This window comes from Citrus clementina, unplaced genomic scaffold (genome assembly GCF_000493195.1).
Source record: "Citrus clementina cultivar Clemenules unplaced genomic scaffold, Citrus_clementina_v1.0 scaffold_9, whole genome shotgun sequence".
Lineage (NCBI taxonomy): Eukaryota > Viridiplantae > Streptophyta > Magnoliopsida > Sapindales > Rutaceae > Citrus > Citrus x clementina.
This window is the reverse complement of record NW_006261964.1, coordinates 15,729,686-15,801,774: the sequence shown is the minus strand read 5'-3', so window position 1 is coordinate 15,801,774 and position 72,089 is coordinate 15,729,686. Positions and strand designations below refer to the sequence as shown.

General features: G+C 35.7%; 2 protein-coding genes, 2 non-coding genes and 1 pseudogene across 4 annotated transcripts; 2 read left to right on the top strand and 3 right to left on the bottom strand.

Moving 5' to 3' along the window:
• Positions 1 to 2,258: 2,258 nt before the first annotated feature.
• Positions 2,259 to 2,362, top strand: LOC112101608. Its single transcript, XR_002907634.1, has one exon. It is a non-coding gene; the product is annotated as a small nucleolar RNA R71 (small nucleolar RNA).
• Positions 2,363 to 29,309: 26,947 nt separating this feature from the next.
• On the top strand, positions 29,310 to 31,889 carry LOC18033466 (RPM1-interacting protein 4). The gene is made up of 4 exons (XM_006420893.2): positions 29,310 to 29,353; positions 30,671 to 31,108; positions 31,501 to 31,695; positions 31,854 to 31,889. Exons 1-4 carry the CDS (start codon positions 29,342 to 29,344, stop codon positions 31,881 to 31,883), a joined length of 675 nt encoding a protein of 224 aa, XP_006420956.2. The 5' UTR covers positions 29,310 to 29,341; the 3' UTR covers positions 31,884 to 31,889.
• Positions 31,890 to 40,324: 8,435 nt separating this feature from the next.
• LOC18032169 lies at positions 40,325 to 43,550 on the bottom strand (annotated as a pseudogene).
• Positions 43,551 to 50,696: 7,146 nt separating this feature from the next.
• Positions 50,697 to 51,851, bottom strand: LOC112099312. The gene has a single exon (XM_024186722.1). It carries the CDS (start codon positions 51,849 to 51,851, stop codon positions 50,697 to 50,699), a length of 1,155 nt encoding a protein of 384 aa, XP_024042490.1.
• A 3,067-nt stretch (positions 51,852 to 54,918) lies between these two features.
• On the bottom strand, positions 54,919 to 55,022 carry LOC112095514. Its single transcript, XR_002903890.1, has one exon. It is a non-coding gene; the product is annotated as a small nucleolar RNA R71 (small nucleolar RNA).
• Positions 55,023 to 72,089: the final 17,067 nt, after the last annotated feature.

Genomic DNA, 72,089 nt, shown 5'->3' with positions numbered 1-72,089 from the left:
TTTTTGGGGACAACTTGTACAGGACTGACCCATGAACTATCAGAAATTGGGTAAATGATACCTGCATCTAATAGCTTAAGGACCTCAGTTCTAACAACTTCTTTCATGTTAGGATTTAACCGACGTTGCATCTCCCTAGTAGTTTTAGCATTTTCATCAAGGTGAATGTGATGCATGCAATCTACTGGGTTTATACCTTTAATATCTGCTATGGTCCATCCTAATGCTTCTTTGTGCTCTTTTAAAACATCCAACAACTTACCTTTTTGTTCGTCATTTAGGGATGATGAGATGATTACCGGCAGAGTACTTTCTTCTCCCAAAAACGCATATTCCAAAGTGTTGGGCAATGGTTTGAGCTCGAGTTTCGGTGGTGATTCTGATGATGGAATGAGTTGCTTCTCTGATGGTGCTAGTTGCTCAACTCTTGACTTCCATTTATTAGTGTCCATAGATGGTGCTGAGTCAAGCAGGACATTGACCTCATCGACCGATCTGTCAATATCAAAATCCAAACCAAAGTGAGTTAAACATGTTTGTAAAGGATCACTAAGGTTTGAAACAAAAGTATCATCAACTAATGCTTCAATTAAATCCACATCAACAATTCCATCATCTGCACTGTGAGGTTGTTTGGCAATGTTGAAGATGTTCAGCTCCATAGTCATGTTGCCGAAAGACAACTGCATATTTCCAGTCCTGCATTGAATGTGAGCATCTGCAGTTGCCAAGAAAGGTCGGCCTAGAATAATGGGGATGTGCTTCCTTGAATCCTGTATTGGTTGAGTGTCAATTACAATGAAATCAACAGGAAAATAAAACTTGTCTACCTGGATAAGCACGTCCTCCACAATACCACGAGGTATTTTTGTGGACCGATCTGCAAGTTGTAACACCACTGGAGTTGGGTGTAATTCTCCCAGTCCAAGTTTCATAAACACTGAATAAGGTAACAGATTTACACTAGCTCCTAAATCCAACAAAGCATTCTCAATTGTGTGGTTCCCTATACTACATGAGATAGTGGGGGAGCCTGGGTCTTTGCATTTTAAAGGAATTTTATGTTGGAGTATAGAACTAACGTTTTCTGTTAAAAATGCCTTCTTTTGGACATGCATATTTCTCTTTTTAGTACAAAGGTCTTAAGAAACTTGGCATAAGATGGAACTTGTTTAATAGCATCAAGCAAAGGGATGTTAACACTTACCTGTTTGAAGATTTCAAGAATCTCACCTGTGGATTTTCCCTTCTTTCCTTTCGCTAACCTCTGAGGAAATGGAGCTTTCGGAACATATTCTCGTGGGTTGGTTTCTTCTTTTTCCTCCGGTGATGAGTCCTCAACATTCACAGGTACAATTTGATTTTCTTTTGTCACTGGCATCTCCACCTTGTTGTCGACTTCTTTTCCTTTTCGCAAGGTCATTACTGCTTTGACCTCTCCATGCTGTTGTGGTGAACTGGTACTTGCTTCATGTACTCCTTTAGGATTAGGCACTGGTTGACTTGGAAACTTACCTTTCTCAACAGTCATTGCCAAGGTCTGAACTGAAGAAGCAAGTTGTCCCACCATCTTCTCAAGGCTTGAAACTGATTGGGCTTGTGAGTTGAAGCCCGCTCTCAACTCATTTCGTAGTCCATCAATAGTGCGGTTCTGTTGCTCAATCGTGGAGTGAGTAACATTCCTAAAATTTTGGAATGCATCCTCCCATGGTCTAGGTTGAGAGTGGTTCTGGTTCTGATTGTATGGTCTAAATGGTGGCTGAGAGGCTTGAGGATTTTGTGGAATTGGTGGAGCTGGAGCTATTGGTCCATTCTGTTGGAATCCTTGAGACCATGAAAAATTGGGGTGGTCTCTCCATCCAGGGTTATATGTGTTGGAGTATGGGTTGTAATTTGATGGCTTTCTCATTACACCTATGGCATTGGCTTGATCTGAGTATGAGTCATGGTCATGTGGCTCTGTTGATTTAGCAGTCGATAATGATGCTATTTGTCGAGCAAGACCTTCAACCATCTCCTTGACTTCTTTGATTCCCGAAGTTGACTCGCCAATTTGAACCTCATTTACTCCCTTAATTCGTCTAGTATTCCTGAGTGATCGACTCCGTTGTTGGGAATTATCCGCTTGTCGCTGGAAGAATTCCCAAATTTCTGATGCACTTTTTGACATTAGCTCTCCTCCACTCGTTGCCATTAGCCATTCTTGCACATTCGGCAATAATCCTTCCAAAAAGTATTGGCATTGGTGCCATTTCTCGTACCCATGATGTGGACACTTCAAGAGTAGCCCATTGAATCGCTCCCATGTTTCGAAAAATTGCTCGTCATCTTTCTGGGTAAACTCCGAGATTTCCCTGCGAATAGCATTGGTTTTATGCACTGGGAAATATTTATTCAAAAATTTAGTTACCATTTGTTCCCATGATGAAATGCTATTAGCAGGTAAAGTATTTAACCATGAACGAGCTCTATCTTTTAAAGAAAATGGGAATAATCTGAGTTTAACATCATCGTCTGAAAAATTCTCATATTTAAATGTTTGACAAATGGCATGAAAATCATTCAGATGATTATATGGGTCCTCATTTTCTAAGCCATAGAATGTGGGGAGACAATTTAGCACACTAGGTTTTAGTTCAAAGCTCCTAGCAGCTACATTTGGGTATCTTATGCATGACGTGCTCAAATTAGCTAAGGGACTAAAATAGTCCTTAAATGGCCTCTCCTGTGGTGCTTGTAAATCCATTTTATTTTTAACGTGTTTGTGTGTGCGAAGTGTTTTTTCTAATTCAAGGTCTATAGGTTCAAGATTAGGTAATAATGACCTACGACCATGCATACAAAACAAATAAAATAAAAATAAAGATGCAAACAAAACAAAAAATAAAGATGGGAACAAAACAAATAAAAAATAAAGATAAGGGAGAAATTATGATACTAACCTTATTGCGCTATTACAACCTTACTATAAAATTACACAAAAACAAATACGTGAAATTAACTAAAAATTAAATTAATAAAATAAACAAAAATTACAAAGAAAAAATAAATTGAAAATTAAATTACAGAATTTTAAAGAAGAGAAAAAGAAAAGAAATACTAACCTTTAAATGTAGATTTACTCTCTTCTTTTTTTTTTTTTTAATAAGAAAAAAAATACAAGAAAACAAATAAAAGAAATTATTCACAAAAATTAATTCTATGAATTAAAATTACTTACCTCCCCGGCAACGGCGCCAAAAACTTGTTGTGCAAATTTTAATGTACTCGCAAGCGCACGAATCTATTGTAGTATAGATTTATGGTGACGAGTGTCGATCCCACGAGGAGGTGGATTTTAATTATATATAGAATTAATTTTGTAAATGGGTGGTTGGAATTATGGTGGAAATGATTTGAAATATGCTACAACTTAAATTAAAATGACGAGAATAAATTCTAAAATTGGTATTGAAATGGCGAGAAGAAATTGAAGAGAATTCTATTGAAATGACATACTTGGGTATCTGGATCCGTATCAACATGCATCATGGGCTAAATAATCCGTATTAATGCCAATTAAATCATGAGGGGGGAATCCACACCTCATGAACCACGCTCTAATCAATATGGTGCTAAGGGCTTATTGTGCCAAATAATAATAACCTTATACTAGAGAGCCGGTGTAACCAAGGCGGTATCTAGACAAGACTATTATTATTTGTCGACGAGAAGTCAAAACATCCACAAAAATTAGAGGGGAAGAGAAAATAAATTTACCAAATTAAGCCCATGACACATGTTGAGACTTCACCTTCAACCCAAGCTTGAAAGTAAATTAGCCACTCATAGTTGAACTAGGGGCAAAATGGGAATTTATTAAAATACGAAGAAAATACAAGATGGAGAGGGAATTACAGAAAATGGATCCCAAAAATGGATTCAGAGATATCAAATTAGGGGGGGAGGCCCCCTTTTTATAGATACATGGAGTAAATCATGGCCATCGGATTAAAAACAGTTTGGACGCTCAGGATTGCGCCACGTCATCAGTCAACAGTCCACGTTTGACCACGCGGATGAACAGTAACACGGTTTGACCCGACTTTGAACAGTAACGCGGTTTGACCCGGATGAACAGTAACGCGGTTTGGTTGAAAATAATCCTGTGTGATGCATGCACCGTACGCGAGATTTTTCGTCCACTGATATGCTGCCACGTCACCATCAACAGTACATAAGAATTTTAGTCCAACAGGATCGTGACACCTCATCAGTCAATGCCACATCATCGGTCAATGCCACGTCATCATCCGTCTATGTGAACAGTGTCGTGAACAGTAACGTATACAGTACCGTACACGTGAATAGTACCGTACATGTGAATAGTGCTATTTTTCCTTTTATGCTCCTCCTAAGGTTTTCGACCGTCCTGAGTTCAAAAGTGATGTCCGTTTTGCCGTCTGATCTCTCCTTTATTGTGAAATGACTATAATGCCCCTAAAATACATAAAATACTTAATTAAAATAAAACACATGTAATTAAATCACAAGAAGGTTAAATATATAAAAGTAAGGGTTGTTAGTAAGACTTAAAATGTAAAATGACGGTTTTCTCCTTTATAAATATGCATTTTCTAACACTCAACACTATTCCCAACAAATAAGATCTTGCCATCACATGAATTTTCAATAACACAACTAAATTTATCAAAGATAACTTTATAACATTTGTCACATAATTGACTAATACTAATTAAGTTGTGTTTCAAGTTCTCAACCAAATATACATTCTCAATTAGAGTTGAGGAAACTTTACCAACATTTCCAATTCCAAGAATTTTTCCTTTTGAGTTGTCTCCAAAAGATACGTCCCCACCATTTTCAATTTTGGTGAAGCTTGAGAACCATGCATAGTTTCTGGTCATGTGCCCTGAACAACCACTGTCCAAGTACCATTTATTTTTCTTCTTCTTCAAGCCCTACAAAGAAAATCTCAAGTTTTAGGTACCCAAAGCTTTTTGGGTCCTTGAGAGTTAGTAGTGATTCCTTTTGGAACCCAAATGCATTTCATACCATAATATGCATTTCTTTTTACTGGACGTTTATTTTTCATATGACCATCTTGATTACAAAAATGACATACAATTTGATTGTTACTAGATGTACTCTTCACAAAGTAGTTTTTATAATATTTTTGTTTCAAGTTTGGCTTATAACCAATACCTCCTTTGTCAAACACACATTTTTGTGAATTAAGCATGTTATCCAAAATCTTTTGCCCATTGGTAAATTTCAAAACAATCTTATTCAATTCATTACTCTTTTTTTTAAGTGTTTCGTTTTCATTTTTCAAATCATCTATGTGTGATTCTAAATGCTCATGTGAGATGCTAGGTTTCTCATGTGATAATGCAATTTCATCATGCAATGTTTTGTTCTCTACTTCTAGGCATGTAATTTTTGCATTTAGAGATTCATTTTCATTTTTAAGCTTTGCCATTTCCTTTTTAAGACATACATTCTTTTTACCAATCTTCATCAACTCATTATGCAATTCTTTAAAAGCATCATACAATTCATCATAGGTGGGATCACTTACCTCAATGAGATTATCATCCTCTCCTATTGCCATAAGCGCTAGGTTTGATACTTCTTGTGATCCTTCTTCATCAATTGAATATTCCTCGCTATTATCCCAAGTTGCAACCATGGCTTTCTTCTTGAGTTTGTTGATAAGGGGGCACTCCGATCTTATATGGCCAGGCTTCTTGCATTTATAGCATGTGATTACCTCTTTCTTCTCCCTTTGGTTATTAAAGTTTCTGAAATTTCTTCGCTCTCTAGTTTTCTTGAAGAATTTTCTGAACCTCCTTGCTAGCATGGCCAACTCTTTATCATCTGGTTCACTCTCCCCATCACTCTCATATTTTGAAGCTTTGAGAGCAATGTTTTTCTTCTTCTCCTCATGCCCTTTTTCTGCTGCCAAATCTTCTTCATATGAAATGAGAGAACCAATTAAATCATCAAGAGGTAAAGTATTTAAATCTTTGGCCTCTTCAATAGAAGTTCTTTTAGGTCTCTATTCTTTTGGAAGTGACCTAATGATTTTCTTAACTTTCTCGCTATTTGAGAAGGTTTTTCCTAGGGCTCTTAAGGTGTTTTCTATGTCCGTAAATCTCGTATACATAGAGTACACACTCTCATTTTGTTCCATGGAACAACTCATATTGTCGAGTGTACCTGCTAATTTTCGACTCTTTCACTTGATTTATGCCTTCATAGACTACTTCAAGTTTGTGCCAAATTTTATTGGCACTTTCACAACTAGATACTCAATAAAATTCTTTCTTATCAAGTGCACAAAATAAAGCATTCATAGCTTTGGAATTTAGAGAAACTTTTCTCTTTTCCAATTCATTTCATTCCCTTGAAGGTTTTGGAATATCTTCCCCGACTTCATTTTTAGTTAGACGCAAAAACTGACCATCACATACAACTTCCCAAATTTCATAATCTAGTGCTTGTAAAAAAATTCTCATTCTAGTTTTCCAATATGGGTAGTCATTTCCGTCAAAGAACGGTGGTCTAGTTGTGGACTGTCCTTCCCTAAAGTTTGAGTCATTTTGGGTTGCCATGGATCTTTTACTATAGACGGTTAATCCTAATAAGAGAACCAAGCTCTAATACCAAATGAAATACAAGTGTGCAACCTAAGAGGGGGGTGAATTGGGATTCTAAAAATTATTTAATTCTAAAACAAATTATCATGCAAATCTAAAATAAATTTAATGGAATAACAATTAAATCAATTACAATATAAAAAGATAAGGGAAGAGAGATTCAAGCACGAAGATTTTTACGTGGTTCGGCCAACCTTACCTACGTCCATGCCTCTAAGTTTTCCGGGCTTGAGGATTTCACTAAGCAAGCCTCCAAGGCTTCGAATACTTACACTTGACTTCCAAGGTATCAATGAACCTTTACAACAAGAGATTATCCCCAATCTCTTAACCTAAATGTATCCCAACACTTACAATCATTCAAAGTAAAAGATTAAAAATTATTTTTCTCTTCACACAATATTTAAGATTACAAATCAATGCCCAATGTGTGAATAGATGAAGCAAGAATGTGTTTTAAAGCTCTATGAAGATTGTATTCTCGAATATAAGCTCAATGGTCATGTTGTGATCAATCTTGTTTGAATTTGAATGAGCTTATTTATAGTTGGAGCTTAAAACTAGCCGTTAATGACTTTCTACTCACTGTCGGATCGCCGTTAACTAGATGTCGCATCACCATTTGATTGGTCAATATGACCGTTGGGTTGATTTTCAAATTGTCGGATTGCCGTTTTCTTTAGAAACTGCTACAGTGAACTATTTTGCACCCCAAAACCAACACTTTATAAAACTTGTCAAATAGATCATTTTATAGACTTGAAACAATATTTATGAAATAAAGTTCTCATAGCTTTTTCAATTAAAACCATTTACAAGAGAATAACCAAAATCATTTTCATTTATAAAGTGAGAATGATGATTTAAAAGTATATGAAAGTTATTTTGAGCTTTTAAAAGATTAATCAATCTTAATCAAGTTTGTTATCATCAAAATCAATAATAAAGAAATATTTATGTTAACAATTATTAGCCCAAGTAACCTCATTAAGAAATATAGTAAAGGCTATAACTACTGTTCCAGTAACTGTCAACCAAATTGCTAAGGTATCTTGTGTTTATGCTGGGGAAGGGCATTTGTTTGATAATTGTCCTCAAAATCCAACTTCAGTCAACAATGTGGGCAACTTCAACAGACAAAAACAGAGCAATCCTTACTCAAATACTTATAACCCTAGATGGATACAACACCCAAACTTCTCATGAAGCAATCAAAATCAATATACTGCAACATCTAATGGACAAAACAAGCATGTTCAATCACTTGGATTTCACTAGCAAAATCAAGGGTAAAGAAATACCAATAATGATCAACTCAGCTCTCTTAAAGCTTTGATTAAGGAGTATATTGTGAAGAATGAAGCAATTGTCCAAAGCCAAGCGATAACCTTAAGAAACTTAAAAAATGAAATTGGACAGCTTGCTACAACATTAAGTAATAGACCTCATGGCATTTTTCCCAGCAACACAGAAGATCTAAGAGAAGGAAAAGAACATTAAAAGGTGATAAATTTAAGATCTGGAAAGGATGTTCATATTTTAGGTGGTGTACCAAAAAGAAGAGTTGAATCGATTTTAACACAAGAGAAACTCATGATAAAGAAGAGCCATAACCTTCCACTTTCCAACGCATTGGTGTGAACAGCCAAACTAGAACATCTGTAAAAAATGATTATCCAGCATCTATTGGTGAAGATGTTGTAACATTAACCACATTAGTCCAGAATACGGAAAACGAGAAGCAGTCTGTACAGTTTGCTATAGCATACCATTTAGGCACCCACCACCCTTTCCACAAAAATTCTAGAAGCAAAACCAAGACAAGTAATTTACAAAAATTCTAGAAGTAAAAGTAATTTAGCAAATTCTTAGATGTACTAAAGCAGGTACATATCAACATTCATTTTGTGGAAGCTCCAAAACAAATGCTAAATTATGTGAAGTTTTTTAAGGACATTGTGGCAAGGTAGAGAAGGCTTGGAGAGTTTGAAATAATTGCTTTGACACAAGAACGCAACCATATGCTTCAAAACAAGATCCCTTAAAAGTTAAAGGATCTAGGAAGCTTTACAATCCCCTATTCTATAGGAATTAAATACAGCGATAAGGCAATTGGGAGTTGGAGATATTAGACCAACAACGTGACTTTACAACTTGCTGACAGATCTCATGCCTATCCAGAAGGCAAGATCAAATATGTACTGGTAAAGGTAGATAAATTTATTTTTCCAGTTGATTTCATAGTGCAGAACTTCAAGGCAGATAAAGACGTACCAAATATTTTAGGCAGACCTTTTTTAGCCACATGACAGACTTTAATTGACGTGCAAAAAAGAGAATTGTCTATGCCGGTTAATGATCAACAAGTTACATTCAATGTCCTAGATGCCATGAAGAGCCTTGATGATGTTGAAGACTGTAATTTTATCAGCCTTGTAGATTTTGTTGTAGTAAAGAGATTAAATAATTGCTACAGTAATGAAGAAATTAAGACTATAACATTTGAAGAACTTGAAGATAAAGATCTTGAAATAGCTGACATAGCATAGTTGGGAGACAAGCAACCATAAGAACTGACAAGCATTTAGAATCTCTAGATCTCTCAAATAAGGAAGTAAAACCTTTTGTTCCTTCTATTAAAGTCACCTCTTGTTTTATAACTAAAACTTTTACCTTCACATTTGAAGTATGTTTATTTTTGTGACAATAATATACTTTTTGTAATCATTTCAGATCAAGCGAAGAGCTTGGTGGATGTATTAGGGAGACACAAGAATGCCATTGGATGGACTATTGCAGATATTAACGGAATCAGCCCTTCCATATGCATGCATAAGATTTTGCTGAAGGATTATTACAATTACTCTATAGAACAACAAAAAAGATTAAATTCCATCATTAAGGAAGTTGTTAAGAAAGAGATCATCAAAAGGCTTGATACTGGAATCATTTACCCAATATCAGATAGATTGTGGGTAAGTCTAGTATAATGTGTTTCAAATAAAGGTGGGCTAATAGTTGTAAGAAATGAAAAGAATGAGTTCATTCCCATAAAAACAGTAGCTGGATGGAAAGTTTGCATAGATTACAGAAAGTTAAATAAAGCCACAAGGAAGGATCATTTTTCATTGCCTTTTATAGATCAGATGCTGGACAGACTTGCTTGAAAATAGTACTATTATTTCTTGGATGGATACTTAAGTTGCAACCATATTGCTATAGCACCAGAGGATCAAGAGAATATAACATTCACTTGTCCTTATGGAATTTTTGGCTTCAGAAGGATGTCATTTGACCTGTGCAATGCTCTCGTAACTTTCCAGAGGCTTGTCTATCTTTTTAGATATAATTGAGCAAACACTTGAGGTATTCATGAATGATTTCTTAGTTTTTAAGGAATCATATGATGATTGTTTACAAAATCTAGAAAATGTACTTAAAGGATGCGAGGAGACAAATTTAGTGTTTAATTAGGAAAAGTGTCATTTTATGGTGCAAGAAGGGATAGCCTTAGGCCATAGGGTCTCTAAAAAGGGAATAAAGGTGGATAAGACAAAAATAGATGTGATTGACAAACTTCTGCCACCTACTTCAGTCAAGGGCTAATGAGCTTCTTATGACATATTGGGTTCTATAGAAGATTTATTATGGATTTTTTTTAAATATCCAAACCTTAATGCATGTTGCTGGAGCATGACAGACCCTTCAATCTTAATGAAAATTGCTTAAAGGCTTCTGTGGAGTTAAAGAGAGCTCTTATTACAGCATCAGTTGTTGTAACACCTGATTGGAGTAAGCCTTTTGAGTTTATGTGTAATGCCAATGATCTCCCTATTAGAGCAGTGCTAGGGCAGAGGAAAGGCAAGATTTTTCACTTTATTTAATATACCAACAAGATCCTAGCTGATGCACAACTCAATTATACTACCATTGAAAAAGAGTTGCTAACAGTTGTTTTTGCATTTGATAAATTCAGAGCTTACTTAGTTGGCACCAAAGTGATTGTTTATACAGATCACTTAACTATAAAGTATTTGATTTCAAAAAACGATGTCAAACCAAGGTTGATTAGTTAGATTATGTTACTACAAGAGTTTGACCTAGAGATCAAAGATAGAAAAGGCACTGAAAATCAAGTAGCAGATCATCTTTTAAGGCTAGAAGCAGATGCAAGCACTCTAACCAAGGAAGACATAATAGAAATTTTTCCTAATAAGCAGTTGCAGACAATACAATATGAACAGATACTGTAACATTCTAGATTTCCATGGTATGCAAATTTTGCTAATTATTTAGTAAGTGGGTTACTACCTTCTTATTTGAACTACTAGCAGAAGAAGAGGTTTCTTCATGATGTCAGAAGCTATCAGTGGGATGATCCTTACTTGATTCTAAATATTATGCAGTATTGTCATGTTGCAACATATGGTGGACATTTTAGAGGACACAAAATAGCAATAAAAGTCTTTCAATCAGGTTATTACTAGCTCTCTATTTTTAAAGATGCTTATGAGTTTGTTAAATGCTATGATAGGTGCCAAGGAATAAAAAACGTCTCTCAAAAACATGAAATGCCACTAACCAACATCTTGGAAGTTGAACTTTTTAATGTATAGAGAATAGACTTTATGGGACTATTTACACCTTCATTTGGCAACTTGTACATTTTAGTTGCTATGGACTATGTATCGAAATGGGTAGAAGCTGCAGCCTTGCCAACCAATGATGGAAAAGTAGTAGTAAAGTTTTTTCAAAAGGACGTTTTCTCAAGATTTAGCACGCCTAGAGCCATTGCAGTGATGAAGAAACCCATTTTTGCAATAGGATGTTTCCTGCAGCATTGACTAAGTATGGGATCAAGCATAAGGTTACTATAGCAAATCATCCACAAACAAGTGGCCAAGCAAAAGTGTTGAACACGAAGATAAAAAAGATTCTGGAGAAAGTGGTGAATCCAAATAGAAAGGATTGGTCTCTTAGATTAAATGACTCTTTACATGCTAATCAAATAGTTTACAAAACCCCACTTAGCATGTCCCTATATAGAATTTTTTACGGTAAGGCTTTCCATTTGCCCTTAGAGTTGGAGAACAAAACATATTGGCTAATAAAACAACTGAACATGGATATGATTGTTATAGCAGAGTAGATGAAGTTCCAACTTTGGGAGCTAGAAAAGTTAAGGTTATTCTTCTATGAAAATGCAAAACTCTACAAGGAAATGATCAAGCAATGGCATGACAAACAAATCCAGTTGAGGGAGCTCATTCCAAGACACCAAGACCTACTCTATAATTCAAGATTAAAGCCCTTCCCTAGAAAATTAAAGTCTAGATGGTTAGGACCTTTTTAACTTATCAAAGTTTATCCTCATAGGGCTGTGAAGCTGCAAGATGAAAGGACATGTCAGAAATTCAAGGTGAATGGATAAAGAGTGAAGCACTACATTGGAGCTACTGTGAAGAATCCAAAGGAGGATTTCTTCTTAAAATATCCAGCTTGAGTAATCAGGAATGGTCAGGCTGAAGGACTTAAAATCAATCACTGATTGGAAGGCAACCCAGTAAGGGAAGTTGTTTCAAATTTTTTGAAAGAATTAAATTTCGTTTTGAAAATTGTCTAATTTGTCTTTTTGTTATTTTAATTGTGCATTTACTTTTTTTTCTTTTATTGTGTTAAATTGCAATAAGTAGAAGTTGACTTAAAAAAATGTGGGCAATGAACCAGAAAGGAATTGTTGCAGCATCACTTATAGTCCTCAAACAGTAGAGGCATTTACCGTTATCGTTGTAGCAACAAATCAATTGTTACAGCAATGAATTTTTACTTTTACACTATCAACTTTGAATTTTTACTATTAGAGGGTTGACATGAGCTCGGAATTTATGACAAAGATGATTCTCCAATCCCTAATTTGTCGTGACACATATCTCTTCCCTTACAATTAAAACTTTTTTTTAAAAATTCAAAAAAAATTTCCAAGTTAATCATATTAATTACCTTTCATTTTCCACTTTTCTTTTGCTATAAATTGGGGATTTACTTTCACTTTCAATATTTGAAATTCATTATTACTCTTTCTTGCCCCATCTATAACTTTTAATGTCTTTACCTTTCTTTTTCATGTTCTATTCTTTTCAGTGCAATAAAACTCTATTCAAATTACTGCAGCAATGTCAAAAATTAAAACACATGCTGGCAGATAGAAGGACCTTGATGTTTCTACAGCTTTAAAACTGAGGAAAAATATGAAAAAATTATCGAGCCTAAAAAAAATCTAGAAGAAAAAGGGTTTCCCATTTCCAAAACAGCCAATCGGGATGATGAACAACATATATATTGTTGTAGCACGAAGAGGATGGATCAAGTTTTTGGTTCACCCCCAAATTATCGAGTTCTATCCGAACATGTTATAGCAAGACCAATGCAACATCTTTGTGAGGCATGTTCAAGTACCTGTAGATTCTCGAGTTATCAATGCTTTTTATGACTTGCTGCTATTATTGATTGTGAGTACACCAAATTTGCTTAGAACATGACTGTAAAGAAGTGGGGGGAGATTTTTAAAACCTTGACTGTCCAAGGCAGTGAATGGATAAATGAGGAAGGTACGGTGGTCAATATGATAGATTTGAAGCCTATTGCTAAGGTTTGGGTGAAATTTTTGACATATAGATTGATGTCGACCACCCACACAACTATTGTTTTCCCAGATCGACCTATACTTTTTTATACTATAGTAAAGGGCTTAACCATTGATTTGTGAAAGATCATTGAACAAAAGTCTACTACCTTGCTATTTCTTTCACTAATCACAGGCATCTGTAAGGTCTCTGGGTAACATTTGAGGCAAGTTATGAGAGAGTGAAGAATGAAGGGGCTATCACAATTAGGATATTCAAAAGGATTGTTGTGGAATCTATTATACAACAACTGTAGAACACCCTGCTATAGCTACAGTAGAGCAAGCCAAAAGGATTGAGAAGGTGCTGCAGGAACTCAGTGAAAGCTTAAATGCATTTGTCCAAGCACAGAAAGAGGAAAATAAGATGTTTTGGTTTTACTTACTGCACTTTGAAGCACAAAAGCATCAATTTGCCATGTCTATGAAGAGCAAACATGTAGATTTCAGAAAGTTGAGGAGACTACACTAGCAGTAGAAAAGTGAAGAAGGAAAGAGTGAAAGAGAGTCAGCAAAAGTGTAGTAGTAAGACAAGGGATACTGAAGTAGAAGAGGAAAAAGAAAATGAAAAAGAGGAAAAAGAAGAGGAACCACCAATTGTGACTCTCAAAAGTAAGGGTAAAGAGAAAATTTTGATTAATGAGGAGTCTGAGACAGAGGAGGAAGAGGATATTGATGCAGCCTTAGAGAAGACCATCAGTAGAGCTACAAGGATAGAAGAAGCAAATAAGAGTTTGAAGGGAATAATTACGAGCATCACTATTGAGCAACTATTAGCCACAACTCTTTCACCAGCTGCCACAATGAAAACTCCCACCAAGTCTCCTGTTACAACTCCAAGAGCGTCCAACAAAAGAAAAAGGGCACAACCTTCTACAGGTGCTGCAGTATTGGGAGCACCATAAGAACAAAAAATAAAGCCAACTTTGTCCAAAGTCATAGAACCTGCTAAAATCCCTCAAACCAACCCAACCAAAAGTTAGAAGAAGAAATAACCAGTTGCTACACCACTAGTTCACCAAAGAAGTGTTTGAGAATTGGATAAAAAAAGAAGTGAACCTTTACAACATGTACTGCAGCATAGCTTCCAACAACAGATGAGTATCCTCTGCCAGCCCAGTTTATTTTTGTTAATGTATGCCTGTTTGTTTTTAAATTATTTTGAGTGCATGTGAGGACACAACACCTCTCAAGTTTGGGGTTGTGCTATTGTGTAAAATGTCTATAAATGTATATATTGTGTTGTGTGTGTAGCTCTATTTATCTAGCATTTATATTTGAATTAGAAAACCCAATAAGGAAGAATTGAATGATGAAATTTTGGATGAATGACAGCCAAGTAGAGATAGTTTATAGATGAAGGTTGAAACTATGTCTTAACACTTAGGCTTTCGTTGATTTTTATGAGTATACAGTAGCAATAAGGTTAAAAATATCTCAAGTTGGGGGGGGGACATAAAATTTTTTTCACAATTATTAGGATATATGCTAGATATGAAATAAAATTATACTCGAATGACTTAGTTGCTAAGTAACCAGGGCTAAGTACGTACCCTATATGCAGACTTGAGTAAAAGGGCAGCGAGAGTTATAAGCATTACTGTAGCAACCAAAAAAAAAAATTGAAAGAGAGTGCAAGATAGATCATTGGTCTAGGATATTGAGCAGTAAGGTCTGTTCATGAGCTCAATGTTCACCCTTGAGTTAAATGTGTCTAAAGATAAGACTATGTTATAGCATTTTAGATGTTTGTGCTGCAGCAACTGTGATATGTACATTGGTCAAGTAATTAGGCGTCATCATTACAAGTGATAGGCATTTACAAGAAAACTCAATGATACACTGAAGGATGTGACTTGAAAAAAAAGATAAAAGAAAATGATAATTGACGTAGCACAGTTTGAAGCCATTTTTTTACTAATGTTCCGTATAAATAGAATTGTTTGTTGTTTTATCTTTAAATTATATGCTTGTGTGATGCTGCAGTAACTCTACAATTTGCTCAAAGTGCCACACGCACACTTTGGACAGAATAAGACTTAAGTCCAGAACTAGAACTGCATATGGTAATTTTGCATGTTTAAGAATGAGATCTGAGGGTTAATGAATCCTAACAGGCTAAATGACAAAGCTAAGTTGTTTGTTGCATGATTGTGTGAGTGAAGTGTTAATACTGCTTTCATTACTTGAGGATAATGAAATGAGAGTTATCATGGCGTTTTTAGACTTAAATCAATATTACTTATAGTGTAAATAATGTGTTTTTATTACATTTTTAGTCACATTTTGCATAAGCATCTGTTTAAATTTATTTTTAATAAATTGATTTTGTTTCAGATCACTTTGTGCTCTGACTATGTGCATTATTGTAGGTGATCAAAAAGCTAAAGCTTTATGGATAAAAAACTGCAGCAACAGACTTGTGGAGATGACAAAAGAACTTGACTATAGAGGAAATAAAACAAGCCTGAAACAAAGAAAATGTTGTATCCTTTGTTGTAGCAATCCTGTAGCAACTGCAGACAAGATTTCGCGCATGTTAACTGACAAAACAGCGACAATCACAAGAAGATTACGATCCGAGGTTTTCAAAGTATGGATACATGCGGGCACATGCCTTTGGTTGCCCTAATTCTAAGATATAAAAAAATACATGAGAGAAAAAATATAGAGAGCAGACATTGAAGAAAAATCACAGATAAAAACAAAAAGAAAATAGAGAATAAGAGAGATTTGAGGTTGCAGTAAGAGGATTCAAGGAGAAAGAAGAGGAGAGATCGTAAAGACTCAGTGGAACTTAATTCCTCATCTTATTTTGTTGTTTTTATCTCTTCATGGGAATGTATTTGATGGTAAAAATGAGTTTTGATATTGCTTTACCTTTATTCATGAACTAAACTTTGTTGTGGTTGAGTTTCCCAAGTTGATTTAATCTTGATTTGAATAGGGTCACATTTAATCTAAGATTAGTGAAGAACTAGACATAAGGATTCACATTGTAGCTCAATTGGAACCTAGAATGCATAATATTATATCTAATGTTATCGTAACAACTTTTCAATGTGAGGTTGCATTTAGATATAAGATATCGAGTAGGCGACAACTGAGGATGCATGATGGATTCTGCCTAATGCTGTAATAGATGTTATAGCAATAGTATTGTATTTGGAAAAATAGTTAATACCAATAAGTGAGTTTAATCACTCAATTACTCATTTCCCATTGAAATTTTGAATCATTTTCCTTATTGTACTTTGTTTATTGCATTTTTAATTCATTTAGTTTACTAATCACATTAAATATTTTATTTTTAATTATTTTAGCCTAAAATTGCACTATTAAGATTGTTTTAGCAAATCATGTAACAATAATCCCTGCGGAGACAATTTAAAAAGTATCAGAATATTACTTGTTGTGTACACTTGCACATTGACACCTATAGCAATAAGCGAACCCAACACATTATATGCAAGAAGAAGACCATTTCAAAGGCCTCAAAGCTCAGCAATTGTGATGGAGCACGAGCCAACAGTCATACCAAAGCCAACAACCCACGTGCCTAAATTGTCCCTAAGTAGCCCCCCAACACTAGTTAACCTAGTGCTAATGAGTGATCCATCAAAGTTTAGTTTGAAATAAGGCTATAAGGGAGCTTTCCAACTAATCCATTTCTCTACTCTATTAGAGGTCACATTTAGAGACAACATGTTAACCCTTTTTATAAGTTCCACCCAAACTTTGATCTCATCTATGATTTGGATGCTGCTTATTGTAATGCTTGTAAAAAGACAATAAATTCTCCAATGCCAAATTTTTTAAATAGCAACACCAAAATGACAGGCCTAGACGATTGCACAATTATTCTGCCACTACACTACTAGAAAAATGGTCTTTACTGACTTTAGAATAGTGTCAGAAATTACTTTCACTGACACTTGTTAATTGTATCAGTAATCTGGGAGTCAGAAAAATAGTGACACTTGTAAGTGGTGTCAGTGATTACTATTACTATAGTATCACCGATATTATGACACCATAGTGTTAGTAATTATTGATATTTTATTAGTGTCTATAATTATTGTTACCATGGTATCACTAGTTAATTTATTTTTAAAAAAATAAAAAATTGAATTGGATCATTGCTTATTGATTTATTGGTAAAATTAAAAGCACCACAAAATAACAAAAAGAAATTGATTTATATCACAAAATCTTTCATTTCACATTTAAATATGATTAGTATATATTACAAATTCAACTTCAATAGCCAAAATATGAGATATCCTACTCTCATAACTAAATAATCTAAATTTAATACATAAATATTTCTACCATCCAATCAAATGCCTACTACTTGTGGCTAAATTTAATAAATCTAGAAGCTAAATTAATAATAATGACTGTCTTTCACTCTTTGAATATGAGTAGTATAATTGCGTTATCACACAAGTAGCTTCTCCATTCAATAGACTGTATAGGTTAGGATACAAGTGAAGTTAAGGAATAAACACTTCAAACACATTGAGCAAATCTGCATACATGGCAAAGGGAGAAAAAATTAGCTGCCAATTCCCAACCATTAAAGAAACAATGGTTAATTGTTTCAGAGCAGCAGAGTTTAAAAAATCATTAAAAATAACCTGCAAGTTCAATCAACATAAAATTTTTCAGATTTGAAGTATGCATATAGAACTTTAGTTTCTCCGAATTTCAGCTCATTCAAACATGTTTAGACTATTGTTTTGCACCACCAAACATGATACATGAGTAATTTATGAAAGATTGGACAGCAACCAACCATTTTGAAAAATCGATTAAAAATCAGTTATAGACCCAATTCATTCCAAAATTTCCAGAACTGAAACATACACATTTAACTTTAATTATTTCAAACATATGGTAAAGTTTGGACAAAATATTTCAATAATTTGAGAGTTTATTCCAAAATCATTACTTATAAACAAGTCTTATGATTTTGGCCATCAGTCATATAAATATAAATAAGAAAAATTAAACAACTGAATTATATATTGCCTTATTATGAACATAAATATAAATAAGACAAATCTAATATTGCCTTAGTAATGAACTAAAGAAACAAAATTATGTTTTGCCCTGTAAACAAATCCATTAAAGAAATGATAAAGACACCTCATTTCTCAACCTAAGCCACATACTTCAAACTTTTCCTTTGTAAAATCATCTATTTGATAGTTTGTAATAAGTAATCATCCAATGAGAATGTTTATAGCAAATAAAAATTGAAATCTATTCGATATGAACAAAACTAAAAAATAGCAGCCGAAAAAAAATGAAAAGATTGCTTTTGAAAAAAAAAACTAATAACACATGAACAAATGGTTAATAAGCAATAAGTTATATCAACATAGAACCACTATGAACCAATATAAACCATCAATTTTAGCATAATCATGATGCTCTTAAGAATTCCCAAATTAGAAAATGTTAGGGTTTTAGTGTAAAAAATGTTTAATGCCGTTCATCAGCGAAATAAAGTTAATCTTACAATGACGATCACCCTAAACACAATATTTTTCAAAGTAAATATAATGAAGGCTATTTGGTGCCAATAAAAGAAAAGAAAGTAGCAGAGAAAAAAACACAATAAAAGTTAAATCTTTACCTTCTTGTTTCTTCCAAGTAGCCAAAGAAACATAGAAGCTCTTCTCCAAATCACTTATTTAAACCTAAAAAAACAATTAAAACAAAAAAAAACTCAAGATCTAATGACAATAAGAGAGACCCGAAATCATAAAATAAGAAAAGAAACAAGAAGTTAGGATTTTGAAGGCAAATGGTGAACTTGTGCCACCGGTTTGACAGGATCATGGCTGAGCACTTTTTGACAATTTTTTTTTAGCACATAAATAATTTTCAGATTTACATATGGAAAATCATCAGTCACTTGCTGATAATAGAGAACAATTTCATAATAATTTAAGTTCTTAACTAGAGGCATATGGTTACATAAATTTTGTCAAAAATTATATTCATAATTGATTTTTTTTTACACGAAATGGAAAGAGCTCAACGATTAATGAAGAATGTCATACACAAAAGTCTCCAGCTCCTTTTTTGCAAAATCTTCCCTTTTGGCCTTTAATCTGGCACTTCTTTGCACCTTAAAATCACGTGGATTCGAAGAGGCTCGCTTTCCGCTGCTGATGCTCTCGCTCACATGCTGGGTTTGAAGAGGCTCGTTGGCTGCTGATGCTGCTGCTTGCGCTCACGTGCTGGGTTCGCAGAGGCTTACTGGCTTCTGATGCTACTGCTCGCGTGCTGGGTTCGTAGAGGCTTACTAGCCGCTGATGCTGCTCGCGCTCACGTGCTGGGTTCGCAGAGGCTTACTGGCCGCTGATGCTGCTCACGCTCTCGTGTTGGGTTCGCCGCTGTTGGTGCATGGTTCTCGTGGCTGCTGCATCACTAGCTGGTGGTGATAGCTAATGGGTTCGATTAGCATTCAACAATGGTTGGATTGATCGGTGATGGCTGCGATTTAAGTTGTATGGGTGTCGGGCGACGGTTGTTGGCTTTTGATTCTTGCTTGTGTTTAATTTAGGGATTGGTAGTTGAGCACTTTTTGACAATTTGGATGTTAGGGATTTTTCAGATCTGGGGAGCTTATGAGGGAACGAAATACTTTGGTAGAGGGAGTTGAAAAGTTGTATTTTGGATAAGATAAGACTTGTCCATTTGTTTTGTTTTTATCCACTCAAAAAGCACAATTCTAAAAAAATTAAAAATCGTAGCCTAGTGGTCTTTTGATTCAATGTAGAAGCTCTAGGTTTAAGAGGTCTTGGGTTCGAATTCCGACTAAAACAAAATTAAAATGATAATTTTTAATTGCTGATACCTAAGCGTCATTGATCGCTATTACTAAAGCTATTGATACTTCAGTATTAGTAATTACTGATACATATCTGTTAAACACGGAAAATGATCCAAATATATGTATATATTGATACTTTTAAATAAAGTGTCAGAACACAAGTATCAGTAAAGACCATTTTTCTAGTTGTGCTAGTTTCTTAAATTGCGTATCCTCCAATGCCATAAACCCAATGCAAAAAACTTATCTTTGAATCCATTAGAAACCAAACAATTCTAGATTCATTTAACCTGGACATAATCTCTAAGAGCGTGAATAATTTCCTCTATAGCACACCTACAATGATCACAGGTATCATTGCTTTGAATGTGTCTTCTGCACAATTTTATTTTAGTCTTGAGTCTTCCATGCCTAATCATCCACAAGAACACATATATGATAAGGGCCTTTCCACTTTCAAACACAATTCCATGCCACATGCTCACTATTGGAAATTCGGTTGCTTAGAGAAAGATAGGTAAATTTTGCTACAAATTTTGCCCAATCCGAGTGGGCCCAAACGATTTGATCAACCCCCACAATCACCCCTAGCCCTATTTACCATCTGGTGTAACAAGCTCAGTTACATGCTTAGACTTAACTTAATAGGAATAGGTTAAATAGAGTTATTCCCCAAGAAAATATTGTCACCAGGCTAACAATCCTTCTAAAACCAAGCTTGTTATTCATTGTCTATTACCCAATGAATACTATCCATAACATGCTTCCAGATATTGCCAATGGCTTTCCATAAGTAAGAGCATATCCTGCGTTAAAAGAAAAGATAAATTTGTCATGCTTAAACCATACATAGTTAATATAACCTGGACCCAGAGGCTTTGAAGCGACACCATTATGCTTAAGCTAATTTTCATTAGAATAGCCTCATTCATGAGGGTGGGATTCTGGAGCCCAAGGGCACCCCACATATTTTAGGCTGACAAACACTAGACCAACTAGTGAGGTTGAGCTCTCGTTTCCCTTCTACAACACTTTGTATGAATTGATGACAAATTTAATTAATTTTCTCAATAACCTCCATAGGTGTTTTCCTGACAATTCTCCTTTTTGTCTAACCCTTTTTGTCTACCTTGGTCATCTTGAGAGATTCAATAGACCAATCTAGACATATACACATGAAAAGTGATGGTGGTGGTAAGCTGAGATTTTTTAATAGCTAATCCTTTCGTTTCATTTTTTAGCAACAACTAAAGGCAGTGGTCATTTTACCAAATAAAAGACAAAGAAAAAAAAAGAATAAGAGACACGCTCACTGAATAACCGGGTCTCCTGCCTCAGTAAGGAGAGAGCGTTCACGTTAAACAGTGAGAGTTTGATTTGTCCAACCCAGCTCTTTCCTTTCAAGTCTTAAGTTGAAGTCCTAAAGTTATTGTGGGAGAATCTCCAATTCTCACAGGCTCGAATGAAGCTTCAGGGTGATCGACATTGTACTAAGCAGGAATTTGTTGTTGGTGATTGGGGTTTTCTTCATCTTTAACCATATCACCAGTCGTCAATTACTCTATGAAGAACTCTCAAGTGGGCACCAAAATTTTTTCTATCTTTATCAAGTTTTAGCAAGAATTCGTCTAGTAGCTTATAAATGTGATCTTCTAGTAGGCTTGAAGATACATAATGTATTCCATGTCTCCAACCTGAAGGGTAACATTGTCTTACGCTTTGGGTTCCCTCGGGCAATAACCAGTGGTAGTGGTACCCACTTCTGTAATAAATCACTTAAAGCTCTTTTAGCAAAATACTTCATCATATACAAAGTGGCTACCTTACATCATCCACAAACCAATGGCCAAGTCGAGATCTCTAATAAGGAAATAAGTACATATTAGAAAGACTATGAGACCAGATAGAAAAGATTGGTCATTGAGACTCGATGATCATTATGGGCATATTAAACAGCCTTCAAAATTTATTACAAATCTTACATTTGATTTTTCTTGCTTTGTTCTTCTTTAAAGAAAAGTATAGAAGAAATGGGAAATTAATCTGAAGACAGGAAAATTCCTTGTTGTCTTCTGATTCCTGATTCCCAGAGAGAGAGAGAGAGAAAAGAGAAAGAAAGAAAGAAAAATTAGAATTCAAAAAATCTGAGGAGTCTAAGTCTTCCTCCCGATTTAAATACAAAGATTGGATCTTTAACTGTAGCGAGTCTGTAGCTTCACAACTGTAGCAAAACTGTAGCATCATCACTGTAATAGAGTCCTCTGACTCTGAGTCTTCCATGACGGGAGATAGCATATGGAAATAGGATCGAAGGATGGATGTGATTATGCAGAATTTAAAATTTAAACTTTAATATTGCAATAAATAACCAATTTTTAATAGGTACGTGGCGTTGTGACCAGATCGATGCAGAACTTAATCTGCCTTTGAGACCAGATCTGACTTAGAACATATCAATATCTCGCACGTTCTGTTTTTCAGCCGATATACCCTATTTAAATTTCTTTAAAATCTTTAAGTAGAAAATGTTTTCTTTAGCAAGCCTAGCAACAGATCTAAAGGCTCATAGATAGTATTAGATCTGGATCCCAGAAATAATACTCTGAATGGTTGGAGGGAAAAGAGAAGATACAACAGAAGACAGAGATCTGGTCTCTTTGCTTATGAGGAACGTAACAATTTATACGGCAGATCTGATACAAATCAGTCTGCAAAGCATGCATAAAAATTTAAATTACTGAAATTTAAATGCTTTAAAATAAATTGCGGAAATTAAATTGCAGAAATTTAAACATACAGAACTTTAAATTTATTACAAACTTTAAAAGGAATTACAAATCTTACATTTGATTTTTCTTGCTTTGTTCTTCTTTAAAGAAAAGTATAAAAGAAATGGGAAATTAATCTGAAGACAGGAAAATTCCTTGTTGTCTTCCGATTCCTGATTCCCAGAGAGAGAGAGAGAAAGGAGAAAGAAAGAAAGAAAAATTAGAATTCAAAAAATCTGAGGAGTCTAAGTCTTCCTTCCGATTTAAATACAAAGATTGGATCTTTAACTATGGCGAGTCTGTAGCTTCACAACTGTAGCAAAACTGTAGCTTCATCACTGTAGCGAAACTGTAGCTTTAAAATTATTCGGGTGAAGAGACATGTGCGCTCTCACTTGTGTCCAGAGAAATCTATTGAAATGACGTACTTGGGTATTTGGATCCGTATCAACATGCACCATGGGCTAAATATTCCTTATTAATGCCAATTAAATCATGAGGGGGGAATCCACACCTCATGAACCACACTCTAATCAATATGGTGCTAAGGGCTTATCGTGCCAAATAATAATAACCTTGTACTAGGGAGCCGGTGAAACCAAAGCGGTATCTAGACAAGATTATTATTATTTGTCGATGAGAAGTCAAAACATCCACAAAAACTAGAGGGGAAGAGAAAATAAATTTACTAAATAAAGCCCATGACACATGTTGAGATTTCACCTTCAGCCTAAGTTTGAAAGAAAATTAACTACTCATAATTGAACTAAGGGCAAAATGAAAATTTATTAAAATACGTAGAAAATATAAGATGGAGAAGGAATTACAGAAAATGGATTTAAAGATATCAAATTAGGGGGCGAGGCCCCCTTTTTATATATACATTGAGTAAATCATGGCCATCGGATTAAAACCAGTTTGGACACTCAGGATTGTACCACGTCATCAGTCAACAGTACGCGGTTTGACCACGTGGTTTGAACAGTAACACGGTTTGACCCGGCTTGAACAGTGACGCGGTTTGGTTGAAAATAATCCTGTGTAATGCATGTACCGTACACGAGATTTTTGATCCACTGATATGCTGCCACGTCATCGATCAACAGTACATAAGAATTTTAGTCCAACATGATCGTGACACCTCATCACTCAATGCCACATCATCGGTCAATGCCACGTCATCGATCCATCTATGTGAACAGTGTCGTGAACAGTAACGTAGACAATACCATACATGTGAATAATATCGTACATGTGAACAGTGCCATTTTTCCTTTTATACTCCTCCTAAGGTTTTCAACCGTCCTGAGTTCAAAAGTGATGTTCGTTTTGCCGTCTGATCTCTCATTCATTGTGAAATGACCATAATACCCCTAAAAAATATGAAATACTTAATTAAAATAAAACACACGTAATTAAATCACAAGTAGCTTAAATACATAAAAGTAAGGGTGTTAGTAAGACTTGAAATGTAAAATGATGATTATCTCTTTTATAAATATACATTTTCTAACACTCAACACAGTTGCAGCAGATACCACTTCAAGATCATATAGGAACTTGCGGAGCCATACAACTTCTTTTACAGCTTTAGATGCAACTACATATTCAGCTTTAGTTGTGGAGTCTGTGATATAAGATTGTTTTCACTCCTCCAACTAATAGCTCCACTTCCTAATCTAAACACATAGCCAGAAGTTGATTTTCTGAAATCCTTATCTGACATAAAGTCAGAATTAGTATAACCTACTGAAATGAGTTCATCACCAAAATACACAAGTATATAATTTTTATTTCTTTTCAGATATTTTATTATATGCTTGACTATAGTCCAGTGTTCAGGTCCAAGATTAGATTATCTGCTAACCATCCCTACCGCAAAACAGATGTCTAGACTCGTGCAAAGCATGGCATACATGAGACTTCCCACAACTTCTGTATAGGGAACTCGTCTCATTTTCTCAATCTCTTCAGATGTTTTAGGTGATTGATCCTTAGAGAATGCAATTTCATGTCTGAATGGTAACAAACCAGTCTTGAAATTTTTCATGCTAAATCTACCCAATATCTTGTCGATATAGACTGCTTGAGACAAGGCTAAAGTTTTATTCTTCCGGTCTCATAATAATTTAATACCAAGAATATAACTTGCCTCTCCCAGGTCTTTCATATCAAATTATTTTGCTAACCAACTCTTTATTATAGTCAATACTCATATATCGTTTCCAATTAGGAGAATATCGTCTATATAAAGAACTAGGATGGCTACAGATTTTTCCTGAATTTTCTTGTACACATATAGTACATCAATATTCTGAATGAATTCAAACTATTTAATCGCTTGATCAAATCTGATGTTTCATGACTGGGATGTTTGCTTTAATCCATAAATGGATCTCTGCAACTTACATACCATGTGTTCTTGGCCTTTTTGTATGAATCTATCTGGTTACTGCATATAGATGTCTTCTTCAAGATGCCCATTAAGAAATGCAGTCTTGACAAATGCAGTCTTGACATCCATTTGCATATTTCATAATCTAGCACTGCAGCAATGGAGAGCAGAATCCTAATGGATTTAAGTCTAGCAATTGGAGAAAAGGTTTCCTCATAATCGATTCCCTCTTTCTAAGTAAACATTTTGGCTACTAATCTTGCTTTAAATGTTTCTACCCTTCCATCTACTCCTTTTTTTCTCTTTTAAATCCACTTACACCCTATATGTTTTACCCCATTTGGTACCTCTACAAGTTCCCAGACTTTATTGGAATACATAGATTCCATTTCTTGATTTATGGCCTTTTTCCAAAGTTCAACATCTTTGTCTATTAGAGCTTCATTGTAGCTAGTGGGATCTTGTACATGTTCGTCTGAGATAGCCGTATAGGTTTCTCCCAATAACATGTATCTCTTAAGTAACCTAGTTACCCTCCTACTACGGCGAGGTTCTAAAAGTGATGGTTGTTCAGGGATAATATTGTGTTGATCAGTTGGTTGTTGATATTTTTCTTGTTATATAACAGATGTTGAAAGCTAAGCATCAACCTGATCACCTGACAATTGTATTACTTTACTCTTAGGTTTAAAGTTATTCATTTAGTCTTCCTTGACGGAAGTGAAATGTGTGCTCACAATCACTTTCCTATCTTGAAGATTACAAAATAAACCTCCCCTTATTCCTTTGGGATACCCCACAAACATATAAACCTTAGAACGTGAATCCATTTTGTCTGCCTTTGGTTTAGCACATGTGCTGGTGATCCCCAAATATGGACATGTGGTAAACTTGGTTTGTGACCTGACCATAATTCTATTGGGGTTTTAGTCACTAACTTAGATGGAAGTAAGTTCAAAAGGTAAACTACAGTTTCCAATGCTAGTCCCTAAAAAGAGATTGGTAATGACGAATAACTAAGCATAAATCTCACCATATCCAAAAGAGTTCTATTTCTCTTTTTAGCTACCCCATTTTGTTGTGGTGTCCCCGGGGCAGTTAATTGAGATATAATCTCATTTTCAACCAGATACTCTTTGAAATCTCTTGAGAGAAATTCACCACCTCGATCAGATCGAAGTTTCTTTATGTTCTTATCTAATTGTTTTTCTACCTCAGCTCTATACTCTTTGAATTTCTCAAGAGCTACAGACTTATGACGCATCGGATAAACATAACCATATGTCGAGTAATCATCAGTGAAAGTGATGAAATACTCATAACCTCCTCGAACTTGTACATTGATTGATCCACATACATCTATACATACCAATTCAAGTGGTACTGTTGCACGCACTCCTTTGGCCGATCTCATACAATTCATAAGAATCTGTAATCTAGAAAATCATACCTTGACAATTTATTTTTACTTTTTCGCTGAAGTAATCTAGGCTCCGAGATCACAATCCGTCACCACCACTCATGTTTGATCACGATCTGTTACCACCAATCTTATTATATCACGATCCGTCACTAATGATCTTCTAGGTTATGACTCAAGTTTGATCTGCACTTGACGTTTGAGCACCTTTATCACCACTAAAAGCAACTAGGAAGAGAAAAATATTCCTCTCAAAATTAGAGAAAATATTCTTTTTCTCTTATCTGTATATTGTGGTTTTTTTTCCTTTTAGAGAAAAAAAAACCTTTTTTATATCTCTATTCGGTGGAAACTCTAGGCTCCATATTTATATATTTTTTAATTCTATTAAATTAAATTGGTTTAAATTAAAAAATAATAAAATCAAAAGTGATGTTACTTGTTCTTTGTTATAGGGGCCCACATTGTAAAATAACACAAGGCCCCTTACACATAAGTATATTAAATGAAGTCTCCCACTAAATAATATATTTAAACTTTTAATCCAAATAGCTAGTTATCTTGCTTGTTAATCAAGTAGTGACACAGTCAATTAAATGAACTAACACGGTAATCATATGGGTTACATACAATAATGGCTACAATAATTAGGTCTGTAATTAAATTAGCTCAATTATTTAATTTCAAATCTACTCCACTAAAAGATTAGAACTAACCTCCATAATTGTATGTTATCTAGGATAGTGTTCTCGAATAATAATTTGACCTATGCCACATTGATTTATTTACTTCATAATCATTTGTATCACATCGTTAATTAAATTGATATCTCAACTGTCCAATCAATTTAATTACATCTTGTTCCTTGATACTTACTGGTTTTCTCTAATGATCATTTTCAACATACTAAATATGTTGACACACTCTGGCCAAAGAATTCTATGATCAAGTGCCGAAAACCCATCAAGAGATGTGTTGTACAAATTCTATATTGTTAATCTATAATTTCATTACTCATAATTTCTCCCACCAAGTGTGTGTCGTGCCCATTTGTAACTCAAATGGAATAACAATTACAATCATGAAATTATAACTAACTCAAGCTTAAGATTATAGTAAAATCAATGCCTATGAGATTTAATAAGTCTGACAGTTATTACAAAGTTAATTAAATCTCATATGTGATCACTACATCAATAAATGCATACATAACTAAGACAAATAATTTAATGAATTTATTACAGTCTATACCTAAATAAAGTGCCCAACTTTATTATTAACTGCGAACTAAATTTATTTAATCATAAGATAACTTGTATTTATGTCTTCTGTGAATCCACATAGTGATCACATAAATACATATAATATGACTAAATGGACTTTACTCAAAATATTAATGCAACTAAGATACTTGAATAAAATACTTCATTTATTTTATTAATCAGAATATTATTTATTATAATTAAATAAACACATATGCTTTTAAAAAATATATTTTCCCAACAATATATTGAGAGATAAAGATTATTTAAAATTTTAATCGCGTTAAGTAAAGAGTGGAGACTAATGAGATTAAATGAGGGCCAAAGCATCACCACTCATTCTAAAAGTTTTAAAAATCATCTCAAATTGACTTGAAGAATTTGTCAATCAATAAATCTTTAATTCTAAAACCCCAATCAACCAACAAAAGTACTCATGCTTTACATTCGCTACCACTAAGATCCAATTATTGAATTTTTGGCATACGATTTACTTGTGAGATTGATTTATCTCCATTGATTATCAAGTCAAATTTGTTATACATGATGTCAAAGTAGAATTTTCAGATTCACCAAGAAAACTTAGAGTTGTTCTACTTCTTTTGTAAAGATGAAATATTTTTCATTTCGCTACATTTATAATCTCTGAGGCTTTGCATATATGATTTATTATAGTTTCCATTAGAAAAAAAAATGTCAAAATTCTTGGTGATAATCAAATTAAGTATACCAATAATCTTTTGTTTCCTCTTGGTCAAACCTGATGAAGGTCCAAGGAAATTATTATTATTTTTAAATAAAATAATAATTCGCAGGACCGCGATTAATAAACTGAACCTTCTGTTTATTTGTCAAATTTCTTGGTGATGATCAATTTAATTATACCAATAATTTTTGTTTTCTCTTGGTCAAACCTGACGGAGGGCCGAGGAAATTATTGTTTTTTTTTAAAATTAAATATATATTAGCGGGACCGCGATTAACTAACTGAACCTTCTGTTTATTTATTTATTCATTTATGTTAATTAATTAACTCAACTAGGTGGTATCTTTATTCTTTCATCTTTGTCTATGGAGACATTGAATATTCACTAACTTAAAGCTTACTCCAAAACTTGAAACACAGAAAATGAAATGCAAGTGAGAGCTGTGAACACTAGAAAGGGTCAAAATCAATGGTCGATTGGTTTTTCCATTTTTTTTTCTTTGAAGTCTTTGGGGTTTTGATCCTCTTTGTGAACTTGAACTCGATTCACTCATTTGGATATTGTCCAACTCTAACCAAGCTTTCTTTCAAGACAAATGGCAGTGTCTGTGAGTTCTTTTGCTTTCTCTGGTTATTGTTTATGTTGTTTTGGTTTTTTGTTTTGTGCCTTGTTTTGTATCGTATAGCAATTCTGGTACTTTGCTCAAGTCAATTAGCTTTTGTCAGTATTTTGTCTAATTTTGTCTTGCCTGGATGTCAGTGCTCTATGTCAAATGATGATCTTATTTTAGGAAAAAAATTAAGAAAAAAGAAAGATAGTGAATAGCCTTTGGAGTGCTAATTGATTTTGTATCAATTTTGATTGTATAAGTACTAGTTTGGGTTTCTAAGATTAAGAATTGGTTACATAAACAGTATGCTAATTTATCTTCTGGGTTTTATTTAATTTTGTTTTATTGATGTTGGAAAATTAAAGCTCTGGCTAAATGATTCTGATTTACATTTCTTTAATATCTGGCTTTCAATTCTGGTTTGTCTGTTTGTTAGAGCACGTATAAAGAATGCAAATGAATAGTTGCTCTGTTACTGTTATTTCTTACTGCTCTTTTTTTGGTGATCCACTTAGTTTGTAAAAGATACCTCTTGATCCAAAGGCTTCAACTGACAGGTACCGGCCCAACAATAATGTTGGGAGAGGTGGATAAATACTTCTGATAATAGGTAGAAGACTAGGGACCTGTTGTGATGTCTTTTCAAAGATTTGGAATTAAATTTCTCAACTTGAGAAAAATGATCGAAGTGTGTTTTTTGGTATCCTAAATCCTAATATACATCTTCACTGAATATTTTTGCTTGTCCATTTGTGATGAAATGATTCAATCTTGAAGGTCTTAAACTTAGGTTAAGGTCTAAATGTACAAAACTCATTTGATGTGACTAAGAAGCCTTGCAATGTTTGTGCATACGGCAAAATTTGAATGTTCGTGAGAATCTAACATAAGTCTTTAAGCCGACAAAAGCCTATATCTTTAAGAAAATTTGTTATGCTTCCACATCAACCATGGCTAGGCTGCTGTTGGTTGTTTTCTTTTCTTTTTTTCACTACTTCCATGAAATTATCAGATTACTTTGTATAATTAAAGTTTTGAATGTGCTACATATCCAGGAGCTACCAAATTGGATATGTAGGATAGTCTTCAGTGTACAGATTGTATTTTCTGGTGGACATTTTAATTGTTAATGGTCTCATTATGAAAGATCTAAACAGAGTTAGAAGTATAATGCTTGAGAAAAAAGATTTTCCACTAAGCTGAGCAAAAACTTATACTTTTGTTCTAATTTGTGTGTCAATATTCTCTGTTTTCTTTATTTGTTTTATGTTTACCTCTAGCTCCAAATTTTCTATATCTTGCTTATTTCGGCAGCGATACAACCATGTGCCCAAGTTTGGGAACTGGGAGACTGAAGAGCATGTCCCTTACTCACTCTACTTTGATGAGGCAAGGAAAAGGAGAAATGCTGCAAAGATAAATCCAAATGACACTCATGAAAATCAAAATACAATTTCAGATAACCTTGCTTCTATTAAAACTTCTACCTTCGAGACGGAAACCAAATCAGGGGCACAAAATGGGCGAGAAGATGGTGACCTAAGGAGACCTACTGAATCTCCCTGGTATCATCATACTGTAAATATTGAAGTTGCAATTAACTCACTTGTTCACCGCCCTGGTCGTAAAATGACTACAAGGCAGCAGAATGCAGGGTTTGACAGCAGAATTGGACGCTCACCCATATCCCCATGGAGAAACTATTCAACTGGATGTTCCCAGCGGAGATCAGTTACTCAAGGCGCTGAAACTGTAATCTTTTTACCTCCTTGATTTCTTTTTAACAAGTGTGTTGCTGAACTTGCTTGAACATTGATCACAATCACTTACATAGTTTACACAGGCTTACTAGAACATGTACATTTAGATGGAGAATTGGATCAGCAGCTAGATTTGAAAAGTCCTACTTATTGTTTGGTTATAGGGAAGCATGTTATTGGGATTTTGGCTGCTGCTTTTTGCTTTTGTAGTTTCCTGTTTCTGATTCACATTTCTTTAGTACAACTTGTGTTAAGAATTTGTCGAATTTCTTGGAATAAAGAATTTATGCCATATTGTTGAAGTGTACCGACTTCAATTGGGAAATTTCTCTATGAATAATATATGGAATCTTAGTTATATCAAGCTACCTTTTGATGCTGCAGACTGATCACACTGCTCCAGTTCCAGAATTCGGAGATTGGGATGAGCCTGACCCTACATCAGCTGATGGATACACTTATATTTTCAACCAAGTGAGAGAAGAGAGGCTCAAAGGGACCGGAAATGTAGCAGCAGCAGCAACACCAGGAAAACCACATTACAAAGATCTGAAGAAACACAAAAATGAAGCTTTTAAGGTACGGTGGATCTTTCTGTTGATGGTTTCAATTTCCCTGCATGAAAATGGCGACACAAAGCCTTGAGTTGTTACCAAATGAGTCTTTTATTTCCAATTTCATTTTTGTTTGTTAATTTGCTTAATTAATCTGATATTTCTTTCATTCTGGTTTCACAGAAATGTTGCTGCTTTCCAGTTCCATGGTGATATCCTTTGCTCTGGATGCATGGGAAATATGTATTTACGAAACGCTGACGCGTGTCGTATGACATATGTACAGATATAGTACGAGTATAAATTTTTCACTTGTGTGCTGTAAGAGACTGAGATGGGAAAACGACCACTTCATTTTTCTTCCCTTGCCTAAATGTCCATTTCATCATATATGCTTGAGTTTTTATGTAGTGAGTGAAAGACACTCATCAATGTAAATGGTTCTTATTTCATATCAAATTTTTAGGTCATGCAGTTACCCTTACTCTGTACAACATACCTAATAAATGAATGAGAGATTTGTCTGTCCTTCGGAGAGTTTCCTCGATATGTTCTAAAAATGATCATTTATTAATGTATTTTGAGCTTGCAAATAATATACTGTCAGGAAAACTTAGTCCACAAAGGTTATTTTATTGAATACACTAGCAGTGAAATTTCTAACAGGACATTTATTATGGAGTTTACAATAATGTTGGAAGAGCAGCTGCATTTGTGCACCCCAACCAAAAAGAGTGTAAATGGAAAATATCATATTGATGAATGGGTACAAATTGTAATGGGGAATAGCGATGAATGTTCGGCCTTGAGCGAATCAATACCGCAGCATACAAAATAGCATGTCCTTATACAGAATCAACTAATTTAATAAGAAATAATAAAGTTCTAGCAATACTTGAAGACATTTTATGAAGGATTTTGATAATCTATATATTTTCAGTATGAATTTGTGGTACAAGATGTAGCAATCCCTACTATCATGAAACAGTCATCAAAATTTTTAGAAGGAAATCACTAGCATTATTTGGACGTATAGTTTTGAAGGAAAAATATGGAAATTGTACACATAAACGTTGTGTAATTGCATCGGTCAATATCATAAAATGACGAGATAGATTACCTGGTGATTGATTGAGTCCACAAATCCTCAATGAATCCATTTTGAGTGAGGGTCCAATTGGCGCTTCCTTCAAATTTTTATCTCAATTCTATCTAAAAATAAATTTCCAAGATCAATTTCCTCCATATGTTCTAAAAATGATCATTTATTAATGTATTTTGAGCTCGCAAATAATATACTGTCAGGAAGACTTAGTTCACAGAAATCTGACTAAGTGATTTTAAGCAATTTATTTAGTTGACTATTTAATTTCGAATAATGAAAAAAATCTGACTAAGTGATTTTAAGCAATTTATTTAGTTGACTATTTAATTTCGAATAATGAAAAAAGTAAGGATTGAAAAAGTTACTTGAGCTTTACCTATCCCTCCTCCTTTAAAGAATGAAAAATATTTTAAACTGACTTGTTGATTGTTAGTTCTTATTTGATAGCCCACTCATTCTTAACTTGCCAAACAATAGCTTCTTTAGAAGAAAATCTTCCAAATTTGGTTGTTTGTAGTTTGAAATCTTAACATATTTTATGGAAAAATTGCTTTCAGTTTTGTCAACTATCATACATTAGAATCTCGGATCTTTGTTTAGTAACCTATCAGAAATCGAACGCAAATGTTTTGTTAAAGCAAAACCAATCTGCAGTGGTTCCAATCTAAACCCCAAGATAAGTGTTTGCCAGACAAACAATGATCGTAAGCCAAGATTTGACACTAACATACAAGTTTCAAATGCAAACCAAGATTAAACGTCAATCAAAAGAAGCCCAGAAAATAGTAATAAGAAACAAAGCACTAGCTAGCAAAATAGCAAAATTTTCAATGAAGAGCAGAGCATCATGCTCTCTTTTGTTAGAGAACAATATGTCAAGAACCAATGTTTGCTAAGGACTCGTTTGGGTCTGATTTCTAGTAGCTGGGCTGCTAAAGCCATCTGCTGGGATGTTTTGTAAAATTCGTTGGGCTGTGGCTCCATTGCCCAACTGGTGGTTTTCTTAATTTCATCTTTTTTTGTAATATTTGTTAAATATAAAAATTATTTTTTTAATTGGATCTATACTTTCAACTTGTTAAGTATAAGTAAAGGATTTATGGATAAAGATAGAAAAGTCTAGTTCAAATGATAAATAATCCTTAATTTTGATTTTTTTTTATAAGTTAGACTAAAGCAAAATAGATATTAAATGATAATATTCTTTTTTTTTTTAATTTTAGCTCGGGAAAAAAAAATTTCCTCAAAATTCTCTCACGTAGAAATATAAAACGAACTAACTAGAGAAATTGATATTGTTATAATCCCACTCTTCTAGAGGGATCATCAAGAAAGTGAATTGTTTTGAATTCATTAAAAAAAAAGGAAATAAATAAAAAAGCTGACATAATGTTAATCTATTAAAGTTTGTATCCTTTTTCTCTTTTTTTTTTTTTTTGATTCAATAAGGGCTCTGCTAAAAGAGCTACAAGGACACTATTCGGGGGTGAGCCACCCCATACATATCATGAAGAAGAAAAGGAATGACACAAGCCGGGGGATTATTCAAATTGTGAAGGCCAATTGGAAGGTCGGAAGCATAATTCGCAATTGAGTCTGCAGCAAAATTTGCCTCTCTGTAAACATGGTTCACAGAAATGTGTCAATTCCTGTGTATAAGCTCTTTGATGGACGAAACCAGCGGAGAGTATTCATTAGTCATTTCTTCAAGATTATTCAGCATTTGAACAACGCACTGACTATCGACTTCAACAAGAAGCCAGCGAATACCGTGGTTCCAAGCCATAACCAGACCTTGATAAACCCCCCATAGTTCTGCAACTATGACCGAACAATACCCAATGTTCATTGCAAAGCCACTAACCCAATCCCCGTTAGAGTTCCGAAGAATTCCTCCAGCAAACGAACCCCTATTTCTTTTACATGCACCATCTGAGTTAAGTTTGCACAAAGGCCATACAGGGGGTTGCCACCCAATCCACTTTTCCATTTTTCTTGTCGGACTATTGAGGCCAGACTTGTTGGAGCTAGTGATCTCTTCTGCACGAATAAGAACATCTTGAGCCATACGAATTGAGTCCGTTGAAACCTTATTAAACTGGTATTGATTCCGCCAAAACCATAGTCTCCATATTGCGACTCCAAACATACAAGACCATTCCAAACCATTCTCCATGCATTGGTTACTTCTCAAATTAAGAGTTAACCAGTCAAGAAGATTTGAAGAGAAAAAAACTTGACGCCACTCACTTGGGAGAAGTTGGTTCCATAACCTTTTTGCCATAAAACAGTCACGAAGTACATGAAGCGTGGTCTCTGATGCCACCCCACAATGGTCACAGGTCCAGTCAATATGGATGTGCCTTCGTCCAATTTCGGCTTTTGTCTTCAACCGATCATGAAGGGCAAGCCATATAAAGGTTTGCACACGAGGCGGCCCCTTCCATTTCCAAGCAATGTTCCACCGAGAGTGTTCTATACCAATTTCATTTTTGGTTATGGCCATATAGGCAGACTTGACAGAGAAGTCCCCCCGTTGAGAATTAGCCCAAAAAAATTTATCATCTCCCTTTCCTTCCATTGGTGGCCGAACAGCTGCAATTCTTAAAATAATACAATTCGGGAGGAGATGTTCAAAAGAATCCCAGCGCCAGTTGCCATTAGCATCAACAAAATCAACAATTAAATTCATTAAACTCTCGACAGGAATAGGAGCCAGCACATATGAACTCAAAGGCTTGTGCTTAGTAACCCAACAGTCCAACCAAAAACAGACCCTCCTACCATTTCCTATATTCCACCGTAGCCCTTTAAGAGTATTCGACCAAACCTTTCCAATTGATTTCCAAAGATGCGAACCACTGCGAGTTGGTAAACCAAGTGGGAAATCCGAGTCAGCTACGCCATATTTGGTATAGAGTACTCTACACCAAAGACTCGTTGGTTCAGAACCAGACCCCAAGCTAATTTCATCATTAAGGCTTTGTTCATCATCCTAAGACTTTTAAGCCCTAAGCCACCACAAATTTTTGGCTGACAAACCTTATCCCAACCGATAAGACTCATCTTTCGATTCTCGTTCGACCCACTCCATATAAACCGCTTACAGATCTGATTAATCTTATTAATAACCCCAGCTGGAATCTCCGATGTTTGCATGGCGTACACTGGTATTGCTTGTAAAACAAACTGAGTAAGTGTGATTCTCCCCGCCAAAGACAATTGTGAAGCATTCCAACCCGAAAGCCGCTTTTCTACCTTGTCAACAATATCATGATAAGTATTCATTGTTACTCGTGAATGAAGCAAAGGCATTCCAAGGTACTTCCCAAGGTCTTTTGTGATTGTAAACGCAAGAAAATTGCCAATACGGGAGGCCTCACCATTATGGATATTCTTCGAGAAAAAAAGCTGAGTTTTAGTTCTGTTAATCTTAACTCCAGAGCTGATACAGAAATCCTCCAAAACCGAGTTAACTATCCTTGCCTGATCACTCGAAGCTTCAGCCAACAAAAGCAAATCATCTGCAAAAAATAAATGTGAGAGGGGGATTCCATTCTATGACAGACGCATAGGCTTCCACACACCGTCAGCCACCGCTTTAGAAATTCCATGGCTCAACCTTTCAATACACAATACAAAGATATAAGGGGAAATAGGATCCCCTTGTCGAATGCCCCTGGAAGGTACAAAGTCCTTCGTAAGCTCGCCATTCCAAAGAACATTCATCCGTGCAGTGGTAATGCATTCCATAGTAACCTGAATGAGCTCCAATGGTAAACCCGTCTCATTTAAAGTATCAAAGATAAAACTCCAGCTTAACCTGTCATAAGCTTTTTCAAGATCCACTTTAATAGCCATATACCCTCTCCTACTAGATTTCCTCTTCATAGAGTGGATCACTTCCTGAGCTACGACAATGTTCTCTATAATGTGTCTCCCAGGAACAAAACTCGTTTGATACGGTCCAATGACATGAGGAAGGATAGTTTGAAGCCTATTAGCAATCAGCTTGGTCACAGTCTTGTAAATCACAGTGCAGAGACTTATTGGCCGATACATCTTCAAATTAAGAGGATTGGCAACTTTCGGGATGAGGACTAGAAGGGTCTTGTTAATCTCCCTTGGGATGTGCTTATTCTCGAAAATATTTTTAATAAAACTACACACTGAAGGCCCAACGGTAGACCATTGAGATTGGTAAAAAACTGCATGAAAACCATCCACTCCAGGGGCTTTTAGTGGTTTCATACTGAAAATAGTCGATCTAACTTCATTGTCATCTATAGGAGCTTGCAGCATATGAAGCATATCAGCATCAATAGGAGGGAAGCAGCCCGTGAGGGCATAAGGATGGGAGCCACTCATATCTGAAGTGTACAGAGTAGAAAAAAATTCACCAGCGTGCTTCTTAATGTCGTCGCTATTGTATAACCATTGGCCTGAATCATCTTGAATAGCTATGATTTGATTTTTCTTTCATTTGGTAATAGTTTTCCGATGGAAGAAAGCTGTATTACGATCACCCGAACGCAGCCATTCTTTTCGAGATTTTTGTAACCATAGTAATTCTTCATGATGCAGCACTTCCTCCGGCTCTCTGCGAAGTTTCCATTCCAAACGATGAAGGCTCTTTGAATCGTAAACCTCTAGAGCTCTCTGGATTCCTCCCAGGCGAGCTAGAAGCCTCATTTTCTTATGAAAAATATTCCCAAAACAATCCTTGTTCCATTGGATTACCTCACTAGTAAACGTCTGAGCAGCCGCTATATAAGGAACATTGGAATTCCAACGGGTAGCAACAAAATCAGCAAAGTCCTTGGTAGTAATCCAAGCTGCTAAAAAACGAAACGGCTTGGGACCATGCTTACACTTTTCCTCACTAACAAAACGTGCCAGCAGAGGTCTGTAATCAGACTCAACTTTTGGAAGGTGTAAGACCGAGCCTTCAGTAAAAGTTCTGAACCAATTATCATTACAAATCACCCTATCAAGTCTTTTATAAAGATTACCCCTAGCCCAAGTGTAACGTGGCCCTTTAAAATGGAGATCATGAAGCTTATTCGAGTGAAACCATTGCCGAAATAACTTACAAACTCTACTTCCATACTGGGAACCTCCTTTTCTCTCAGATGCATACATAATAGCATTAAAATCGCCACCTACAATCCAGGGGCCCTGAACCGACTTTGCAATGTGGTTGAGATGGACCCAAAGATGCCTCCTCAAAACTGGGTTCGGACTTGCATAAACAGCTGTGGCCCAAGAAACAAAATTATTATTCTCTACAATTTGCATGTGAACAAATTGTTTGTGATTCAACACCACTTTAATGACAAAAGCTTCATGCCAAAGAATCCAAATTCCCCCAGAAAAACCAGTAGCCTCAATACGATGTGACCGAGAAAAGCCACTGTTCATAATAAAATCATCTGCCTTGCAGCCACTAATTCTTGGCTCTAAGATAACCACAATGCTCGGTTTGTAGTTATTTAGAATAGTTGCAAAAGCTCGGTAAAATTTCTTCGAGGCTGCACCTTGCACATTCCAAAACAAAATAGACTTAGACATAAAATATAAAAAAGAGAGAAAAGGACAGCTTTACTCCGTCCTCTCCAAGACCTCATGGTCCAGGTTTATGTCATTTTCATCGTCTAGAGATACATCATCCTCTGTTGAGTCAGAGTTCCTATCGCCACTCTCATGCATGAAGTCACTATCATTGCTGTCATCTTCAGCATTTTCATTCACCTCAAAAGTTCCAGTATTAGGAGGCTCCCCTGGTGGTTGAGGCGTTTCTGCCACCACGGTGTTGGAGGATAGCAATTCTGTTGGGTTGGAAGGCGTGGACATGGGGTTGATATTTGTGACAGTTCGGAAAGAAATAGCAGTGTGGAAAAGGGGATTGAGGCTAGTATGGGCGAAAACATGGGTGGGGAGATTAGGTTGATTTGCATGGTCTTTGTTCAAATCACGTGGAACTTGTAAATTTTGCATGGGGCTAGGGGCTGGTTGGATGTCAGGGATGGCAATCTTTTGGTTACGTATGGTTCGGGTTGGTTGCATGGGAGCGGGGGACTTTTTAAATGAAAGCTGTTTTTTTGGTCTTAGTTTATGTCTGTTAAGGTTATTGGTGGGTCCATGTGGGTCTAGATTAGGAACAAATCCCTCACAGTTTGCTTCCTTGTCAATCTCTCCAGCCATATCACTATCAAGCACTTCAAAACGGGAACTATTACCAAAATTATTCTGATGATCATGGTTTAGATCCCATATTAACTCCTTACCCTTATTAACACGTTGCTTTCCTTTTCTAGAGACCACCATCCACGGGCCAAACTTCGGTTCATTCTGATCATCCCTTCCGGCATCCTTCCCCGGAGCAGCTGCGGTAGTGGTTTTTTCACCACCGAGACCCTTCTCTCGCATTGTTTCATTTCTCATAACTCTATCCGGACAGGCCTCATAATAATGACCATATTTTCCACAACTAAAACAAATAAAAGGGAGATTCTCATACTCGACTTTCTGGACCTTACCATCCAAAAGAAATTGTGAGACCAGTGGCTTTGAAAGGGAGACTTCAACTGCAATTCTCGCAAACTTGCCTCTTGTCGCAGACTCCGTATTATAATTTACTCGAACGACATTGCCAATTACCTGTCCAATCATCCGAAGGATGCGCTTATGATAGTAGTGAAGCGCCATCCCAGGTAACCGGATCCAGACTATGACAGAATCACACTCCTCTTTCGAACTATCAAACTGTGGAGACCACGGTTGGACGATTAAATAATGCCCCATTAACGTCCATGGTCCCTGTGTTAGAACGAACTCCATGTCTTCGTTGGATTTAAAACGGATTAAGAAATAGTTATTTTCCAAATCAATAACATTGAACCCTGTAGTTGAATTCCATAGCGCTCCCAAACGATTACAAAGGGCTCGGTAGCCAATAGACTTCCCAAGTAGTTTAACCACCACCGCATATTGCCATGGCCGAACCAGTTGTGCATGGATTTTCGGAGAGAAAGAAATAGATGGCATATTAATCCCATGCTCAACCATAATATCTTCGGGCTCAAAATCCAACGCACCATCTTCATTAATTGGATCCTCCACAACAGTTCTCTGAGACTCCATCAGTTTGTCCTTAAAAGAGAGAGTGACCGGATTATCCCCGTCAGCCCCTTGGGAGCGAAATCTAGCTTTCTTGGTTGACCGATCATCCTTCAAGGGCGGGGGCTCGGCTTTTTCGAAGTTGTAATTCATGGCTGCCTGAACTTATTATTTTTGTTTTGCTCGTGCGCCTGCAAATCAATAATCCCTTTTTCTCTTTAATTTGTGGTAAAGTAAGGAATCCCTTATTATAAAAATACTCTTTTAGTAATTATTTTTTATTATATATTCAATTTTATTTTTGGTGTAATGTCACGGAAACTTGCTACTTGTACGGACAAAACAGAAACAGAATTCAATTAAAACACTTCATCAGAAACGAGTTCTTCAAATCCAAACAACAAGGAAAAGAACAAAAATAGGGAATAACTTAATGAGGAATCACACTTTTCCCACGCTGTGGAACCTTTTTGAAGATAGCCCAAATAAGATCCAGGTAAAGAGGAACGTGTGCAAGAACAAAAAATATCATCGGGAAGCATGTTGCTGCATATAATGGATATACTGCTGATCTCATCTCATCTCTTAAAACAGAGAAATGCCCTGAACAGAATGAGATCATTATAGCAGCAATTGATGTAAATAGCGACGTCAAACCAAGGAGAAGTTTTCTTGGCAAGGCCATGGCCAAATCTTTTTCTCGATATGTAGAAGTGAGTATTGAGAAGAAAAATGACAAGGCTGTCATAGAGAAGCACAGAGCAACAAATGATGAAATGGCAAAGATTTTGAAGGCGGGTTCATTTTCCAGGATTGGTTTACCACTTTGTTCGTTGAGGCCACCTGGCACAGTAGCTGAAGTTGTGAGTGCAACGCTTGCTATGAGTGCTGCCACAACTAAGCATGACTCGGAGGTTCTTGACAGCCATTCCTGGCCATCTTTCACAAGTTCTTTGTGTGTTTTTGTGAAGATTTCCTTTGGTGTTTTGCCTTTGTTGTTGTATCCAAGAAAGAAATATCGCGGCATAGATTCCTTGACAAACTGTGATGTCCAAAATATATAATAATGAGGGACAAGAATTGAACGAGAGCCTGTGGCTGTGGTGAATTAGAATCAACAGGGAACATATGTACCTTATACCACTTGATTTCCCATTGCATTTGCAAAGCAGCTCCTGGAATACGCCAAGGTCCATACTCACCAAATTTCGCAGCAAGATGCAATGCACTGTTTCCTTTGATGTCTACATGTTCGAAAATGTTTAAATCGCTTTCTCCCAACATTTTCCGATCCAGCAGGAGCTTGTAGATGCCGGTTTGCCTGTTCTCAACAGCCAAGAGGACTAAATTCTTCTTCTCCGAATCCAAGTCATGGATGGCCACTGGAATTGTATCTAAAATTTTCTCCACCATCTCTGTCACACCCATCTTTGCTGCAATCAATATCGGTGTCGCTTTTCTCCCTGATTGTTGATCTTTTTTCTTCATAAATTTTAATTCTTGGACTGCAGCTGGACAAGATTCAAGAAATCTGTAAATCATTTTATGTAGGTAACGATCAACATCTCAAAGTTTTCATTCCAAATTTCATCTCAAAAGATGAATCATTTATTGAGTGATTGATAATTCTTTACAAGATTCAGGTGAATTAATTTTGTTATTTATCCAACCAATTGATGAATGTCACATCATTTATAATAAAAATTTAGGATATGTAGCACTGCCCTTAACTGCGGCAAGTAGCATTGATTTGTATATAGTTTCTGTGATCATTTTTGGACTAACGATCTTGTTAAGTACTTGATAATTTTAAACTATTTTACAGGTTCTTTACAAGCACATAAATACAATTTCCTGTTTTGTACCAAAGCAGTAAGCCTAATTTCTTGGATCCTAATAGGTTAATACAAATAGAATATTACCTGTTGCCGTCTCATCTCTTGCATTGCCATCCTTGTTATGAACTGCAACTGCAGATTCTAAGCATATGTTTCTGCTTTGGAATATCTGATCATTTTCCAGAACAGGTGGAGTTTCTGGAACTGAGAAAGTATCTCCATCTTTATCCGGTCTAGAATCTCGAGAACTTTTTCCATGATCATCATACTTATACAACGAAGCACGCTGAACCAGTTCATTCATTACTTGATAAGCCCATGTATGTTTCTCTTTTTTCTCCGTGATGCTCTTTATCCTCCAAAATCCTGCTAATCAATGAACGATTAAACTAAGCAATGTGGCAAGCGTATGGATATGGATACTTACCTAGACCAAGAACAATTAGCAAGGCCTTCATCAGCAGCCTGAAAAACAGGACACATGCAGCATCATTTGGTGGAAAAAATTGACCATCTTTGTCACCATTCTTTGATAAGTTTATGCATCTACTACGTTCAGGACTTTCTTTATCATCTGCCTCACCCTTTGTTTTAGCTGACAAAATAAAATTGAAAGCTTAAAGAATTAATAAATAAATAAACAAGGAAATTAATTAAGAAGCTGCTCTGTTGCACTTGTAGGGATTGCACTTGTAATTTCAGTTTGGAGAAAAAATAAAATAAACTAAAACATGTAATGGTTCAAATTAACCCACTAATTAGTGCTCCTATTGAATTATTTATAAGCTTGAAGAACTCGAAGCATGTCTCATAGTTTTCTGGGTGATTACGACCATTCTTGGCCCTGGAATATGTCGAGTGAGCTTCATGATCATGTTTGTCCACCTTGAACTCGTTGACAGGTATACCTTACAAGTAAAATTTAAACAGGTTAACGCTCATATGAATATTTTCAAGTATCTTAGTGAGGCATACTAACATAGCTGATACTGACAATTCAACCCACCATTTAGAAGATTAAACACTAATTCATTGAAGCAGATTTGTGTATAGGATATAAGAGATTGGACCAGATCAATATACTAACAGTAGTAGATGATACGATCAAAGAGCCCGAGGCGGCTACCGCTCTTGAATGCATTAGGCTTGCTAGCTAGAATATGAAGTGGAGTTAGTCCATTCTCATTCACGGAGTTTACAAGATCTGCGTAGGCTCGCATTATCTGAAATGCTATACCTGTAAGAATTAGAGAAAGGGAAAAAAAAATTAGAAATTAATTATTAATATTCCCAAAAAGAAAAGAAAAGAAAAGAAATTTAGAAATTAAAGGTAAGATATATACTAAAGTATTCTCCAGCTATGGCAGAATGAAGAATGGTCTCCCCATTATTTTTTCTGCATGGACGGTTGTCTTTTTCTTGGTTATAAGAATGGAGGCAAAGAAATGCAGCCATATTGCCATGAAGGACTGCCTAGAAGAGTGGAGTCTCACTGTCATTGTTGCGTACAGAGATGAGTTCGCGATCTTTTGAGGCCATGCAGTGGCACATTGCTTCATTCCCAAGAGCCGCAGCTAGATGAAAAGCAGTGTCGCCTCTATCATTTTGTATTTTCAGAACGTTTGATGCATTTTCTCCCATGATTTCCACCAATTCCGATACAATGTTTGTTTGCCCAGCTGCAGCTGCAATGTGTAAAGCTGTGTCTCCAGATCTTGTTAATTTGGCCTCTCGAGACATGGGATTGTTCTCATAGGCCTGCACAATGTTATCCCATTGGCCTGTCATGGCAAATTTGGACAAGCAGTTCACCTCCATTGATCTCTACAAGTTTATTGTAATTGGTTTGCAGCATGCATATCTTTTGTAGCAGCATAGAGTCTTTAATTGTGAGCACTCCCTTTTTTTTCTGTGGCTCCGCTTTTTCCTTTCGTTTACTGTGGCAGGCAATATTACTCACGTCATCATTTTAATTTCCTAATTTAGGCTTCGAATATTTTGCGGCAAATTTATAAAAATAGCCACAAAAGTTTTACGTTTTTCAACTTTAACCCTCCAAAGTTTTTTCAATCAATATTAGCCAAATCCCAAAATTGAGGACCAAACTACCCTCATCACTCTCATGTTTCTCTCAAGCCCAAATCCTCTCCCTCTAACTAAAATCTCATCACCGGAATCCCATATACATCGTCGGTGGCGTGGATCGGCAGCATAGGCAATTGTCGACGGTGAAAATAAGCTATATCACATTCAAAATCTTTGAAGATCTCCAAAATCAAAGACTAAAATTGAAAACCCTAGGCGAGTTATTGAAAACCCGACATTGTTGTGTTTTGTTGTTGTTGTTGTTGTTGTTGTGTTGTGCTGGTTGCATTGGTGATGGATTGAGTCTTTAGGCTGTTGTTGATGTTTAATGGCGGTGATGGGTGAGATGCATGTGGGAAAGGGAAGGCACGCAACTCGCGCGCGCAGGCTGGCGCGCGTGGGATGTGGCTGTCGCGCGCATCTGTCACGCGCGACGTGGGTGCTCCAGCCTGTGCACGCGAGCTGCATGCCAGCCTATGCGCATCTCGCGTGCGACAGGTCGCGCACTTGGTGCCTGTCGCACCAAGAGACAGCGTCTCTTGGTGTGCCTGTCGCACCAGGAGGTGCTGCCTCTTGATGCCTGTCACACCAACAAGCAAAACTGGAGCTAGACACACCAGAGGATTAACTGTTGTCCTTCTCCTCAAATGGGCCATCGGAGGAATCAATCGGTTGTCTTTATTATTAATAGGAATATCATACTGATGTTCATCCTCATCATTGATAGAAATATCAAAATGACCAATGCCCCTATCATCAACTTTAGTATTGGAGTTCATACCTTGCATACTATTGAACAGTTCCAAGCAAGCATTATCAACTTCTGTGTTGTTGGTGTCATCAGCAGGATCATCATAACTACGGAAATCATTATTGTGAAATAAAGAGTAATGTTGTCTTAACGATATCCCTAATGATAACACCTCTTTTTCAACAACCGCTAACGTAATATTTTTCTCATCAATGGTGTCATTGTTTTTGTTGAGTGAAGAGTAACGTTGTTGCAATAACATTTGTTGTGGTAACACATGTTCCTCAATATCGGGGATAGACTCGTTTGCTCTAAACGAAGTTTTACTTTCCACAAGTGGCTCAGGATTTTCGGCCGAAACTCGAGGAGATGTGGTGACAAATATATGGATGCATCCATAATTGACTACATCAGAGGCCATGTGCAGCAACAACCTTAACCATTTCATCATTAAATATGTCCATAGGTAGTGAACATGCACGATACATTGTGTTACTAGATCTCAAAGTTGTCTTCATCGTCATACTATATTCATTAGGATTTATCTGTAAAACTTTATACACCTTTGCCAGAAATTGCTCAAACGTACAATCTTTCCAAACTAAAAAAGTTGTATTCTTGGCATTCACGTACTCCGTACAGGCATCTGCTAACGTCTCCCACCAACTGTCGTAACATAATTGAAGTACAACAGAATCCATTAAACCTAAAAAATTATATAAAAAAACAAAAGACATAAGATTACACGCGACAAATATATGGTAAAGTGAAGATGCACTACATTTATATGGATGAAATGAACCATACGATTTTGGATTTGATTTGTCTCGTCGTAAGCTTTGAAACGGTATATTATACGCCTAAAACGAACACATGTAGCCCAAGTTATGACTTTAAAAAAATAGCTGAAATTTAGTAAGACGAGCAGTGAGACAGGTGCCTATCTCACATAAAACTAGTAGGAACAAGTGAGACAGGCAGTTAGACAAGTGTTTGTCTCACATAAACCCACTGGTTTTATGTGAGACAGGTGCCTGTGTCACTTGTTCTGGGCTTCTTTTTTGCTCGATTTTTCAGGAGTTTCAATGATTTATCTTCATTTCTTAACTCAAACTAAGTACTTTAACAAATTACATTATTTTATTAATGAAAAATAACAATGTTTGCACAAAAACCCACTTTAATTTTGAACTTAAATGATAAAATCAATAGATTAAAAGTTTAGGTTATGGTAAGAGTATAAACTAACCTTAAGAAGCTCTCCAATTGATAATTATATCTTCAATTATGCAATATTTATTTGATGAAATTTGTTAATTTATTAAGATTGATGGAGTTTGTTGAGAGTGATGAAGTTTGTTAAGTTGTTGAGGAAGATCCGTATTTAGTTGTGCTGGAATTGAAAAAGTGGCATGCCTTTGTAAATTTGATGAAAGTGATGAGGGTAATGTAGTCTAAAAATAGGGTGTTTAGCTAGTTATGATAGAAAAAACTTTGGAGGTCAAAGTTGAAAAATGCAAAATTTTTATGGCCATTTTTGTAAATTTCTCATATTTTGCACTGTCATTTCTTTTTGTTTTTGTTTTTGTTTTTTTAATATAAATAATAAGATGTTTCAAAATTAGTATTTTTATTGTACATCTAGGTACCATGTTATCCACATAAAAAATTTAATAAGATACAGACATCCTAAATTTTTTATCTCAAAATTTATTTCAGATGATATATCATTGGTTGGTAAATGTCACATCATTTGAGATAATTAATTTGAAATGTATAGTACTACTCCAAATCATATTCTCACTGAAAATTGATTGCATTAATTACTTCGGATATACCAAAACATTTTTCTAACCTAATGGTATTATGTCATATTTATATTTGTTTGTTGTGCTAAGAAGATTGAGAATCTTCAAAATAAACGCAAAACACTTGCAATCTATATAAGCATTAATATTAATATAATTTTTAAATGGGTGTTGGCAAAGAAAAATGATATTTAAGAAAATACAAACAAACCAACAATTTTTTATACGAAAATAATTAATTGCAGGGTGGACTTTACTCTAAAGTGGTGTTAAGTAGAGAGAAAGCTAAGAGAATGCTGAGACAAATTAGTTCTCTTCTCTCTACCTACCCATTCTCTCTCTACCCTTTTTTTTCATTATTTCTCTCAGCGTTCTCTCAGCTTTCTCTCTACCTAGCATTTTTCTATATATTTTTATTAATGGCCGTGATTCACACATTACAATAATTTACTAAAAAGTAAAAACTCTATATGTATAGATTTTTGCTTGGAGAGAATATTTATCTATGTTTATAGTTACAATCTAAAATCCCCCGCAACTCTAGATATATTTATAAAAAAATATATATGTTTATAGAAAATTTAAAATCTAGATATATTTACAGAAAAATTATAAATTTATTTATAGAAAATTTTAAATCTATTGAAACTAGTGAAGAAATCTAACTGCTACCATATTAAAGAAGGATCTGCTCCTTTGCTATAATTCTTTTTAGTGAAAAAGTTTAATAAAGACTCAAGTTTCTAACTTCTACATTGTATATAACACCAGGCCACCATTGGACTTCTCATGTGCTTGGGTAAGAGTGACAAAGAAAAACAAACAGTAAATAAGCATTGGAAATGATTTCTCTTGTAACCTACCCCGCCAGCTAGAACAAGTAGTATGCATGCCTTTAGACTTCGGTAATGACAAACAATTCCTTACTTATCCTAGGCCAAAACTACTTTGCATCAGACGTATGGTACCCCATTTGTTTGTCCTGTAGCAAAGTCAGCCTTCGATTTAATCAGACGGTTGGGAAAAAAACACGCAGAGAAATAGAGTAACCGGAGAAGCAAGTAATGGGCCGGTCAGCAGGATTGGTAAAGGAGCATATATGATAAGTTCGTTTTCGTAATTTTACAACCTTTGTGTTTAATCCAATAACAAAACGATATATGGAAGTAATGATTGCAAACAACATGGTGCAAGTGTGGTAGTACTGGTCGGAGTAAGATTGAAAGAAAATGTTTCATAAGTATGTTAAGCAAGGTTTGCACAATAAGCAGGTGATGCGTTTCCTGAGCGTATATTTGTGGGAAAAAAGAATTTAGTTGTAGAGGGATTTGTCAAGTGATTGTAGTGTAACATACATAAACATTGGAAAGTTATAAATGAAGATAGTGAGTTGGTCGTAGTAAGAGGAACAAAGGCAATATAATTCCATTGTAATTATATAGAAGGCAGTAACCCTCTTGGCACGTGAACTTGACTATTGTGTGTTTAGGATGGAATACACACTGAGGACTTTGTATTACATATGGAAAGCACATAAATGGAATAATAAAGTAAGAAATATAAGTTAGTGTAGGGGTAATAATTTTAATTGTATGAAAACAAAATATGGAGAAAAATAACAAGCAAATAACCTATTTAGCCATTTTTTGGTAGAAAATAATGTGGCCGTGGTATTATTTATTAGTCTAGAAAACAAAATAAAGGTAAGTTGTGCATATTGATATCAATAAAATAAAATAAGTTAATATGAAATGGATGATTGAAGTCAGTGAAGAAGTTAGGGATGGCAATGGGGAGGCGAGGGGAGGGGACCAATATCCCCGTACCCATCCCCGATATTTTACATATGTCCTCGTCCCCTCCTTATTCTTGTTAGAATTGCTTGAAAGAATCTTCATCCCCTCCCCGAATGATAACATGGGACCCCCGAGAGTCCCCGATCCCCGAATAAGTAATACAAATTTTTAGAATTTTTTATTTTGAATTAATTATATTTAAAAAAAATTAAAGTAAAGTTCGAAATATATTTTACATTAACATTGATCCATTATAAAAGTCACATGCAAAGTACAAATTATCAAAATAATTATCTTTATCAATCTTCATAATCATACAATAAAAAGAAAAAGAATTAATTATTATATCGACAATTTAAATGAAAAAAAATGTAGATACTTAATTAATATTTTTAATAAAACAAAATTTGTGGGCTAATAAAATCTACCCGACATTTTTAATGTCAGAAAAAAAATTTAAGACTTTAATTAGTTAATTAGGCCTAAAAATTTAATAATATCAAAATTTTGATATTTGTTACTTTTAGCAATATTTATAATTTTATAATATAATTCAAATTTTATTATTTATTTACTAGAAAATAAAAAAAAAGGGAAATGGGGAAGGGATGGGGATTCAACCTCATCACCGCCCCTTCCCCGAATAAGAAACTGGGTAAAAAAAATTTCTCGTGCCTTCCCCGAATAAGAAATTGGGTATAGAATTATCCTCGTACCCTCCCCGAATGGGAAAAATCTCCTAAAGTACCTGTCCCTGTGGGGATTTTTTCCATTCAGTTCGACACTGCTATTGATATCATAACTTATTGTATGATATAATTGATTGGGATTTCTTTTGGAGGTTATCCTTCAAACGTGTAAGTCATAATGAACATGAAACTTTGTATAACTGATAATGTGAACACAGTTAGTGTAAATTGTATGGTTGAAAAAACTAAGTAAGTTGATAAAAGATTTACACATAATCGAATCCATTTAAGAAGTTGGGTTAACGTTTCAAATTAAGAGATAATCTGCTAACGTAATATGTGTAATGAATCGAAACGTTATTAATAAAAGGAGAGAAAAAAGGAGAAAAGAAAATAACTATAATTGGATGATATATTAAGAGCGGACTTAATATTTGAGTTATGGTATTAATAAAAGAGAAAACATGAATAATATCATTCACTAATGTTGTTGTAGGTGTAAAAAAGTGATACCAGTATGTGTATATTTTTGTTTAGGTGGGGTGGATGGAATTTGGGTGCTAATCATCTTCATTTAACAAGTTTAATACTCGATTGTGCATGTACTTATCACTTTTACATGAGTGTTCATGGTTTCATATAGAGGAGTGGGCAAAGAAACTGGTTACAGAAGCCCATGGAAACAAGTAATCCTGATTGAACAGTTGTGGTAACAGTAATGCAATAGGAATAGAAGACAGTGTGACTGAAAAGGGAAAATTTAAAACAAGAATAGAAGGGGAAAAAAAAAGAGATTGTGGATGAAGTTTAAAGGCTCACTGAATTTGGAATTAAGTATTGTGGGAGGGGATAAGAAATCGCTGCCGATGATGGATAAAAGTTATTATAGGTGTTGCAGATAAGTGAAGCATGAAGCCATAGGAAATTAGTTAGAAAATGGAGAACTAGTAAACCAATAAAATAGAGGAAACTAATGTGAAGTTGATAAATGATTGGAACGAAAAAACTGAGAAAAAAATTGTAGAGGACAAAAATATATTGAACAACCACACGATAAAAAACGAACAAACGTTCTGCATTTGTAAGTGGGGAGGAATAGATAAATATGGAATCCAAAAAATGTATACGAACATTAAGAGAGGACCGGGATTGGGTATATGAACTACTGAAGGCAATAAGTAGTGAATTGCAAAAAGCATCATACAAAAAATACACAAAATGATTACATCCAATATTCGAAACCAGCACTAGTACAAAATTAGAACAGATGTTGACAGATTTGAAAAACTATCAACAGCTGTGTCGAACTGAATTAAGTGTGAAAACTCCCCATGAACTCTGCAAACAACTTTAGGGTGTCCATACATTGAGTTGTGAGTAGGACTTCTATATGGCGCAAAGTAGGACATATATTTTCATGAACCTCGAACTGCCGAATTCGCAAAAAGAGGCCTACAAACAGAAAAGTCATTTACTATTTTCCACAACTTGGACGATGAAATTAACAATGACATCTTAGTGAATTTACCCTCAATGTTGCTCCTACTCCTACTAGGGGCATTCAGGTAATCGAACAGAGGTGCCTATGCCTGCGACAGAACACTGATTACTTGCTACAAAGGAAAAGTAGAGTGTGAGTGTCATTGCGTTATGTAAAATATAAGACAATCTTTTGTATTGGTAAACCTCATAGGAAAGGAGTAATTGTAGGGTGTTATCTCGGGGTGATGATTTGATTCCTCAAAACAAGTGCAGGTGCTATACCTTGTCATTGGGGGCAATACATGGTCATATGACTGGCATTCCCATTGCGTTATTTCTGGAAGCATATTCATTCATGGTCCATAAGCTGATCTATATTCATCTACAGACAAAAGCTTATGTACGTATGCATCAACGTTGTCTCCCCATACGTCAATGCATCGGCAAGCATGTAGGTAAGGAATTCCAGAGAGTTGCCATAACCTGCAAGAGCAAGTTAGAAGTTCTCTGTTCACTTGATAGACAAGTCCATGTCTACTTACAACGGCCACAGGACTGTGCAGAGTGACATCAGCAGTCCACCCTTCACTTTCAAAAAGATTATGAATGATTTGTTGTCTCACAGCTGGTGTGATTGGATCATAAACCCATTCCCAGCCAGCCAAATATCGTGTTTGAAAAAGTTCAGCAATTTTTCGGGTTATTGCTGTATATCTTTGTGCCACATTCAAGTGCACATATCTCATTAATGAAATTCGAAGTTGTTCACTGGCGATTTTTGTTATCTCTGTACTCTTCACCCATTCCGGCATTGAAAATAGTGGCCAATTGAGGCAACCAGTGTACTGGAGCCAATTATAACATTGTACATTTACGGCTTCTATGATGGACATTTGGTTGTTGAAACTCTCCTTGCGTGTGCTCCTACACGCTCCCCAAAATGCTGAATGAATTTTGACATCAGGAAATTCGTCAACTATTTTACTGTAAAGGCTGAAACAACACTGCCTATACACAGCATATGGAAGGAACTCTTCAACAGCCTCATCAATGCCATTATCCCCATCACCCAATATGCACAGTCCTTTTCCACGTTCCAACCGGAGTCCGTCGTTTACATTCTTGAGGAAAAAAGCCCACGAATCCAAGTTCTCTTCTTGAACCTCGCAAAATGCAACAGGGAGGACGACATCATTCCTATCACGACACACTGCAATCAGCATCACACTCTTATATGGACCATCAATCTCCCATCCATCAACTGTTAGAAGCATTCGACATCTTGTTTTAAATGCATATGCAGTGTCATACAAGAAAACAAACATGCAATCAAATATTTCGTCGCTGGATTGTTGTTTTGTTGATGTTTCTATAATGATGATGTTGTGGCTGTTTATCATCTCCATCTCTTCTCTGTACTGCAGAAGTTGTGCATACCCTTCTCCATGGTCTAGTCCAAGCCACATTCTTGCATGGTGTCTATAGCCTTCAACTTCCAAATGGGGCATTTTATCCCATAAGTTGCAGCAATTTCATTCCCTAATACATGGAGTTGCTGGTGTGGATTTTGCTTCCATTTGTGAAGGAACTTAGCTGTAATCCACTTTGTCCCCCACTTCAATTTAGACAAACGTTTCGTACACTTATGCACTGGAGTGATGTATGAAATGATGAACATCTTGGTTGCGTGTTCTTTCATTGTAGTGATTTTCCAATCACAGCTAAGATCTGAACACTCACAACTGATACAGGTACTCGTGTTATCCATTTTGCAAAGTTTTATACCATCCCGAATTGCTTGAACCTCTAAGGCTCTTCGAAACTGAAAACCATCTTGAACCACTGTCCTAGCTTCATCACCAGTTGGTTATTGGATACATTGTCAAATAAAAAACCATTAGTGTTTTTGCTCCCTTTTTGCAGGTCTTTTCCGAATTTAAATAATTCGTCCTCATAGCCGACCCACGACCTTTGTAATTCTTCATCATCTTCATTGGTGTTCGGCAAATAAACTGTCTCATCCTCTGAATCATCAGCTGCTTCCCAACCTTTATCCGATGCCCATGAGGTTGGATAATTGCGAATGTCAGGAGTTGTTGGCAGATGATTAGCGGAACTTAGGTTGTCATGTAGATTGTTACCTTCAATCAGTGAATTTTGAATTTCAGAAATTGCTTGTGTCACTTCAAAGTCTGAAATTAATTGTGTCCTTTTCGTTGAAATGGAATCATCTAGCATTGTTGTCTTCGATGTCCTTCCGCACGTTCTCTGCTGAGATGGAATGTTGGATCGTTGACGGCCATAACTTAGCCGTTGGTGGCCAGTGGATATTTCACCACTGCCATCAGGTTCTACCATTTGGTGTTGAAACAACACCCTTGCAACATTCCTTTTCTTGGCATTTTTCTTTGCCGCAGTTGTGTATTGAGTGTTAGAAAATGTATATTTATAAAGGAGAAAACCGTCATTTTACATTTCAAGTCTTACTAACACCTTTACTTTTATGAATTTAACCTTCTTTTGATTTAATTCCATTTGTTTTATTTTAATTAAGTATTTTATGTATTTTAGGGGCATCATAGTCATTTCACAATAAATGAGAGATCAGATGGCAAAATGGACATCACTTTTGAACTCAGGACGGTCAAAAACCTTAGGAGGAGCATAAAAGGAAAAATAGCACTGTTCACATGTACGGTATTATTCACGTGTACGGTACTGTACACGTTACTGTTCACATAGACGGATGATGATGTGGCATTGACTGATGAGGTGTCACGATCTTGTTGGGCTAAAATTCTTATGTACTGTTGATGGTGACGTGGCAGCATATTAGTGGACGAAAAATCTCGCGTACGGTACATGCATCACACAGGATTATTTTCAACCAAACCGCGTTACTGTTCATCCGGGTCAAACCGTGTTACTGTTCATCCGCGTGGTCAAACCGCGTACTGTTGACTGATGACGTGGCGCAATCCTGAGCGTCCAAACTGTTTTTAATCCGATGACCATGATTTACTCCATGTATCTATAAAATGGGGCCTCTCCCCCCTAATTTGATATCTCTGAATCCATTTTTGGGATCCATTTTCTGTAATTCCTTATCCATCTTGTATTTTCTTCGTATTTTAATAAATTCTCATTTTGCCCCTAGTTCAATTATGAGTGGCTAATTTTCTTTCAAGCTTGGGTTGAAGGTGAATTTTCAACATGTGTCATGGGCTTAATTTGGTAAATTTATTTTCTCTTCCCCTCTAGTTTTTGTGGATGTTTTGACTTCTCGTCGACAAATAATAATATTCTTGTCTAGTACCGCCTTGGTTTCACCGGCCCTCTAGTACAAGGTTATTATTATTTGGCACGATAAGCCCTTAGCACCATATTGATTAGAACGTGGTTCATAAGGTGTGGATTCCTCTCTCATGATTTAATTGGCATTAATACGGATTATTTAGCCCATGATGCATGTTGATACGGATCCAGATACCCAAGTACGTCATTTCAATAGATTTCGCTTCAATTTATTCTCGCCATTACAATTCCAATTTTAGGATAATTTAAATCACTTCCACCGCAATTTCAACCACCCAATTACAAAATTAATTCTACATATAATTAAAATCCTCCTCCTCCTGGGATCGACACTCGTCACCATTGATCTATACTACAATAGATTCGTGCGCTTGCGAGTACATTAAAATTTGCACAACAAGTTTTTGGCGCCGTTGCCGGGGAGGTAAGTAATTTTAATTCATAGAATTAATTTATGTGAATAATTCCATTTAAATTGTTTTCTGGTATTTTTTTTATTTATAAAAAAAGAAAAAAAAAAGTGAATCTTCATTTAAAGGTTAATATTTCTTTTCTTTTTTCTCTTCTTTAAAATTCTGTAATTTAATTTCCAATTTATTTTTCTTTATAATTTTTTCTTGTTTATTTTATTAATTTAATTTTTAGTTAATTTATTTCACGTATTTGTTTTTGTGTATTTTTATAGAAAGGTTTTAATAGCGCAATAAGGTTAGTATCGTAATTTCTCTCTCTTATGTATTTTTATTTGTTTTGTTCCCATCTTTATTTTCATTTTATTTGTTTTGCATGCATGGTCGTAGGTCATTATTACCTAATCTTGAACCTATAGACCTTGAACTAGAAAAAACACTTCGCACACACAAGCAAATTAAAAATAAAATGGATTTACAATCACAAGAGAGGCCATTTAAGGACTACTTCAGTCCCTTAGCTAATTTGAACATATCATGCATAAGATACCCAAATGTAGCTGCTAGGAGCTTTGAACTAAAACCTAGTGTGCTAAATTGTCTCCCCACATTTTATGGCCTAGAAAATGAGGATCCATATAATCATCTGAATGATTTTCATGCCATTTGTCAAACTTTTAAATATGAAAATTTTTCAGACGATGATGTTAAACTTAGACTATTCCCATTTTCTTTAAAAGATAGAGCTCGTTCATGGTTAAATACTTTACCTGCTAATAGCATTTCATCATGGGAACAAATGGTAACGAAATTTTTGAATAAATATTTCCCAGTGCATAAAACCAACGCTATTCGCAGGGAAATCTCGGAGTTTACCCAGAGAGATGACAAGCAGTTTTTCGAAACATGGGAGCGATTCAATGGGCTACTCTTGAAGTGTCCACATCATGGGTACGAGAAATGGCACTAATGCCAATACTTTTTGGAGGGATTATTGCCGAATGTGCAAGAATGGTTAATGGCAACAAGTGGAGGAGAGCTAATGTCAAAAAGTGCATCAGAAATTTGGGAATTCTTCCAACGACAAGCAGATAATTCCCAACAACAGAGTCGATCACTCAGGAATACTAGAAGAATTAAGGGAGTAAATGAGGTTCACATTGGCGAGTCAAGTTCAGAAATTAAAGAAGTCAAAGCGATAATTGAAGGTCTCTCTCGACAAATAGCATCGTTATCGACTGCTAAATCAACAGAACCATATGACCATGACTCATACTCAGATCAAGCCAATGCCATAGGTGTAATGAGAAAGCCATCAAATTACAACCCATACTCCAACACATATAACCCTGGATGGAGAGACCACCCCAATTTTTCATGGTCTCAAGGACTCCAACAGAATGGACCAGCAGCTTCAGTTCCACCAATGCAACCAATTCCTCAAGTTCCTCAAGCCTCTCAGCCACCATTTAGACCATACAATCAAAACCAGAACTACTCTCAACCTAGACCATAGGAGGATGCATTCCAGAATTTTAAGAATGTTACTCAGTCCACGATTGAGCAACAGAACCGCACCATTGATGGACTACGAAATGAGTTGAGAACAGGCTTCAATTCACAAGCCCAATCAGTTTCAAGCCTCGAGAAGATGGTGGGACAACTTGCTTCTTCAGTTCAAACCTTGGCAATGACTGTTGAGAAAGGCAAGTTTCCAAGTCAACCAGTGCCTAATCCTAAAGGAGTGCATGAAGCAAGTACCAGTTCACCACAGCAGCATGGAGAGGTCAAAGCAGTCATGACCTTTCCAAGTCAACCAGTGCCTAATCCCACGCCTTCCGATGTTGTCACCACTGTGGTTCCTCCTCAACCGGGCAATGAACGTCATAAGTATAAGTGCCAAAATTGTGGTCGTGTGGGGCACAGCAAGCGCACGTGCAAGTTGGCCAACCCCATTCTATCTAAGGTATCCGCTACTGTTTGTCTGAAGGTATAATAAACAATCTATGTGTACTCAATTTCTGTTCACTTGATGCAATGTGTTGTTCTTCTGTGTGTTCACATTTAAATGAATGGGGTTCATGATTTGTAAATGCACTTTATGAACCATGGTGGTAAGATGATTGTCTTCTTTGTACCTAATAATACCTTGCATCAATCTATTGAAGCTAAATGTTGCCCAGTTCATCTTCTTAATACAATTAACATCAATTAAAGAATATAAAAATGATGAACTTATGTGTACGCCAATTGGAGGACACAGTACAGTGCATAATGTAAATAACATAAATGTCACTTTGAAATCATCGTCAGCCCCCCTACAATTACGCAGAATATCAGATAATATCTTAATATTAATTCCACTAGAGGTTGCATTAAACTTTTCTAAGTATATTGCCACTCTTGACCTATCACCCTCTAACTGAATAGGCATTCCCCCATCACTAACTCCCATGATGTAACTAAAACTATTACAACTCAGTTCTAAATTTGCACCGTTCAATTCTATTGTATAACTCGTTGTCTCAATCCTCTCAACTAACCAACTACATAGTTTTCTTTTTAACCTTCCACAACTTATCTGAATTAGCCTGCCCAATCCTATATCAGATGCTGCTTGTTTTTGTTCATCTGTCAATTCTGACACTATGGCTGCTAGCCTGTCAAGAGCACACCTAGTGAGAAATTTTGCTTCTAATCCGACATATTTCTCTACTGGGTAATGCTGACTTTATATGATTTTTCTCTCAGTGCAACTCTAAATGTAGTCCAATTCCTTGCGAACTGGGCAATTCCATATGACAAGCTCAGTCAGTTTCTACACAGCTAAATGCATGCACAAGGTTACAACAATACTCAACTTCCTCACTCTTTTGTAATGCATGCCTTCCATCCGTTGCTTTCATTCGCCATACAGCTTCCCCACTACTCAATTCCAATAAACAAAACATAAATCATGATTAGTTATGCTACACACAAATCGCCTCTTCAGTTGTCATGTACCTTAGATGGACTATCAATGTATGTATTAGCTTATATCCTAATATACTTACAAAAAGCTTACGAATCCATAGTTGCAATGACCATCTTCATTTTCTTCAACATTCTCATCTTCTGAACATTTGTTGCAACATCGAGAATCCCACTCCTTTCGGTTGCGACATGACCCCCATTCCATTCCTACAACAAAATCGCACCATAATCTATCACATATTTTGCTTTCGGTTTTGAAACATGATTATTGCAATCACCTGTCAGGTCAATCACTCAAATCTTTTATCCCGATTAAATACGTCACATATTTCTCACCACTACTACATTAACTACATTTCACTAAGTGTATAGGAAATAGCTAATTTACATATTACACAAGCGATGCCACCATCTCAGTTCAATTAACCAACTACAATCAGCTTACCGACCACTTGTACATGGAAGCCTCGCAAAATCTACATTACCCACACCATTATTTACTGTTCACATCATTTTCAATGCAATTGTTCATCACTCACCAAAGTTAACAGTTTCCGAACTAAGAATTCAAATAAACTATTAGTTACTAAGCTAATCTCTACTGCACAAACCTGTATTTTCAATCAAATTCTATCCTTCGTCAAGGTTTCATTTCATAAGTTGACAACTTACTAAGATAACTGAATTCAACACATAAAATGTTGCCATTTTCTACTTCTTTCTGTCAATTTCTATTTTGCAACCAACCCTAACGTCCTATGCCCATTTACACTTTTTCATGCCTACCCAGTGAACCACAATCAAATAATTATGCACATGGACACAAATGTTTTGCGAAATATGAATTTCCAGCTTCGACACATACCTCAACGCTGCAGTAAGCCACTTGGTAAGTGGTGGTTGATACCAAATTGCAACTCTATGATGTACACCAACTTTGCACAGTATATCTTTGCTCACTTTTCTCAGCCGCGATTGAAATGGTTGGATTCCACTGTTGGATACCAACCCAATCGCCTAGAACTGACAATAATTTTTAATCTCACAACGTAACTTAATCAGTGAATAAATCCCCAATTGTACAGATAAAAACCCAATCTTCTTTGCAAACACTGACCCTATAACTGATTACCTTGTTTTCCTGTAATAAAATCTAAATAATAAATATTCAATACTTCATTACAGCTTTCGATAATACTTTCAACACAACACAGCCGACGACCATCGCCTGCAAAACTTCATCCGTGGGAAGATTTGCAATTGCTGCTACACGCGAGTGTTTTTTTTTTTTTTGTTTTCGATTTACACGTGCTACGTCTTCAACCAGTTACCCGTTTTCTAAATGGTAAATCTCGACCGTTAAATATCTTCCTTCCCAATCTAAAGGCTCATTCGCTATAAGACAAAGGAGTGGGGTACCAAACCCCTGACGCAACATAGCTGGATCCACTTATCCTATTATCCCATCTGAGTAAACATTTCTTTTCTTCAAAATAAGGCTCTTTCACTGCGAAAGATTGTAAAGAATGAAAAAGAAAATAGTCTGATTTGAAAATCTCAATAGCTTTGTGTACAAATTTAAATTTAAGTAAAATTTGAAAATCCGAGTGATCTTTTCGTTCTTTTTTTTTTAATGGAGAAAATCTATTAAGAATTGATCCCAAGAACTGATACTAAGAATTGAAGGAGCATTTACCTAAAATGTAAGAAAAATAATAAATAACACAGAACAGAAGTCCTATGTCTTAGAACAGAAGTCCTAAGTCTTAGGAATGCATTTATGCTTTTCTTGACATAATCACTCTAGATACAAATGCCTCGAATGTTTTCTAACGCTATATTATTAGAGGAACTCTAAAATACATTAGAGGTAATACAATCAACTAATGTATATATGACATATATAATTAAATTTAATATAGCTATTAGTTGGATGGCGGTTTTTTTAAAATAAATATACATATCTTATACTATTACTTATTTATTGTATGATTGATATAAAACATTTTTTTGGGTATATTAAATTATCTGATATCTAAAGATTAAATTATGTCTCGAATAATGCAGATTCGAGCCGGGTAAGACCACTAGGTGTCAAAGCTCTCCCAATAAGTATTTAACGCAGTTGTATTCTTAATTCTCGAATCGTTGAATCGAGGACCTTGATTAAGTTATAACAATCTCATACCAGCTAATCTATGCACTTAGTTGAATTTATATAATACTTTTGATGAATGATAAAATTTATATATTTCTTTATGAGAAAGGTCAAAATTTGCTGCTGAGTTATCCTGAACAACTCTTCAACGTGAAGTGATGCATTACTTTCACTTTGGTGCTTTTACTAAGGCAATTATTCTCTCTCTCTCTCTTTATTTACTTTGTTTTATATTAGATATTAAAAGTTGATAGTTAACTATTAGCAGACGTTGATCATTACTAGGTTGAAAACTTCAAATCGAAATTCTTATTAATATTAATATTATTATTTATTTCAAGCGCATTGTGTGGACTTCAAATTAGTAAATTCTATTAGATGATGTGACAATAAACTGTGAAGGATGGACAAATTAGGAAGAAAAGTGGAGAAGAAAAATAATACTGGAGAAGTAATTCTCAATGACTCGCTTGTGAATGGTGAACTTGATCTCCAAATTTATTTCACCAATTTCTACTTATCAATACGTTCCACTAAAAATTTTAAAATAATTTTCTTTCTCTGTGTATTCCATCTAATCCCACATTACTCTTGTTATAAAAAGAAAATGAAATTCATAATTCGTTCAAACATAAGCTTGTTTTAAAATTTTTGTATAGCCAAAACGCAGTAGTAATAATGATAGTAATAATAAAACACTAGAACTTAATTACTTGAGTGTTGTTAATGGTGAAAAAAATTTGTGAGTTGGGGAATGAATGAATTTATCTAGAATGTGAGGTGAATGATAAATTTGATAAAAGTTACGTTCTTTTTCAATAATTTCATTTAAGGACAGAATGAGTAGTAGAATAAAAATAATTACTGGAATTGATGTCAGAATTTGAGGGGTAGATATCATCACTCTTCGCTGGCAGTGCCACACCCAGCTTTGGGCAAGGCCGGCCCATGGGGTGAGTCATATTGGTCCGTTTCATTTTTTTTTTTTAATTTTCTTGCCTTTCTCACAAAATAAGAATTAAATTTTGTCAAACAATGGTTATTGAACTTTATTTTAAATTGTAATAATTTTAGTCCAAGCCTTCGGCCATTGAACTAAATATTAATTTGCATTGCTGTAAACATAAGTTTAAATAGAAATCTAGCAAACAACATATCACTAAATAGTAGTGCAAATCCAATTCAAATTTGATTAATGACTTAAAGTTAATTTATAATTTAAAATAACATAATGTTAGTTAATAATAAAATTCTAGTTCAATTGAAATGGAATGTAACATTATTAGATTTGATATTGTTTGGTTGAAATTAATTTATTTAAATAATATATACAGAATAGTATAATTCAGTTAAAACTAAGTTACAAAATTTCAAAGCATGGTTTTTGTAATTTGTTCACATTTGTCTCAAACCGTGCTACGTTTTTATGGCCTATGAGCCCTGACAAAACGTGTATGCATCATGCTATGTTGTATGGACGTGTCTCGTGCCTAGTCTTATGCTCAAGAACTCGATCGACCCTTTTGAACATGTCACGTATTTTAAATTTAACTCTCATAATGCATGTATTCTTATCATGATCATTAGTTAATCTCAATAGAATTTAAACTCAATGTTGTTCAAATTAATTATAAGAAATTTTAAAGGTTTAGTCCCACTCCCAGTGTCACTTTATGTTTAAATTTGATTCCATATATATTATCATCCAATAACAATCCATCGCAACCTTATATAATATTAGCACATATTTGCACTGAATTTCAATATTCCCTTGGATAAATACTCATTAAGGAGCCAGGCATGGCATGCTCGGTACGAGGCTTTTTCTCATGGCGTGTTTAAGCTAACGTTAATTCATCAATTGGACTGATATGATCGGCTAGCTCAACATGCCGTGATATAAAAACATTTACGTTCAATCTTCAGATCTAGATATTAATTGTAAGAAAAAACAAACACACTCAGTTAAACAAAGAAAAACCAGTAGGTAAATTAACTGCAGCAACGTAAATAGCAACTGAAAATCACAACTGAAAAACAGGAGGGAAAAGAAAAATCGAAACAGTAAATGAAACCCGAGGCTTGCACAAGACAATTTCCTTAAAACAAATTTACCACCTACTGAAGTGTTTTAGGTCTGCTGTTAACTGTTTCCCAGAATACAACGGGGATGAATTTCCGGTCAAGCACAGACAGGTAATTCTGGCGAACCACAAGAGCGGTTAACTCGATCAGAAAAACAGACGAAAGAAGGAGGAAAGAAAAATTACAAATGCTCTGTGTGCTGGTTTCAGCGTGTGTAAAAATAGAAGAGAATGTGCCTTTTTATACTCATGTGAGGATGTAACAGCAGCATTTGTATTGAATTTCAGAATTCAATAAATGCAATTAAATAGTTATAACAGCCAATTCAATTCATTCAATTGATTTCAAAATTGAATTAAAAAACGTGAATTGTATAACAGCTAAAAAATTATTGTTGTGAAGCTGTTACAAATCCTTTGAATTCAAAACGTGAAACTGTTGCCATGCAAGCTTCCATGATTTTGGGCTGACATTCGCGTACGCAGGGCGCGCGGGTGCACACGAGTTCAACCAAATTGGTCTTGGATTTACACCCCCCTGCGCATGCGCGTGTGGAGAGAGCCTCTATCCTAATAATTCTTACTCATACATGGTTAAGTGTTTATATATAAACACTAATCCCTTGGCTTCTTTTTCCCATGTGGGATAAACCTCATTTCCTTTCAAATTTCCAACTTCAAGGGTGATCTTTGAGAGACAATTTCTTATTCACCCAAGCACCATTTTGAGAAAATAAAATTATACTTTTGAAGTATTAATGGAATAGAATCCGAACCTCACAAGATTTCTCACTTTCACTAAGTGGGGCCCACTCAAAATGTGCCATCAAAATAGCATATAGACATGCTATTTTTTCAAGATTAATTAATATATAGCATACCAAGATATAGATTACTTCAATCCAAACAGCTACAAATGAGCAAATGAAGTCAGTAACCTTTAACTAGTCAGAAATTACTTTGTAACTATGCTGAGGAACCTTTTTGAAGATGGCCCATATAAGGTCGAAGTAAAGAGGAAGTTGAGCACAAGCCAAAAGAGTCATTGGCAAGCATGCGGCTGCATAAATTAGATATGTTGCAAATCTCATCTCATCTTTTAAAATAAAGGAATGTCCCGAACAGAATGAGATCAAAATACCAGCTATTGATGTGAAGAGTGTCGTTAAATAGAAGCTTTCTCGGCAAATCCCTGGCATAATCGTTTTCTTGGCTACGAGAAGGGAGAATTGTAAGGAAGAAAAAACAAGGCTGTAACAGAGAAGCATAGAGCAAGAGGTGATGAAATGGCAAATACGTTGAATACAAGCTCATTTTCAAAAAATGGTTTACCACTCTCTTGGTCTACGCCGCCTGGCTCGATTGCCGAAGTTGCAAATACTACAGTTGTTATGAGTGCCGCCACGACGGAGCATGATTCGAAGGTTTTGGTCAGCCATTCCATTCCTTCTTGCACAAGGTCTTTGCGTGTTCCCGCCAAGACTTCCTTTGGAGTTTTGCCATTGTCGTTGAATTGAGTAAAAAGATGTTGTGGCATGGATTCCTTGACAAACTGCATACAATAAGAATAAGTGTACGATTGAGATTTTATTACTTTTACATTCTGTTTTAATCATTATAAAACTTACCTCTTGTGTAGTAACCAGTCTGTTCTTAACCTTAAACAAAACTAGTCACTACCCAGGATTTCCTAGATCAGATTAATGCAAGTTGCACAAAACTAAAGATCGAATAGAATCTATCACAACTTAACTCATCAAAATGGATTTAACCAAAAAACAGAAAGAACCAAGAATAAAACAAAATAGACAACCAAGAAACAGAAGGTTTACGTGGTTCAACAAAGCACAAGGTACTCTGTTTACATCCACGGGAGAAGTCTTTGATGGGCTTTTATTAATTCACAAATGGAGATTTAGCACAGAGCCTTTTACAAGATTCTTCCGAGAATAAAATGCATTCTTTCTCTAGAACTCTCTCTACAAGACTCACGACAACCATGCATTTCTGACCCTCATCCACAGACTTTATAACCTGTATAAGAGGCTTAGAAGATTTCCAAATCGTTCAGTTTGTTGACACGTGGGTAACAAACTTAACGAATTAATTTCCGTCTCCTGCATGTGCTTCCTCACATGATTACTTAAGTGGCTCATCTAAACGCGCCATAGTCATGTCGTTTAGATGTATTTGTTTTCTGCTGATAGCAGCTGAGCTGTACGTGAGTCTCTTAAAGCAATAGAAGCTAGGGGTGGGCATATTGGGTTTCAGTTCTAGTTGTTCGGGTTTTGGTTTGGGTTTCAACCCGATCGGGCTGGAGAATTGAACCCAATCGGGTTGAAAACGTCAACCCGAACCAAACCAAACCGAATTTAATTCGGTTCGAGTTTATAATTCGGATCGGATTGGTTTGGTAATTCGGGTTTGAATGGGTTGGAACAATTTAATATACAAATTCTACCAAAAATCTGAAATCCAAACAACCTTACCAACATTTCAACAAGTCATTTTAAAGTTAATAAAACATAAAACATGTAGTGAAAGAGATTTTTTTTATTTAATACATATATATTTTTTTTAAAAAGCTAAAACTTTAAAAAAAATCAACCCGTCCGGGTTAAAATTCGGTTTGGGTTCAACCCAAACTGAATTTTCACCTAAATAGGTTGATAGTTTGAATATGTTCGGGTTGCACAAGTTAACCCAAACCGAACCGAACCTGAAATAAATTTCGGGTTCGGTTCGGATCGGGTTAACGCCCACCCCTAATAGAAGCTTTAAAAGCTGTCGTATTCTGGAAATCAACCTGATTCACTTGTTAGCTTCACATTCTCCACCTTGAATCAAAGTTTTCCTTAATCATACTCCTTCTCTTGAACTTTACGCAACTTATTGGTCACATAAGCCAGCTGAGTCCAGACAGTTTCTGAACTTAGCTACTGGTACTACCTTAGTAAGAGCATTTGTAGGGTTCAAATAAGTGTGTATCTTCACCATTTTCACAGCACCTCTTGACACTTCATTTCGGATGAAATGGAGTTTGATATATATGCATTTAGTCTTCTCATGGTGTGCTGGGCTTTTACACAAGTGTATTGCACTCGAGCTGTCACAGTGAATAGGCATTGATTTCTAACTTAACCCTAATCTTCTCACTAGCCCTTTGAGCCATAGTGCTTCTTTTACTGCTTATGTAGCAGCTATATACTCTACTTCAATTGTTGAAAGGGCCACCACACTCTATAATGTAGCCTTCCAATTTACAGTGCAGTCATTCAGCATGAATATATAACCAGTGAGAGATATTCTTCTGTCTAAATCCCCAGCATAGTTTGAATCTATATACCCTCTCAGTCTATCATCTTCTTCTTTAGTTTTGCCATATGTCAAGCCATAGTTCACAGTGCCATGAAGATACCTTAGTATCCATTTGACAACCTTCCAGTGATCTTTGCCAGGCTGAACCATGTACCTACTTACAACACTGACAACATGTGCTATGTCTGGCCTTGTGAGTACCTTTGCATACATGAGGCAACCTACTGCACTTGTATAGGGAACATTGGTCATGTCTAGCTTTTTAGCTTCTATTTGAGGACACTGCAGGTTGCACAGCCTAAAGTGAGAAGCTAAAGGTAATTGTACAGGCTTGGCATTATCCATCTCAAACACTTCTAGTACTTTCCTCAAGTATTTCTTTTGTGACAGAAATAATTTGCCCTTACTTCTGTTTCTTCTTATCTCCATTCCCAGAATCTTTCGAGCATACCCCAGATCCTTCATTTCAAATTCTGAGTTCAGCAGCACCTTGAGCTTGTCTATCTCATCTCTATCTTTACAAGCAACCAACATGTCATCTACATATAGAAGGAGATATATGTATAGACCATCTTTGATTATTTTGTAGTAAACACAACAATCATAGCTGCATCTAATAAACTCATACATTTGCATAAATTCATCAAATCTAAGATACCACTGCCTAGGGGACTGTTTAAGCCCATAAAGAGATTTCTTTAGTTTGCATACATCGTCTTCTTTTTCAGGGAAAACATACCCTTTAGGCTGGGATATCAGTATCTCTTCCTCAAGTCTGCCATGTAAAACTGTTGTCTTGACATTGAGTTGATCAAGCTCCATGTCTTGAACAATAGTTATAGCTAGTATCACCCTGATTGAGGCATGTCTGACAACAGGGGAGAATACTTCTTTAAACTATATCCCTTCCTTTTGTGTATAACCCTTAGCTACTAGTCTAGATTTGAATCTTCTTGGTTCAGATCCACTTAGGCCCTTCTTGACTTTGAATATCCATTTACACCCAACCATTCTCCTGCATTTTGGCCTTTTAACCAGCTCCCATGTCTTGTTTTTATAGAGTGAAGTCATTTCTTCTTCCATAGCTCTTTGCCATTCCTCTTTGAATAAGCTCTGAGTTGCTTCTTTAAAGCTTTTTGGTTCCTCATCATCAATTTCATTTGCAGTTGTTAGGGCATAGCCAATGAGGTCTGCATATCCAAATCTCTTTGTGGGTTTGACTTGCCTTTTCTGTCTATCTCTTGTGAGTTGATATTCTTGAATTTGTTCCTGAGGACTTGACTGCTCTTGAGGTGATACTATGTCTTTTTCTTGTTCATTAACTCCACCTGAATTTGTCTGTTTTTTAATACAGAAGACTCCACCTCAAGTTCCAATCTATCTTCTGATCTAGATTTTTCATTTTCATCTCCAGCTGCTTCACTATCTTTAATTAAGCCACCTTCATTAAACACTATGTCTCTACTCACTATACACCTAGGTGGGTTAAGGTCTATACACCAGACTTTAAAACCTTTTACTCCTTCTGGATAGCCTATGAACACACTTTTCAAGGCCCTAGGAGCAAGTTTACCTTGACTAATGTGAACATAAGCTGGACATCCAAAAGCTTTCAAAATCCCATAGTCAACAGGTCTCTCACACCACATTTCAAATGGTGTTTTGAAATTAATAGCAGTTGAGGGGCTTATATTTATCAGATAGCAAGCTGGAAGTCATGTTTTTGCCCACAGTGTTTTAGGAAACTTACTCTGAATCAGCATGCACCTTACCTTGTCCATAAGGGTCTTATTCATCCTTTCAGCCAATCCATTTTATTGTGGGGTCATCCTTATTGTTCTATGTCTTGCAATACCTTTAGCAACACAGAAACTGTCAAAAGGTTGGTTGCAAAATTCCAGACTATTGTCTTTTCTCAGTTTCTTTAACCTTTGTCCTGTTTGATTTTCAACCAAATGTTTCCATTCTTTGAACTTCTCAAATACCTGGTCTTTGTTCTTCAAAACATACACCCAGACTTTCCTAGAGAAGTCATCTTAATGGATAAGAAATATTTATTACCTCCAAGTGATACATTTTGAGCTGGCCCCCACAAATCAGTGTGTGAATACTCCAGCCTACCTAATGACTTATGACTTGATCTCTTGAAACTACCCCGTGAAGACTTCCCTAGAACACAGACTTCACAAAATTCCAACTTCCCAATCTTGTCAGAGCCAAACATACCCTTTTGTTCTAGCTCTTTTAGCCCTTTCTCACTTATGTGTCCTAATCTTAGATGCCATATTTTGGTTTCATCTTCAGTAGACTTTTCTAATACTCCAGCCTCTCCAGATATCACCTTACCATCTAAGATATAAACCCCATTCTTCCTAGTCCCCTTCATGACCAGATTTGAACCATTTAACACACATAATTGTCCAGATTCAAGCCTAATTTTACACCCAATTTGATCCAGCATTCCAAGAGAGATTAAATTCCTTTTCAAATCAGGCACATGCCTAACTTGATTAATCAGTCTAGTTGAACCATCATGTAACCTAAGGTTGACATTTCCAATTCCAATGATTCTACAGATTGAGTTATTTCCCATCATTACTCTACCACCATCAATTTCTTAATATTCAGTAAAGTAAGTTTTAACAGGACACATATGAAAGGTGCATCCAGAGTCCAGAACTCATTTACCTTTTTTGCTATTTCATGTTGCCACACACACACCAGCAGACTCATACCATTTTTCTTCAACTATAGCTGCATCTCCATTCTGATTCCTTGAGTCTTTAGGCTTTCTTTACTTTTCGGGGCAATCTTTCTTAAAATTACCCTCTTTATGGCATTGAAAACACTTCAGGTCTTTGTTTTTGTTCTTTTGCTTCCCTTATTTCTTCTTTTTGACAGTCTTGAGCTTTGCTGTCAATCCTTCACTTATATCCTTCTCCAGGTGGGTTTGCTTTTCTTGAAGTCCCTTTGTGTTTAAGGCAGATTTAACTTCATCGAGTGTCAAAGTTTGTCTACCATACATCAGTGCATCAACAAGATTCTCATAGGACTTTGGTAATGAACTAATCAGTAGAAGAGCCTTCACTTCAACATCCAAAGCAACATTAATGGTTTCCAGTGTGTCACACACCTTATTAAACTCATCAATATGTTCCTCCAGAGAAGATCACTCTACCATTCTCAAAGTAAACATCTTCTTTTTAATGTAGAGTCTGTTTGCAAGAGACTTGGTCATGTAGAGGCTTTCAAGCTTGGCCCATAAACCTGCCACAGTCTTTTTCTTAGCCACTTCCCTTATTACTGAGTCACCAAGACTGAGAATTATAGCACTCCTTGCTCTCTTGTTAATCTCAGCAACTTCTTCTGGAGTCTTGGATGATGAAACCCCTCTACCATCCTTACTGTTTTCAAATTCAATTACATCTCCCAAACCCTGTGTGATCAGCAAAGCTTCCATTTTAATTTTCCACATATTGAAATCGTTTTTCCCTGTGAACTTCTCTATATCAACCTTTGATGACGCCATACTTGGATCTAATCACAAGATATTGTGGCTCTGATACCAATTGTAGTAACCAACCTGTTCTTAACCTTAAACAAAACTAGCCACTGCCCAGGATTTCCTAGATTAGATCAATGCAAGTTGTACAAAACTAAAGATTGAATAGAATCTGTCACAACTTAACTCATCAAAATGGATGTAACCAAGAAACAGAAAGAACCAAGAATCAAACAAAATAGACAACCAAGAAACAGAAGGTTTACATGGTTCAACAGAGCACAAGGTACTCTGTTTACATCCATGGGAGAAGTCTTTGATGAGTTTTTATTAATTCACAAATGGAGATTTAGCACAGAGCCTTTTACAAGATTCTTTTGAGAACAAGATGCACTCTTTCTCTTTTTAGAACTCTCTCTACAAGACTCACGACAACCATGCATTTCTGACCTTCATCCACAGCCTTTATAACATGTATCAGAGGCTTAGAAGATTTCCATATCGTTTAGTTTGTTGACACGTGGGTAACAAACTTAACGAACTGATTTCTATCTCCTACATGTGCTTCCTCACGTGATTACTTAAGTGGCTCAACTAAACGTGCCGCAACCATGCTGTTTAGATGTATTTGTTTTTTGCTGATAGCAGCTGAGCTGCACATGAGTCTCTTAAGGCAATAGAAGCTTTAAACACTGTCGTATTTTGGGAATCAACTTGATTCACTTGTCAACTTCACATCTTGCTATATTTTGCTCAAAAGAGAAAAACCAATATAACACTGAAAAAAACAGTGAAAAACTAAATCGACACCAAATTTACCATTATTTCTAACAGTATGTCCAATCTTTTTAATTGTTTTTATTTATTTATGATTGTGAATGATTGAGTTGTAATTAATTTTTTTTATATATTTTTTTAAAATCCATATCAATCTCAATCTTATGTTGTATTTCTTTAAAAAAGGAAACTCAAATCATGAGACAAGCATGATTTAAAAAAAGAAAAAAAATTGCTTTAGCCTACATACCTGATACCAGTTGATTTCCCATTGGATTTGCAATGTAGCTTCATGAATAAACTAAGGCCGATGGTCTCCAAACTTAGCAGTAAGATGCAATTCATTGCTTCATTGGTTGTCTGCTTGCCGGAAAATGGTTTCTAGCTCACAATATTTTCTGATTGAGCAAGAGATTGTAGATACTGGTTTGCCTACTCTTAGAGGCCAAGAGGACAACATTTTTCCAATCAGAATCCAAGCCATGGATGGCCACTGGAAGTGTATCTTAAATTTTATCCACCATCTCTATCACTCCCAGCTTTGCTGCAATCAATGTCAGCGTCTCTCCCTTTACACTTGTACGAAGAAGCACACTGAACTAGTTCATTCATACCTGAATAGCCCACGTGTCTCTCTCTTTCTTCTCTGTTGATATCTTTAATCCTATAAATTCCTTCATGCATGGTGTACCACATTACATTGACACATTAGCAGCAGCATATATCGTAAGAGAAATTATTGGTAGAAATTGTATGAATAGCAATGATATACGGATAAAAAAATTTGACAAAACTCTCATTCGTTGGCATTTTTCTTGTATGAATTCACTTAGCCTAAGAACCATGAGCATGGCTTTCATCATCACCCTGAAAAACATAATACATGTTGCATAATTAGATAGAAATAATTGATCTTCCTGTCTTCCTTTTTTGATAGGTCTATGCCTTCAAAAGTAGTCACAAGAACAATTAAAGATCAGCTTCAAGCACAACGAAATTAAACATAAAGGATTTTCAACGACTACTAATGTGACAATCAATACCATCTTTTGATCCTTTTCTTGCATCTGATAATCCAATTACTCGGTATTTTGATTCTGAATCTGTTCCGAATCCGGTTACTCGGTCTTTTGATTCCGAATCTGTTGATGATGAGTATTAGCAGCACTGAATCCAAGTTTCTTAAATGATTTTCAGGTTGTAAGTTAATGATCACATGTTTCATGTTTATTGCCCTTAGTTTCAAGTTCATTAATTAAACGATTTTCATGGTTGCAAGTTAATGATCTCGTGTTTCATGTTCATCGCCCTAAGTTTCAAGTTCATTTGGTTTCAAATATAATAGTCTAGGTATCGGGTTTAATGTCCTGGTTTCATGTTTATTAGTCCAATAATTGCATGATTTCCATGGTGCAAGTTAATGATCTCATGAAGTTTAATTGCTTTTGTTTGAAGTTTAATGGTCCAGTAATTAAGTTAATGGTCGTGTTTTCATATTTATTGGGCTATTATTTGCGATGATTAATTTTAATGGAAGTTTATAATCTCACGTTTTCTAAAGAAAGTTTTATACTTTTGATTTAAAAATCTCAAAAATGTTTTCCATTTTGTCTATAAGCTTTAACAGTACCTCATTTTGCGAAATCATATCTTATAATATACACCGAATTTCTTTCAATGGTACATTTATTTTAACTTTAATTAATACATAGAATTTATTGTTAATTTTCAGTTATATAGAAGATAACATTATAATTCTTCTAACAAAATTTTTTTTATTTTTGAAAAATTTACTCTGGTAACTTGAGTTGCATATTGCAAAATAAAATTTAATGTTAACACAATAATTTTTCATTGGGTGATTATTTTAATGTAAGATGGAAGCCAATAATTCTAAAAATACTATTGAATTAAAAGATTAACAAAACTTGATATCTTGGTTCTTGATTTTGGAGATCACTCAAAAAATAACAAAAAGGAAGATAATTAAGCAAACATCAACAAAAAAAATACAGGATAAATCACAAGGCCGTATAATTCTCAAACTACTGCTGCCTATGCCTGCTGCAATAACTGGAATTTAAGCAACAGCAGCTGCTGCTTATGCAGCAACAGTAGTAACAGCTGCTGCCTATGCAACAGCTGCTTCTACTTATGTCGACATTAGTAGCCAGCAGTAGCAGTTGCAGCTTATGCAGCAACAACAACAGCAGTTGCAGCTTATACTGGCATAGGCAACCAGCAGTATTAGTTGTTTCTTATTGAACAACAACAACAGCAGTTACTGTTTATACTAGCATAGGCAGCCAACAGCAATAGTTGTTGCTTATGTTGGCATAAGCAACCAGCAGCAGTAGCAGTTACGGCGTATTCTAGTATAAGCAAGCAGCAGTTGCTGCTTATGCTGGCATAGGCAGCCAATAGCAGCTGCTAATGCTTATACAGCAACAGCAGCAGCAGTGGTTGCTGCTTATGCTGGCATAAGTGGCCAACAACAGCAGTTGCTACTTATGCAATAACAGCAGCAGTAGTAGCAGTTGCAGCCTATGCAATAGCAGCTGCTGCTTATGTTACAGTAGGCAGCAACTGTTGCTTATGCAGCAGTAGTTGCTGGTTATACTGGCATAAGCAGGTAGCAGCTGCTACGGTTGCTACATAAAAGGCTAGCCGTTTAACGTCCAAAGAGCAACCAAAGCGAAAAAGGCTAGTCGTTTGTGTTTAAGCGGCTAGTTGTTTAAATCTAGAGAGAAAACACACGAAATTGGATAGCATTTTTTTTAAAAGGCTAGCTGTTCAATATATTGAAGTGTGCAACCAACACGAAAACAGCTAGTCGTTTAACGTCCAAAGAGCAAAAACGCAAAACTGGCTAGCCTTTTTATTTAAGAGGGTAGCCATTTAAAGGATGTTTGCTTTCTGCATTGTATGCAGTTAACCCGTTAATATATAAAGGTTAGCTGGAGCTTAATGATTTGTAAATTGAAGGAATTGATGTATCCACCAACCCAAGCACTAACTAAACCCACCATTTAATGAAGACATTCAACGTGAAAAAAAAAACCCAACCCACGCACTACTCTCTTGTTTCAGCCTTGAACTAGCTCATTTTCATGCTCTTGAAATGGTAATATCTTGACACAAGATCACCAGACAGCATGACAACAACTTCAAACGTGGGAAGCATTTTTGCATGGGTGTTAGACCTTAAT

Coding starts and splice junctions, on each gene's coding strand:
- LOC112099312 (XM_024186722.1), bottom strand. CDS start 51,851: ATGCCCCATTTGGAAGTTGAAGGCTATAGACACCATGCAAGAATGTGG.
- LOC18033466 (XM_006420893.2), top strand. Junction 31,109..31,500: donor TTACTCAAGGCGCTGAAACT/GTAATCTTTTTA, acceptor TTGATGCTGCAG/ACTGATCACACTGCTCCAGT. Junction 31,696..31,853: donor ACAAAAATGAAGCTTTTAAG/GTACGGTGGATC, acceptor CTGGTTTCACAG/AAATGTTGCTGCTTTCCAGT.